This window comes from Hordeum vulgare, chromosome 5H, assembly GCF_904849725.1.
Source record: "Hordeum vulgare subsp. vulgare chromosome 5H, MorexV3_pseudomolecules_assembly, whole genome shotgun sequence".
In the NCBI taxonomy this organism is placed as follows: Eukaryota; Viridiplantae; Streptophyta; class Magnoliopsida; order Poales; family Poaceae; genus Hordeum; species Hordeum vulgare.
The window spans coordinates 568,282,684-568,354,772 of NC_058522.1; the positions used below are offsets into that span (position 1 = coordinate 568,282,684).

A 72,089-nucleotide genomic window follows, 5' to 3' on the forward strand; every position below is an offset into this window, starting at 1 on the left:
AAAAATATATAAACATTTTCATAAAATTTATTATTTTTATAAAATATAAGAATACCTTTTAAAATTATGCAAATATTTTAAAATGCATAAATATTAATATGATTACATAAATAATTATTTTAATTATAATCTACATATTATTTTTAGTTGAGCACTAGCAAAAGGGCCCGTGCGTTGCAACGAGAGAAAAAAAAACACCATCTTCAATGACGATAACCATATTATGTTCATATCTTATCGCATGATTTCGAAAATTTGTTCACAAATGCAAGAAAACATTTCTTCTTTTAATTTTATTCACAATTCACAAGTTGAAACAATGTTCATAATTTTTAAGACATATAATTTTTTGAATTTCGAAAGTTTTATTTTGATTTATTTGAATTAGAAAAACTAAAAAGGAACATATCAATAATAATTAAAAACTAAAAGAACACGCCGCCGCCGATGGGCTGGCCCATATGGGTGTGCTGTTTACTTTCCAGCGAGCAGAGCGTAGTATAGCTGGTCCCTATGCTTGGGCCGGCCCATGCAAGGATTCCCTGCAAAACGTTTTTTTATAACTTATAGGTGGTATTGGTGGGTAATATTAGGCAATTTTAGAGGCAATTTTAATGACGTACCACATAAGCAATAGATGCTTTATTAGTACGGATAGATATTTTATTATTGCTAAAGAAAATGGAAATATAAGTAACATGTGACAATTGGACCGTACTGACTGCAGTCCATAACCCCACGAGCCTGACATACAATACATTAGTGACATTTATCGTTTTGGGAGTTGCTCAAAAAGAAAATCTATCCACTTGGTACTATCTGCATGGTTGGACGAGATGGTTAGCGTAGGAACAGGTTATAGAGAGGTCACTAGTTCAAACCCACTTTTATTTTGTTAATTTGCGTTACCCACATGCCAGGTAGGGTCCGATGGTCATACATACATATATTGGCCTCATGCCATGTTGGATGCCTAGTAAGCCATACACACGTACTCGAACATGAAATTGATCGTATTTGAACAAGAGCACTAAACATATACTAAAGACCATTGATAAGATTATTCAACCCATTCATTATTATTTTTAGGATATCTGTAGTTTAAATTTGAATTATATCCATCGAATGCTTAGAAATATATTTCCAATATTTACATGCAAAGTGGACCCTCCAAAATACCAAATTATTTACTTTGTGACTTTTCCATGATTATCATTTTGTACACATAACCCAATAAATTACTTACTTTGCGGCTTCCCACTCTTACCACTTTGTACATAACACAAGAAATTACTTATTTTCTGACTTTCTCATAATTGCCATGTACTATCACATAACATAAGAAATTACTTACTCCATGACTTTCCCTGCTTTATATACTAAGTGGAACTAGTGGGAATTAATGTCGAGTGGTATACTATGTTACACAATAGTAGTATTAAACAAGCAAAAATATAACAGCGGAGCGAGAACTCGCATGCCCACCACGGGTTATACAATTACCAGTTGCGGGTGCAATCGTGGGCCCGTCACGAGTACAAAATGGTTCTTTCTAATTGGTGAAAATAACCCTCCCATGGATTGATGACATGGCTCGCATCTGCACGTCGACACCCATCCATGCTTTGTCCGATTGGTTTAAAGGAGAGCAGCCACCGACCGCATCCACTTCTCTCCCACGATCTCTCTCTCCCGCCAAAGCTCATATCCCCTTCTTCGCATGGTTAATGGGCTGAATCAGTCTAAACATGTGGGAGATCTTTACGGTAACAAGATCACTACACTACAAAAAATTCTCTATTTTGTGAGGCTTTACTTGTGTCACGTATAACCGTTTTTCACCACGGAATATACATTGGTGACGTTTTTCGGGCATAACCCCCTCTGTCATCAAAGCGCCATCATAAAAAATAAAATTATGTCGATACCACTTTTTTCATCACGCATGGTCGCATTTTAGGCGACGAGCCAAAAAATGTCAACGATGGTCATTTACGGTGACGGCCCGGAATATCACCTATGATGGCTCAGTATGTCGCCTAAAATCTTTTTTGACGACGATAATCCCGTCACTGGTGATCGGTCCATGGGTTTGACCGGTCAAAGATTATGATAGGTGGGTCCAGCAGTTGCAGACGTGGCTGGTTCCATGTGGGTCTCGAGTGAGTTTTATCGCGTGCGGTCTTTTCAATAATAAGTCGGGATCAATTTTGACCAGATAATATTGTTGACATATGGACGAGAAAATGTTGACATGGTTGTTTACATGTGGGCCCATGAATTCTTTTTTCGTTATGATGTGACGTTTGAATGGCCAACGATTCTGGCATGCAAGCCCATTGTAGTGCTGACGTGAATTCTGGCAAGTGATCCATACGTGGGACACGTGGCTGCTTAGTTATGGGTCCATACCCTTGTGATGTTGTTTATGTCCGTCAGACTATTTGTGTGTTCAATTTGTATTGTATTGAAGTGGACGGGCACATTTGATACAAAAATTGATTTTTAAATGAATTTAACGTGAATTCAAATGTTGACTTCTCGCTACTTTTATTAAAACACAAACTTGACAATCGCCAAACCGACTGTCTAAGATATTACAATAGCCAACCATAGGGCACATCTACAGTGTAAAAGTTAGATATATATGGTAATTCATCTTTGAACCCGGGCTCATATGAACCCGGTGAACACTACCGCGTTTTGGACTACAAAAATTGTTCAAAAAAAATTCAAATATTTTCGTGGTGCAAGATGCTCTTATGTGTGAACTTCCTACAAAGTTCTGTGAAGTTTGGATATTCGAGGAGCTCGCGGTGAATAAGACAATATCAGATGTGAATAGTGTAATTTTCAAAAGTTTCTCTCACATCCAAAATTTGTCTTTTTTGCCGGGAGCTCCTCGAATGTTTAAACTACATTAAATTTTGTAGGGAGTTCACACATAGGAACATCTTACACCATAAAAAAATTCAAATTATTTGAATATATTTTGTACCTCAAAATGAGTATTGTTCATGCCGGGCTCATATGAGTCTGGGAGCAGAATTGCCGCGTCCGATATGTATGACTTAGTTTCCTTCCTCACATCTCATAGAATCCTGGCGACGCAGTTCGGGCAATGAACTTTAGCAATCCACCAATAACATCAAGTCTTTTTTTGAGATCAAAGTTTCTTTTTTCTTCATTCACATTCTTGACAAGGTCAGGTTCTTGTCATCTCTCTAAAGGGACAGTGTTCATTGATTCAAGACGGTCTTTTAGATATGACAGGCTGTTGTATACATCAAAAATATTCTCTCTATGTATATTTAGTATTTTCAAATGCTTGATTAACATTTTTCTAAAATGTTTGATGTAAGGTGTTTTTGTACTATAATATTTTAGAATAGTTTGAAGTATAACCGAAAATAAAAAAAAATGGAAAAATAACGTGAGAAACAAAACAAGGCCGACCCAGACGCTCGTGCTACAGCAAGACGCTACAACAAAATAGCCTGTGAGTTTCCTTTTCCGTATATTTGTTATTTTCAAAATGTTTTACCTTTTAAGCCATGCGTCCAAATCTCGAATCGTTTTTACTGTTGGATTCCTCGCGTCGAGATTTTTAAAACTAGATCTCATGTTGATAGGTTTCGACGAAACTTTTTTTCAAGGAAAAAACTTGATGAAGAAACCGACGAAAAAACCGTGCCTCTTACGGAAGAAAAAACAGAAAATGCATTTTTTTCTGTTTCCGCCGTGCCTCTCGCTAAAGCAAATCCATGCCTCTCGCACAAGCAAAACAGTACCTCTCGGCAAAGCATAACCGTGCCTCTTGCAAAATAAAAAAAACAAAAAATGTGTTTTCTTTCGTTTCTGAGAGGCATGACCACGTCTCTCGAGAAAGTGAATTCATGCGTGTTGCGGTATAAAAACAAAACTGTTCCTCTCACGAAAGAAAATAAAAATAGAAAACTCGTTTCTTCTTTGTTTTCAAGAGGACCGTGCCTCTCGCGAAAGCAAATCTACGCCTCTTGGGGAGGCAAAATTGTGTCTCTCGCGAAAGAAAATAAAAAACAAAAAACACGTTTTCTTTTTCATTTTTGAGATGTACGGCTGTGCCTCTTGCCAAATCAAATTCATGTCAGTCATGGAAGCAAAATCGTGCTTTCAAGAAAGCAAAAAAACACGTTAAGAAACCCCATCTAAAAAACTGAAAACGCTTGCAATAAAATAAAATAAAAAAACATAATTCAAAGAAAACACTCAGAGCACAAAACGTGACGGTGGCCAAGTGGCAGCGCCTGAGAGTGATTGGGAGGTTCCGAGTGTCGCTCACCCAATAGTTGCTCCTAAGGATGCCCCACTGAAAGCGAGGTATAGCCGTACCGAAATAAACTTGGTTTTACCTCGAAAAAACAAGTTATTTCGCCAAGCCCAGATATTCTAGCATGTGCACACTAGAGAACATTAAAATCCGTGTGCTTTTATCCTACTATATGTTAGTACATGTACTCTTGGTTGTTGATCAACCCAACAAAAAAAGTATACATGTATGAAGTGGGAGCTCAGATTTAATCAATCTCATTTACCTTGCTTTATACACTCATACTTGTAGTTTAGCTGAAAGGTGTGACACTATTGATCATGTGAAGAAATAAATTTGTTGTTTTTAAAATTCGAGCTAAAATAACAAAAGCGTTTTTATCCAAAAATGAAAGATGGACGTGGGGAACATAGAGCGGAATAATTGAAGCAATGAATGCCGACTCGCAAGCGAAGTCATCTACTAGATTCAGTTTTCCACCCAACCTCATTAATAATCTACACAGAACTTTTGAATTGTACTATCTTCACGTAAATTACGGTAGCATCCCCTCACTATTTTTCACATAGCATGATTTACAATTAGAGGATTGTGATTATCAGACTTCAGTACAATGTATTCAAAGCCTAATTTTAATGGAACCCTTTGTAAAGGCCAAATATCTTACGTGGAACATAATATTACAAAAACGGCACTAGAAAAACTAAAAAATATATCCAAAAGTCTACGAATTTTGTAGTCTTCTTCTTCTTGCATCCATCAGTGACACGCCATGAGCAAATCTTGTTGTCGTCTTTGCGTCTCCATCTTACTGGATCAAACTTGTTGAAATCTAGGAGATTGTAGAAGCAGCGATCGAAAAGTGGTCGATATAGACCAAAAGAGGCCAGTGACTGCGATGTGCATTGCCGAGAAGAGAACATCGGAGAGGGCTTGTATAATGCTCAGGCTTGGTGAGACAGACTTGGGGAACACAACTCTCAATCGCTCCCGGACGAGGCACAACATGTCCAACCTCCTTTGGGCGTATCTCGAACCAGATGAAAAAGACACACATTTGTCTGCTCCACAATGGTGTGCCATAGAGACAAAGCCGCAGGGCAAAAAAAACTTAGAAGAACCACATTTGGGGACACACCACCTTCGAACATATGCTAATGATGCTAAGAAACATCATCTAAATGAGGGCGACGTGAGGAAGGATTATGATGCCAATGTAGATGCCATCACCTCAGCATCAATGACAAGGGACCAAATCCCAACTTGCAAAATCCACCTTACCACTATCGGTCCAGAATAGCAGGGTCCTCGCCCCGACCCATGAACTTGCCAGCAAGATGGTAGATCAACACCTCTATCCTACCTCCTAGGGTTTCATGGAGGAGGATGGGGGACGAAATGGCTTCGACGGATCAAATAATATGGGACAAAACACATGTTTGAAAGTCAGTGTCATATGAGAACTCTAATGCACTCTCTACTTCTCTCTTCATACTCACTCTTCATTCTTTCTAAATTTCCAGTTTTTTGGAGAATTTCTAGTTTATTTATGTGAATGCCCGAAAAGCAGCATTACAAAAAAATCACAAGTTTCGGTAAATGTTAAAAACCAACGCATATAACATCTTATTCATTTGTTTATACGATTTTGTTGTTTTCTGTGAAAATAATCCCACGTAAAGAGATTCTGAGACCCAACAACAGGAAAATATCCATGTCTTTTTCATGTGATGTGCAAATTATATTTCTTTTAGATCGACATGGCATGATTGATTAGGTAAAGTGCAAACCGAGTTCTTATAGTACATATCAATGAAACATTAATCTACCAAATTACGTGTCTCTACCCATATGGGGTTATATTATATTGTTTAATCATAAGTGTCGGTTCTTTTTTTCAAATATTGGGAGAGAATTTCACTTTCCGGCCTTTGCACTAATTAGGGATGCACATACCCTTTTTAGGATGAGTGTCAAGATAAACATGGTCTCCAATGTTTGTATGTTATACCATGAGTGGTCCGACCACACACCAAGTTTGATCATCAAGAAATGAGGGAAAACTCTTGTGTATCATCTGTCAATTTTGGGAGTTGAAAGCGGGAGGTCAAGCTGCACAATCACATGCCTAACTGTTAAGCTAAGGTTCTCTTCGCAGAGGTCGGGTATTGCTCATCAAGTGTTGTATCCGCTTGATGCCACATTTTAAGTTAATAAAAGTGCCCTTTGTAATAAAAAGACTGGATACCGACATGGTGCTTCCATCAAAATATGTCGCTTCAAATGAAAAAGATGATCGAGTAATATCATTGTCATTTAGCAATGGCAGAACAATTACATTGTGGTGGTGAAATTAATATTTTTTACCATTGGAACCATAAAAGCATATGCATTTGCCTCAAAGGGGTGGCTAGTTCGTAATTTTATTTTGCTAAATATTTTCATATTGTTTATTATTGAGGAACAACTAGAAGTGCATAATATGATCGTGATATTTGTTTAATGTGGAATTGTGTTGTTTTGGGAATCCATGCAGGGAGGCTATAAGGTGTGTCCGTCCCAACTCAAGAAAGGCACTAGTTTGTCAATGCAACATGGCATTTGGACCATGCAACATTGGTTCTATTTAGACTGCTATTTCTCAAGGATAAAACATTAGCCTTCAGGGTTCTTGTCCATGAAGTTTGTAATAGTAAGTTGTGTGTTGGCTACATGCATCAGCTTAATATAGACGTCAGAAGTTCAATACGGAATTTCCTTCCAAAAAAGAAAAGCCTCACAGAATTAATTCCTCGTTTATTGAAACCTCTCATAGCCTGTAACACAGATGGACCAAGCTCATATTCAAGGGATGCTTAGATGTTCACCTTCAGAAGGATCCATGACTTCATATCAATCCTACCACTCAACTCTTATAAGGAGAAAGCTAGGTTTTTGTCAGCAAAAGAAGAATAACATGTTTCTCGTTTTACTTCTTTCTCTTTCTTTTGACAGTTATTTTACTTCTTTCTCTTAGAATTATCCAGTCTTATTGACATATTATTTGTTTCATCTCCAAAGAACATGTATATGAATTTTACATACTAACCACATAACACACTACTACTCGAGATTGATAATCCATCACAAAAACTACAATGTGCACATATTAGTTTCAATTATTGGAATTCCCTCCATCTTAGTTTACAGGTTTAGGTACTCACACTGCTTGCTCTCATGATCTTTGCTCCTACTTAGGCTGGCACATATGTGACACTCTTATGGCATTTTGATGAAGTAACTGTGTGATCAATATTTGCTTCTATGGGATGGAATGGTGACTGGCGGAGATCAGTTCATGCCAGTGAGGATGTAGATCGGATGGTGAGAGAAAAATGAGGCAGTTTCTTCGCTTAATGTTTCACAAGAAGAAACACATCCGACGTCATGGTACAAAAGTGTGGAACGAGTAATAAATCAACTAGGTGTGAGTCACTGGTCATGTGAAATATGGGATCCTCCACTCATTTAAACTTTTTCACTCGCGAAATTTTAAACTGTAATAATATTGTGGTTATCAACTTCAAAATAGTGTTCCCAAAGTGTGGTTTTATTGGACAATTAACATGGGCTCAAACCTCGATCAGTTGCTTGTAAGATCCACAACAGGCTCTCTCTCTCTATACAGCTCTACATACTCATTTTGTGTTCTTCCATAATTTCTAGTTTATTTATGTGAACCATAAGAAAACATCACTGCTCCCTCGGATCCATATTACTTGTCGCTGGTTTAGTACAAAGTTAAGTTTTACCGATCTCATTTATCAATGTTGGCAAAATAAACTATAGTTATGGTGATGCATTTTCCCTCAGATCGAGGGCAAGTAAGTAATGTTTGTTTGCTAAGTACTGTTATCATTTTTTTATTGAGAAAAAAGTAGAAAACGTATTTTCTTTTGCTAAGTATTGTTGCGATATTTGTTTCATGTGAAATTGTGTATGTTTGGAGAACTATGCACGGAAGATTGTGTGGTAGGCCGGTCTCAGTCTCACGCGGCTTAAGCGAAGCACTAGTTTGAAAAATGCAACGTGAGAATTGGAGAAGGCAATGCTGGATCTATGAGCATCACTGAAGGATGAAAAACTAGCTGGCCGGCTTTATTTCCATGAACTTTATAAACATAAAAATATGTTGTGTGTTTGGTAGGTGTGTCATCTTGATGCAAAAGTCGGAACTTCAAAAAAGGTGTTCCTTCTCAAAAGGACAACATTTAGAAAATTCAATGTTTATTTAAAGCGCCATAGACCTACCGGAAGTGAAAACTAATATTACGGGATTCTTAGCTATTCAGCTACTCGAGGATACTACGACTCAAGTCCTTTATATATCTTTCCTAAGCAACAGAAAAATAGCATGTTCCTTATCCAATCATCTTTGTGCATTATTTATTGTATTTTATATCCAAATTTGTGGCTCTGAATTTGATGGCGTGGGCATGAGACGCACCGGGAATTATCCACGGATCCTCAAGATTACATCATGCACGCTGTCACACTAATACGCTCCATGATTTCCTCCATAATGAGTTGGATCGGGGGTTCTTCTTCCTTCAAGTGCCACACACTCCTGCTCCATTCAGTCAGAAAGCCCAAGTATCATGCCATCTATAAAAATAAGTGGTGTGATCTTTTCTTGCTTTGTTACGATTGGATGGTGGTTCCCGCAGATTGGTTTGACCACATGAGGATCAAGAGAAGAGGAGGACAAAAAAGGAAGGTACCATGTTCGCTCGATGGTTCACGAGAACCGAAAACGATGAGCATATCCCCGTTGTTCTTTCCAACATTGTATGAGTGCAGGGGGACCTCTGGTTTGAAGTCACCGAAACTGGCTTATGGGGAACAACCTTCTCTGGCCGTGCAAATGTTGTGCTAGGCGATGTATTGATCTTTTTTGTGTGTGTCAAAAACATCACAAGTCGCATGCACCGGCATACCCTGCTTTTTTCAGCTCCATCCCTTCTTACCCTCCAGAGCATCCCACTCCCTCTCACGCCCCGATCTCTTCCACTCCCCCAATATACTAGATGCAAAAAAGTTACAACAACGAAATTTCTCTCCTCATCCTGCTCGTACTATACTTTACATGCACAAATGCCTTGACCACCGTCACGGAGCCAACGATATCACTCGTATATATGAGATACCTATGTGCTATGCTCCACGCGTCCTTGCGTCGCTCGGTTGAGTAACATAATAGCACAATGCATCTGCCGCCATCGATCAATCGATCGGTACGGCCAACAGCTAGGCAGAACGTCAACGGGGGACGTTGGCCCGCAAAGTGTGTGTAGTGGATGGAGCATTGATGTCCTGCCCGCGCTAGCACCGATCACCGTGTTGCACGCACCTCATCGACTAGTTCAGTAAACATATTGTTGATCTTTCTCATTTCGCCTCGCGTGTCCGTTGATGTCCTCATTTCTTCTAGGTAAGTCCACTTGTACATGTCATGTTTAATTGGTGATCCACTCTTATTCATGCATTATTTAAATAATGGATCACCGAAACATAGGTGCCAACTTCGTAAAATATCCTCCGTCATTACCGACAATGACATGTCAACCTTCTTCTCGCTTGATGCTTGGCTCTAGTTAACCCCGCTTGCGGAAACCTACCCCCACATCTTCTCGCACTCCACTTCCCCCTCTGCCTTGTTATTTCATGTCATGCATAATGGTTTACTCGCTACTCTATGGACCCGCCTAACCAATGTGGCTTGTGTCGAGCTTGTGTCTGTTAGTTTTTGTTGCAGGTTGTAACTATAAGTGATGTGCTCGATGAAAGGTTCCTCACCCACGGCCCCTCGTTCATATCGAGGTGCACCTACTCACTGCTTTCATTCAACCATGAGCATGACCTCAGTGTTGAGTACATCTCGGGTTCCAAAGCACCTATCGATGTTGAGATTTTTTGGCTGGTTCCTCTGTCATGACAGGCTTAGCACGATGGCGAACTTACATTCCAAGACCATCACCGTGGGGTTGTCTTGCCCACGCTGCAACACCTCTTTTTAGGATGCCACGCACCTCACCCTCATCTGCCCATGCGCGGCTCAGGTGGTCACGCTCAGGGCCGGTCTTTAGATTTTAGGGGCCCGGAGCGAAACTAAAACTAAGGGCCCTTAATAATACCCACTACACGTATATACAAAATGTTCTTTTGTGAACCCTTGATATCTGTGTCATTGTGATTTTATATATATATATATATATATATATATATATATATATATATATATATATATATATATATATATATATATATATATATATATATATATATATATATATATATGAAGGTATTTATCGCAAGATATCCTTGGAAATACGAAGACATGTTAATTGTCAAGATTACTAGAACTATGGACCATAAATATATGGTTTCAGGTTCTGAAGGTTGAATGAGAATGACTCCGTGGATAGTGCTAAATGTAATTTGATCCAAAAAGCATAGTTGTTATTGGACTGCTTAATGGTAAGATTATTATATCTATCTATCTATCCATCCATCTATCTTCTATCTTCTATCTATCTATCTATCTATCTATCTTCTATTATGTACTAAAAGAACTATACGGATCAAAAATAGCGAATATGCTAAAAATTCCCACGTTAATCAAAAAATGACAGCCCTTGATCTTCTGGATCTTCTAAAATTATTAATCTCTAACCGTTCTATTTACGTCACATAAATATATGTGGGCCTTCGATGATATGTTTATGTCAAAAATAAATAATATTTTTATTTCATGTCAGGTTAACATAGCATGAGTACTACAACACGTACATGTTGCCTAGCAAAAGTAAAAGAAGCGCACGTCCCAAAAAAGAGGAAACCAGCCGATGTACATGTTAGTATTGTAGACGGATAGATTAGATCAATATTTGTATTTAAAAAAGGTGCAAGTCCACGATATGGACATACAACATACGCGTGGGGTATCGTGTAGCTTTTAGTAATCGGACTTGGTTTGAAAAAAAGTAGTGACTAGGGTTCTCCATAAATACATGTTACATGAAGAAAAAGAGTCAATAGGCTCGGTCAAGAAAAAAAAGGAATCAAGGGAAACACACATTAAAATCATGGCATCATGGTTCAAATAAATATGCATAGTGCGTCCAAAAACAATGTTTTTACATCTTTTCTTTACAATGTTTAATTTGAGTTTTTAAGAGGGGGTGGGTCACCATCACTTCTTTTATTTTTTATTGATTATTTTATTAAAAATATTATTTAATTTCAGGAAAATATATGATTTCGACCATGCGGACATAGAATCCACTCATGTTTATAGTATATTACTTAAAATAAGAATAAATTTAAGTAAAAAGATCATTCAACCATTAAGAAATAAGATCAAACTTTAATCTTATGTTTGTTCATTTAACCATTTTTAATCTTCACCGGCCACTAAAATAATAATTCCTACAAAGTTAGTTCTCTTTCTTATGAGTGTTCTTCAAAATATGCTCAAATTTTCCATCTTGAGTAACAAAGATTACTGTAAAACAAGCCTACTTTTATGTTCATGACCAAAATTGGGTAAAACATTAATAACTCAAGACAGTGCCCAGTCACATCTAGACCGATGTATAGTAAATTTAAAAATTATTAAAGAAAACCAAATTCGTCTCTAAAATTTTCCAGATGTCCAAACACCATCATAAACAACACGAACCTTGCGCACATGAGCATCTTGCATGTCTAAAACTTTCATTTTTTGGGGAATTTACTAATTACACCAGGGTGTATATCAGCCTAGGTATAGAATATATAGTCGCTCTTGAAAACATCATATATTATTATCTTATTTCTTGAATACTGCATCTATACTATGTTGTTTAAATTTCTTGTGCTTCCACGAGTCCTTTATTTTATCAAGATCGGACGAACTGTATCATTTTCTCTAATGCAAAAAAACCAAAATCTGGGTATAATGCATGTATTACGTACATGATGTTGTCTATCATTCCATTTTCATTTTTGCCTATATTACTTTTATTATACTGCGTACATATATGCAAAACATGTAGAGTATTGTGTATTTCCATTATCCTGGCGTAATTGAGGGCTCTGTTTGTTTACTACTTGCATGTTGCCTGAAAAAAGGAAGTATGAATTGCAGATGGTTACACGTAGTTGTGAGGAATCAACTGTGCATGTGTGCTTAACTCTATGCTAATGTTGCCTCTCCCGAGTGAGATTTATGAATTGCAGATGGTTACACTTAATGATTAAAATAGTGTTCTTAACATTGTTATTAGCAAAGGTATAAAGATCGGTACATCTATATTTGTTGTTGGGTGCCTGATCGATATAGCTTTCTTCACTTTGTGAGAAGTTCATCAAAATTCACCATGTGATAATATATGTCAATCCTAGCGAAGAGGATATGAGAGTCCTCACTCTGAAAACAATATGAAACCATGCATCTAGCTTTTAGACATTTTCTCTCATGCGTCATTGTTATTACTATCTCTAACTATCTAAAGGATGGTAAGCCGTTCTTGAATAATGTGTGAATTTTGTGAATTCAACGCAGTTGATCAAACATGTAGGTACGTACATGAAGATACCTTTATTATCTTACAAATTATTAGTATAAAATTTATTGTCCACACGATGGGAAGATTTGAACAATTAAGTGTCTACAAAACAAACATTCCTCGATCCCAATCTCCAAAATTTATAAGCATGGAGGAGGTTCCTCCCTATTTGTATTCCATGTTTGAAAACCCAAGAAAATTAAGTCCATATTTTACACACTCCCATTATAGCTATAAAATAAACATTTAAAATGAGTTTTGTTATGAGTGATTGTCGTAGTAGTGATGTTAATGTGGGTACGACTTGGAATTTAAAATAAGTGAAATTGTATTTATTTACATGTTGCATAAGATGTACATATTTTTTTTTTGTGAAATTTTAGTTACACGGAAGAAGCGGATCAGTGGTATAAGCCAGCTATACTCACAACTACTGGGTCAATTTCTAATTGAACACCATAAACTCTAAGTTATCCAAATATCAAACTTACTTTATATATAATTAGTTCACTCATATATGTAAATGTTTATTAGAGTCCTCTCATAATCTTAAACTCGTATCCGAATTCTGCGTGGTCGAGGGATTTTATCTTCATATGTGGACATTATTTTTCATGTACATGAACCTCCTCAACCTTCATGGGAATTTTCAGATCGAATGTGTGTGTCACATATTCTTTAAACTTTGGGTATTACTGACCTAATTTCACATGCAAAAGTACATACAAATTTTCTCCATGCTTTTTTGTTTTAAATAATGAAGGTATTACAATACAGAATTGTAGGTTTTAACTTCTTCAAAGTGGAGAAACATCAAAACATCACCCTGGTAGAGCTCCGCGAATGCTATCAGCATATGGATGGAAAATGTTTTGGGTTAAGAAAGATTGGATATTTGGACCGAACATTTTTGCAACAAAATTTTTCACATCATGGTTAAGTTTGAGTTAAAAATTCAAATGCAACATGATAAAACACACTGTAGACAAAAAGAATTTGATGGAAACTTGACACATATGGAACTACCATTTCATATCAGTGTGACACAACAATAGTAACACTACCGTGGAATAACATAAGTGAAACCTAACTGTTAAAGCGAATAAGCCCCAATTATCCAATATAAAAGGAATTACTCGTATTAAGAAATTAATACAAACTATATCTATTAATAATAAAATAGTAATTACTATAACAGTGCTAGCTAGCCCTCGCATTTGCGAGGGCCATGTTGCTTGTTATCTACCAAAAGGAAAATGCAAGGAACTGTTGGACATATTCATTAGAAAATCTCACATTAATCAAAAAAATACCGGCCGTTCATCTCGTGGACCATTATATGTCAAGACATTCTAACTGTTCAATCTTCATAACCTGGTTTTATTTTTGTATAAACATCCAATCTTTGCAACCTTTTTTTGTTGCTAGGACAGCTCGATTTGATGTTTCACATAAATAAACGGAACGTGACAAACAGCTAGAGAGATAACACGATCGATAACACGATCGATCGATCATGTGCAGGCCAGCACGATTCAACCCACTAGGCCAGCTAAGCATGCCCAACTTTTTTTCCTTAATGATCAGAAAAAGAACCTCACACAGGACCTCGCGGCATCTGTCTCTGTTGCCATCAAACCTCTTGTGGTTATCAGCTTTTCTTACGTCATCAACTTTTTGGTTAGGTCGATCCTCAGCAAGATCAAATTGGATAAACCAATTTCCATCCGCAATCATGTTTGGACGCTGGTTGTCCTTTCTTTTGCAAGAGGATGTCTAGTACCACGGAGCATCATCGGTCCTGCTCTGCTGGATTGTGTACTATCAAACACATTAAGCATCAAACACAATGGTGGCCAACGACCAACTACACCTCGTGGCGCATGCCGGTTAGCCACGGTAAGAAAGCTTTTGTTTTTTAGGTATTTTTTTAAAGCCAACCAGCTAGGTCACATGGCGCATGTTGATTGGTCGCAGTGAGAAAATATTTTTTTTAGTTTTTTAGATGAATGTGATGTTTACATGATACAAGATTTTTTTTTAATTTTGAAATGAAGGTATGCTGCACTTCTTTCAAACGGCCCACAACGACGGTCCCTAACCACTAATTTATTATATATACATGACTACAAGAGTACATGGCTACATGAGTACGAAAGTAGGATGATATATTTTAATCCATTGCCTTCATGAACCTCTACTTCTGTAGTGAATTACTTTCTGCATGTATATCAAGCTAGCTGCCAACTGTTGTATGTACTATCTATAGGTCATATAATGCTAACTTGAAACAATATTTGTCATGCTCTGACATCAAACTATATAATATCCTGGATAGAAAGCTTCACATTAATAAGAAAATCAGAAATAATTTGTCACCCATGGTGGTAGCTACACACACACCAAATTTGTATCTCCAATTATTTTGGTAAATTATTTTGTACTATGAAAAATAATTCTATAATGAAAATACATGACTTTGGACCAGTCGAGCAAGCAAACAAGCAAGTATGCCAAAAAAGCAAGCAAAAAGACCGAGAAAAGTGAGAAGCGTCATTTCTACACAACCAAAAGTCACTTGTGTCAAAAAGGTAAATAAAAAAAAGAAAGTTAAGTTGGAAAATGTCATTTCTATACAACAAACATGCACCTGTTCCAATGCCATGGAAACCCGACACTACATATATTTAAAAAGACACTTATGCTAGAGGGTGTGTAGCTACCATCAAGCATAGGAAATCGCCTCTCATAAGAAAATAATGATCCTTTATAAATTGAGACATTGTAGCCATCCGATCTTCGTAACCTGTTATCTTAGATGGCTGCCGCGTTCGCTTGGCTTCTCCTCATGCATGGTCGCCTCTGACGTGTTCTTATGGATGGTCGAGCGGGTGTCCGCCTGGGCCTAACTTCTGCTCATGCCGCCACACCCACAATTCGCTTGTAATTATCCCAGTCATCAGGCGTCCATCGGGCTCGCAAGGTATCTCGCATTTGAATCTATCCTGATGCATGTATCTATACAACCAAGAGGTTTGACTGCAAGGTATCTCGCTTAGCTTCTGCTCATGCCGCCACGGCCGCAATTCATTCATAATTATCGCTAGTCGATCAAGCATTCATCGGTTCAAACGAAATCTTGGAGTTCAATCGGCTTGATATACATGCATCTATCCAAGGCTTTGGAATGATGGACTTGCCTTGCTGTTCCTGTTTATGCCACTGGAGCCGTCCCCGTAAAGTTGATCATGTCCTATTTTTGTCTCTGCATGCTCCGAGTGACAGGTTTGCAACTTGATCATGTCCTATTTTGTCTCTGCATGATGCATATGTATAATATTAATATGGTACTCCATACACCAAAATCATTCTTACACAAAGCGCACTCATCCTGGTGTATGCACGCATGCATGCATCCTATCTGCATGTATGCATCTTCTCTCTCAGTTTTCATATCTCATCAAAATCTTTTGTTACGTGTACCATATATAAATGATGGAGTATTTGTTATTATATGAAGTTGCTTACGATCCCAGTACAAAAACTAGCACAACTATTCAACTAACGACAACACAAAAACAAAGCACATTCCACTAAGATAAATTAAAATTTTAAAAAGTAGTTTCCATGATATTTACAAGTACAGTTTTATGCGATGCATATATTTTTACTTTCAGCATCGTATTAAGGCAGAGAAAAGGCAATGAAACATATTTTAGAAAAATAAAATATTTAAAAGTCTATGTAGTTATCACTTATTAACAATTTCTGAGCCTATGCATAAATAGATAAAAAAATATGGAAATACTTTTCAATAAATATTTAGCATGAATAATAAAATTGTAAGAACAGAAATAATAATGTTGGCATGCTGATTGTAGTACAGTAGTGGTGATACGTGGAAAAGAATAATAATGAGAAAGCAATAAGTATGTGGGTGGTCATGGAAAATGTTTGCCCAAATTCACTTAGTCTACCTTTACTATGATTGCCAGACATATAAAGTTATAATATATATATTTTATAATTGAGTTACCATGTTTAAAAATAAGATGTTGTAGAAAAACTTGCAGTCATGTTTCTCTAACCTTATTTATTGATGTATGAATATTTACTTGAAAAATTCCAAAAGATAGTACTATAGTTGAATTTATGTAGGTAAGATAAGAATTTCAATGCAATAATTTGAAGATTGACCATGTCTCAACTAACAGTCCCTATTTTACAATGGAGGGAAAAATTACATATTTCAGGACATCGAACCACATGAGAGAAACAAAGATATACGAAAAGTTCCTTTTTACTGTTTACCTCACTTACCAGTTAAACAGAATAATTATTGTTATTCCATGCACGGGAGATTGTCTGGCAGGCAGGTCTCAGTCTCACGCGGCTCAAGGTGAGGCACTAGGTTGAAAATGCAACGTGAGAATTGGACAAGACAAAGTTGGATCTACGAGCATCACGGAAGGACGAAAAACTAGCTGACTGGCTTTATTTCCATGAACTTTATAAACATAAAAATACGTTTTTGTGTGTTTGGTAGGTGTGTCATCTTGATGCAGAAGTTGGAACTTCGAAAAAGGTGTTCCTTCTCAAAAGGACAACATTTAGAAAATTCAATGTTTGGTTAAAGCGCCTCAGACCTACCGGAAGTGAAAACTCATAATTACGGGATTCTTAGCTATTCACCTACTGGAGGATACTACGACTCAAGCCCTTTATATATCTTTCCTAAGCAACAGAGAAATAGCATGTTCCTTATCCGATCGTCTTTGTGCACTATTTTTTGAATTTTTTATCCAAATTTGTGGTTTTGAATTTGATGGCGTGGGCATGAGACGCACCGGGAATTATCCACGGATCCTCAAGATTACATCATGCACGCTGTCGCACTGATTCGCTCCATGATTTCATCCATGATGAGCTGGATCGGAGGTTCTTCTTCCTTCAAGTGCCCCACACTCCTGCTCCATTCAGTCAGAAAGCCCAAGTATCATGCCATCTATTGAAATAAGTGGCGTGATATTTTCTTGCCTTGCATGAATAGGATGGTTGTTCCCACAGGTTGGTTTGACCAGATGAGGATCAAGAGAAGAGGAGGACATAAAAGGCAGGTAGCGTGTTCGCTCGATGGTTCACGAGAAGCGATAGCGATGAGCATATCTCAGTTGTTATTCCAACGTGATGAGAGGGCAGGGGGAACACTGGTTTGAAGTCACTGAAACGGGTTCATGGAGAACAGACTTCTCTGGTCGTTCAAATGTTGTCCTATGCGATGTGCTGATCTTTTTTGTGTGTGTCAAAACATCACAAGTCACATGCACCGGCAGGCCCTGCTTTTTTCGTCTACAGAGCATCCCCACTCCCTCTCACGCCCCGATCTCTCCCGGCAAAATTGACAAAAATGACCCCTGGGGCGAAAGAACTCACGGATTGACCCCGCGGGGGAAATAATTTACCGCCCTGACCCTTTTGTGTGACGCCCGACACCTAGGCGCCACACTGTACTGTGTGACGCCTAGGTGTTCGGCGCCACACCCCCGACCACGTGGCAGGGAGGGGGCCACCCCCCAGGCAGTGTGACGCCTAAGCCTCAGGCGTCACACATTGTAATGTGTGGCGCCTGACCCTTAGGCGCCACACATGGACTTATACAGCCACGGCCCAGCCCCCTCCCCACCCCCTCCCTCATTCAAACAGAAACTGCCACTGCGGCGGCGGCTGGCTCTCATCCCCTCCCTAATCCCTTCCCCCATCTCCTTCAGATCTGAGGATTTCTTCCTTGGATTGATTCCCCAAGGTAATTGTCACGCCCAAGATGCGACCCTATCCTCAATTTGGCACGGGGGCCTCGTCGGGGATAGAAGCGCATCTCGTCGTGTCGCAAGAATGGATATCGTTACAAGTACATGTACTGAAAAGGAGAGATATATAAAAGAGTTGGCTTACACTCGCCACAAGCTACATCAGAGTCACATCAGTACATTACATAATCATCAAAAGTAAGAGCAGGGTCCGACTACGGACGAAAACAAACGACAAAAGAAGAACGACGTCCATCCTTGCTATCCCAGGCTGCCGGCCTGGAACCCATCCTAGATCGATGAAGAAGAAGAAGAAGAAGAAGCTACTCCAAATGAACAATCAACGCGCTCGCGTCGGGTAACCTTTACCTGTACCTGCAACTGGTGTTGTAGTAATCTGTGAGCCACAGGAGACTCAGCAATCTCATTTCCAAAGGTATCAAGACTAGCAAAGCTTAATGGGTGAGGTATGGTTAAGTGGTGAGGTTGCAGCAGCGACTAAGCATATATTTGGTGGCTACCTTACGAATACAAGAAACAAGAGGGGGAAGATCTACGCATAACGGACGTCACTACAGATGATCAAAAGAATGATCCTGAACACCTCCCTACGTCAGACATAACCCCACCGTGTCCTCGATCGGAGAAGGAACTCACGAACGAGACAGTCACGGTTACGCACAGAGTTGGCATGTTTTTATTAAGTTAACTTCAAGTTATCTAGAACCAGTGTTAAACAAAGCTTCCACGTTGCCACATAACCGCGGGCACGGCTTTCCGAAAGATTTAACCCTGCAGGGGTGCTCCAACTAGTCCATCACAAATTACCACAAGCCGCATAGAAATCCTCGATCACGAAGCTCGCGATCTCGTCGGATTCCCTAGTGGAAAACCTCAACTCTGAGATTACCCAAAGCATCACCGGAATCCCGATGCACAAGATATCTCGTCAAAGGTAAAACTAATCCAGCAAGGCCGCCCGACGTGTCGACGATCCCGATAGGAGTCGCGTACCTCGTTCTCAGGACACGACGGATGAGCGATGGTTACCACGCCAAACGCCGAGTTGCCCCGGGTAGCGTTAATAAGCTGCTCTGTTTTGGACCAACACTCATGAGGAGCACTGGCCCGGGGGTTGATTAAATTATCCTCGGGGCCCGGGAAGTCCCTATGCAATTTTATTAGGTGTTTAGGCAAATGTAGTACCAATGTTGGGCCTTGCCAGACCAGCTTTAATCCAAAACGAATTATCAAGGGGGTCCCCATAACAACCCCGATCGTGTTAGGAGCGCTCGTTTATGGAACATAACACCGGTAGCCGAAACTAAGGGGGCAAAGGTGGAACAAAACACCAGGCTAGAAAGGCCGAGCCTTCCACCTTTTACCAAGTATATAGGTGCATTAAAATAAATAGCATTTAATATGGTGATATGACAAGGGACCCATGTTTCACATGGAAGCACCTGCACCTGCAACTAGCAACGCTAACACCAGGGTTAAGCAAGCAGTAACATAGCCAATCAGTGGTTTGCTAGGTCGAACAGGTTGGTGGTAATCATGGCATTGTTGAGAGACTGAATTTAACAGGTGGTAGGCAACGAGACATAAACGATAGAAGCGGTAAACTAGCATGGCAATGATAGTAATGGTATCTGGGGAAATGATCATCTTGCCTGAGATCCCGCTTGGAAGAAGAACAACTCCGTGACGTAGACGAACCGACGTAGTCGAACGGGCCCTCAGATCCGACACGCTTGCGAAACTCTATCGAGACGAAGCAAACCGGAAACACAAATCATCACACGATATTCACCACACGATGCAAGACACATATGATGCATGAACGGTCTAATGCAAGGCATGACAATCACAACAATCAAACACTACACATTAAGTGAAGTTCAATATGCAACGAGTTGCATATTGACGAAACTCCACGTTAGTTATTTAGTTCTATCCCGATTAGTTACTCGGCCATATTAAAGTTGTCAAACATGCAAGAGGTGGAGCGGAAATTAAACTACCTATCTAGACACTTTAAATGAGGTCGGAAACGACATATAGCATCTCCGAGACGACCTCACATGTTGATTTACAATTCTATCCAGATCTGAATTAATGCATTTAATTGGTTGTTAAACAGCAAAACAAATAGGTTCACGTGATTCTACGCGTCATGGCAAGCAATCTACACATAAGGAACATCTCCAACGGAGCTACGGATCAAAAGTTACAAGCACCGCAAGATATGATGGCATGAATGCAAAATGTATGCAACGGCGGCTACGAGCACATCAACACAAACAACCAGCAAGAGGAAATGAATCTACACAAGATTCTAAGCAAGTCTCATGTAGGACACGATCAAAACGGAGCTACGGTTCGAAAACTACGAGCAAAACAAGAAATGACTGCAATCTGCCAAAATCAGCCACATAGCATATTCTACGCCCCACAACTACGGATACACAACTCCGATAAGCTCAAGCAAGGCATGGCAAGGAAGAGGGCAAGACGCACTACTACAAACAACTAACAACAACTAACATGGCGGCACGGAACACTGGATAACGAAGACACAACATGGCATCTCAGACACTACTCCGGACTTAGTGAAAATTACACCTCGTGAAAGTGCAGTTTTCAGCCAGAAGCTATATTGACAGCAGCAAAAACCCAAGCTACAGGACTCCAAACGGCATGAAACTTAACAGCATGCTAGATAAACATAAGGGGAACAACTAACTCCATTGAACCAACCTCAAAAGAGCTACAGATCACAAGATGCAAGCAAGACAAGACAGCAACAAAATAATAACAGATTCCAGACTTAGAAATATTTCAGCTCCTCTGAAATAGTACTATTCAAGCAACTCGAGGGCAGTCAAACAACACCTATACATGCATTTCTATTGCAACCAAAAATACCAGGGACTACACAAAACATCCAAGATCAAATCACTAGTTGACAACTAATTCAAACGAGGCCCGGAATAAAACCTACGGGTTAAACAAAAGGGCTTTACGTCAAAATATCTCGCGAACTAACTTCCTCAAAAGCTAAAACTAATTGCACAGAAAAATCCCTGGGATTTTTCTACCCCGCAAACATATATAATAAGTGAGGTTTGCAACACAAAATATAGTCACACAATAATGCGAGATAATACCTCTAAACGGGAAAATAAACTACCGGCAAAACCCTACACGGAAAAATACGAGTGGCGGCTCTAAAATACGTAGAAGTATGGTCCCTAAAACATGGACATTAAATCTATGGCATACGGGCAATCCGGATACGCACGAAAATTAACTACGGAATGGATCCTAGTGAAACAGCACGTAAAACGAGGCATTAGGCACTCTAAACAGCGTTAAATAAATATGCATGTTGGATAAACGTGTTCTACTCGCGGAGCTACCCCAAAACGATATATAACACGTCCCGAACCGGCTTACGGTTTAAAAGTTACGGGGGTTTAAATATCGTCTAATTTTCCTGAGAATACTAAATCGCCAGGTAATAAAAAAAAACCTCTCGGGCTGAATCTGAAGCTAAATGGGCCTACAGTGCATGGGCGTTACAAAACCAAATCTCGCTCAGGCGCACGTTAGAGGTGTCAGGGGGTTTGCTCACCTTGGGCCGAATCAGACCGGCCTGGAGGAGTGGACCGAGGAAACTGCAGGCCTGGCTCGGGCGCTGGGCCGAGGCGAGGCGGGACCGCGCCGGCTGCCGGGAAGCTGGGCCAGCGGGGCCCATGCGCGGGTCAACGGCGCGGCTCTGGGACGAGCGGGCGCAACGCCCCGTCGTGCTGCTCCCGACCGGGAGCAAACTGGCGGCGGCGGGAGGATGGAGCGGGCTGCGGGGACCCGAGGGGCGGCGGGACCGGCCGGATCTGGCCGGACCTCGCCGGATCCGGCCGCCGGCGGGGCGAGGCAGCAAAGGCGGCGGCGCTGGCGGGACAGGGCCACAAAGTTCGGCCGCAGGGAAGCTCCTGCGGTGATGCGGCGCTCCGGCGGCTAGGGAGCTCCGGCGACGCGGCTGGCCGACTGAGGAAGGGCTGGGCCGACTCCTCCGGCAGGGCAGCGCAGACCTCCGGCAGGGGCGGCGCTCGGGGCAGGGAGAGAGGAGCTCGGGCGCAGGGAGATCCATGGGGCTCGGCTAGGGTTTGCCACGGGCCCGATGGGCTTCGGCGGGCTTGACCCGGGCTCGGGCGGGCCCGGCGGCTGGAGGTGGGAGACAGGGGAGAGAGAGTGGCTAGGGTTTGGTGGGGTGGTGCGGAAAACGAGGAGGGATTAGGGGGAGGCTGTCCCAAAATAATAGGAGGGTCTATTTATAGACAAATGGGGGGCTCGGTTAACCGGAATCGCGCCCCGGATCCAACCGCGGGGTCGGATTCGGACGATTCCGAACGCGGGAACGGGTACGCGGCCGTGTAGAGGGGTTTACCGGAGACGAGGGGGGAAAACGGGCGGCGCGGCACGGTTTTAAAAACATCGACAAACGTCCGACGATATACCGAATACGGTGCCGCTACGGGCGACCGTTCGGGTACCAGACGGTCTCCGATCGCGACGAAATTCGACGGGCGGCCTCGCTATAACTAATCACAACCGCACGCCAAGTTTCACCTCGATCAGAGAGAGTTTATAAACGCACATTAAAACAGGGTTTCGACGATGCCGCGGGCGTGTGCGTGTGCGGTTGGACTCAGAACGGACGACGACGAGAACCGGCAACTCCTAACGAATGCAAGTTTTGAAAACTGGCGGCAACGGAGATGCCGATGCAATGCAGATGATGCGCATGATGCGATGATGATGCGGCAACTGAAAATACCCACACGACAAAAACGGAAAGAAAAGGGGAAGCTTCTGGAACGTCGGTCTCGGGCTGTCACAGTAATGTCCTCCCCCATCCCTTCCCTTTCCCATCCTTCTATCCAATTTTATTATGTTTTGGTTGAGTAGATTGATTTTAGTAGATTGATTTGAGTAGGTTCTTAGGATTTGACTAGTTAGGATTTGGTTGAGTATATGAGTAGTTAGTAGTTAGTAGTAGTAGTAGTTAGTAGTAGTAGTAGTTCGTAGTAGTAGTAGGTATAGGAATTGCATTAGGTTTTGGTTTTGGTTGAGTATATGAATAGTGAGTAGTAGTAGTAGTTAGTAGTAGTACTTAGTATTAGTAGTAGTTAGTAGTAGTGGTAGGTATAGGAATTGTATTAGGTTTTGACTAGTTAGGATATGAGTTAGGATTTGACTAGTTAGTATATGAGTTAGGATTTGGTGAGTATATGACTAGTTAGTAGTTAGTAGTAGTAGGTATAGGAATTGCATTAGGTTTTGGTTTGTAGTTAGTATTAGTAGTAGTTCATATGAGTATATGAGTCTTATTTGAATATGAGTATATGAGTAATTTTTTGTGATTTGTAGGATGGTGTGGCTTCTGAATGATGTTTATGACGTTGAACACCGGGCCTATTTCATGTCGGAGAAGAAGATGGTAAGTAGAAAATGATTAGTAGATTAGTAATTTTTTGAAAATGCAATAAGCACTTGATATCTTCTTCTCCTATATGTTTGCAGGAGCTTACGCCCTTGAAGATCCGATCTCATGGGGCATCCTCTGTAATGCATTACGATGAGCGGTACACCCCGTACATCGAGATGACGGGACTCCTTCCATTCGTGCAGCTTGTGAGTCGATCAACTCCCAATCTGAACGCTGCGGCAGTCACAGCACTCATTGATCGTTGGAGGCCGGAGACACATAGTTTTCACCTCCGGACCGGAGAGATGACGGTTACTCTTCAAGATGTTTCCATGATCACCGCTCTTCCGATCGAGGGGAAGCCACTATGTATGAGCACTGATTCTGAGGGATGGCGGCAACAAATGGAGGCTCTTATTGGTATGTCGCCGCAGGAGCCGGAGGTAGAAGATGGAGGGAAGAAAGATAGAGTCCCTGCCGGCGCCACTTTCACTTGGATTGCCGCCAACTTTGCTCATTGTCCTGAGGACGCAGATGACGAGGTGATCCAGAGGTATGCTCGCGTCTACATGTGGTACGTCATCTCTAGGACTATCTTTGTGGACGGCACAGGCAAGAATGCTCCATGGATGTGGCTGAAGGCGTTGACTGTTTTCGACAACAAGTTCAGCTGGGGCTCGGCCGCACTGGCTTACTTGTATCGGCAGGTAATAAATTGTTAGTATTAAGTACTCTCTGTTATCTTTTTCTGCTAAACTGATGCATGTTTGTTGTTACTTGTAGTTGGACGATGCTTGTCGCAGGACGACAAAGGACGGTGGAGTTGGTGGTTGTATGCTCCTACTTTCTGTATGGAGCTGGGAACGCCTACCTGTTGGACGCCCTAAAAGCTCACAGTGGAATACATGGAATGACCACGACAACCCTGTACGGCAACCTACATGGGCTTACAAGTGGGACTTGGTATTGGAGGTGGCAAGCGAAGTGAACCTATTGTATAAGCAATACACCAACGAGATGGATTCGCTTACCCCCGAGCAGGTAAGATGGTTTCAGAGTTGACTTCCAGCTTCTATGTTGTGAGTGAAATGAATTGTGGTATTCATCTTGTGTTGTAGGTTGAATGGGAGCCATATGGTGTCGGAACAAACTTTGGTGATGCACACACGTTCGAGCTGAATCCACTATGCGTGCAGGAAAGACATCTTTGGCTAATGCGTTGTCCCCTAATATGCAATTGGGCGGTTGAGTTTCATCTCCCGCATCGTGTGCTGCGTCAATTTGGTTACTTTCAGCCACACCCGTCGGAGTGAGTGGACACGGACACACAGCTTCACAGGTAACAAAAAATAATTAGTGATTAGTTTTGTTCTTAGTGTTGAGCGAGCTACTGATGTGTTTTGTTCAAAGCAGGTTGGATAGGAGGAGGCAGCGAAAAATCAAGGATTGGCAGAAGCATCATAAGAGCTATGTCCTTACGTTCAAGCAAAGTGTGCAGGCAACTTCGAGCATACAACGAACCCAGTACCGTCAGCATTGTGCTCTTGCGTTCAGCAACTACCTAAGATGGTTACAGGAGAGTACTCGTGTCGAGATTTGTCCGCCGGCTTACGAGGAGGACATATTGGAAGAACCCACTGAGTACGATGAACTTGCCCAAGGCGGTTACAGCAAGTTGATTCGCGAAGGGTACCAAACTTCCTTCGCCCCTGTCCTGAACTTTGTGGTAAGTGTGCTCCCCTATGTAAATTATGAATTCTAGTGGACCTATTCACTTGCACTTATTTGTTGTCATTGTCTTGTGATCATAGCGCAAAGAGGTCAAGAAACAAGCTGACGAGTCCGAAGATATTCTAGATAACACACCTGGAGGAAAAAAGGGAGAATCTGCACTTCGTCTATTCATAAAGGTGTTGTGTCATTATTATTATTTTGCCCACGAATGCAACATTATAGGTTACCTAATGTATGTCATTTATATTTGAATCTAACAGGAACAGGGCAAGAAGTTACGGCGCCTATCCAACATTTTAGGTTGCCGTGACCCTGAATATGTTTCACCTTCGAGATCCGGTTCATCCGAAAGAAATACTCTTGACGATTCAGCTTCTTCGGGCGCTCGTATGGATGATGGTGACATTACCTCGGCGGCTAATACCCAAAGAAATAATCAGGAGGATGATGTTGACACTCCTCAGGTATGACATAGCCATACAATTTGCACTTTCAACCTTCAGCCTTGAACCTTCAGATTTCAACTTTCAACCTTCATATGTATTAGGCTGCGGACGACATGACGTTGAAGGCTTTCCAACGCTCCGCTTACATGTTGAAGCCCAGGAAGGAATTTAAGCGCTACTCACCGGATGATTATGCGAAAGGAAAGAATCCGGTGGCCGGGGGCTCTCGTTTGTCAAGGATGAGAAGCATGGACGATGAGGTTGAGGATGACGATGACGATGAGTCGGATGACCCGGAGCAATTTGTGGTTGCGAGAAGGAAGAAGCTAGTATCCAAGAGGGGACGAGGCCCCAAGTGATTTGGAGTTGGTGTTGCACTTGTCGAGCTGAACTATTTACTTTAGTTGTGAACTATTTCGAGTTGTGAACCATTTAGTTGTTGTTGCACTTGTTGTGAACCATTTAGTTGTTGCCTATGATTGTTGCACTTGATGATTCCTTGTCTTTCACATATATGATTGCTGTCAAAATTGCTTTATTGCTGTTCAAATTGCTTTATTGCTGTCAAAAGATCTTTATTGCTGTCAAAAGATCTTTATTGCTGTCAAAAATGCTGTTTTGATGTCTAAATTAAGATTCCAGCAGGTTTTCACATGTGTGGCGCCTAAGCCTTAGGCGCCACACATGTGAGGTGTGGTGCCTTAGGCTTAGGCGCCACACATGTGAAATAGACTGGGGGAGGGGGTGGGGAGGGGGCTGGGCCGTGGCTGTACAAGTCCATGTGTGGCGCCTAAGAGTCAGGCGTCACACATCGAAAAACCTACTGGCATCGAAAGTGCACACTTTCTGTTACTCTATTTCCTCTATGTGTGGCGCCTAAGACTAAGGCGCCATACCACACATGTGTGGCGCCTAAGGCTTAGGCGCCACACACTCTGTCATGCCAAGAACTGCATAGCAATGGAGGAGGAGTTCAAATATACAACACATAGTAGTGCTGGAGGAGTTCAAATACATACGTTAAAACATACAACACAAAGCGCATAGTAGTGGTGGTGGAGTTCAAACATACATAGGTTCTTGAAGTAACATACGTCCAAAAGTGCATACATAGTGGAGTTTCATAGTAATAAAGCGCGGAACCAAACAAGGTTCAACAACACATAGATTACAAGCATCCGGCTCTATTGGGTCGAGCAAGGCCCCTTACCCTTCTTCTTCTTCCTCTCTTCTTCCTCTTCCTCTTCCCTTTTGCGCAGTTTTGAAGCCTCTTCCTTAACCCTCTCCGTGAAGCGTTGATGCTCCCGCTGTCTCTTTGCTGCGGCCTCTGCCAACATCTTCTTAAAGTTAGCTTCATATTCTTTTTTACGTTTCTCTAGCGTCTTCCTGTCATTCTCCTTTATCCTAGCCTCATATCGCTTATGCTCAAGGAACATTTGCCACTCCTCATCCATCTTTGCCTTATGCTCCTCATCCTTCTTCTTTCGCGCTTCCGCTGCATCCTCCTCTCTCAACTTCTTTGCAGCCCTCTCCATCAGCAGCTGCTCCTCACTGGCTGCATCCTTCTCCTCCCCCCACTCCGCTTTTGCCTTGTTCGGTTGAGAAGCGGCCATACCTACAAAACAGGCATCAAAGCTCATAGTTAGTAAAATAACACACAAAGGAGCATCAAAAACAACATGATAAAGATAAGTGAAATATGTGACATACGGAAATGGTCCTCGTAGGTATCCACGCATAACAATCCTAGTAAGACCACCACCTATCCCACCACTGCCTCTAGCAGCACCACCACCTATCCCACCCTTGCCTCTAGCACCACCACGACCTATCCCACCCCTGCCTCTAGCAGCACCCCTGGCTCTACCACCACCACTTCCTCTAGTACCACGTCCTCTAGTAAGCCCAAGTCGGCTAGGAACATGTTGAGTAGGAACTTGTTGGGTCGTGCTTGCTTGACCCGTCCCTTGTTGGCTCGTGCTTCCTTGACCCGTCCCTTGTTGGCTCGTGCTTCCTTAACCCGTCCCTTGTTGGCTTGAACTTGGTTGGCTAGGACTTGGTTGGCTTGACCTGGAATCATTGTATTTGGACTTCTTCTTTCGCGTCGTACACCTTCTTCTGTTGTGCCCTGTTACACCGCAATCTCCACATTGTGATCTCTCAGTAGGCTCTTGGAATTGGTTGTTCCCCATTTCTCTGCCACCACCATGGCCACATCCATCCATGTCTCCTCTAAAACGCTTTGTCTTTCGTCTTCCCAGTTTCACAACCTTCCACTCTGGGTCGGGCCATAGTTGTACTCCATGATACTCCGGCCATTGTGATTGGTCAAAGTATGGTTCAAATCTAGGAGCCCATGTATGCTTCGTGGTCATGATCGAGAACTCGGGCTCCCTCACGGTTAGTGGATGGTTGACGTCGACATTCCTACTGCGAGCTGCGGTGTACAAATGCGAGCATGCGAGATGAAGCAACCTTGGCCTCCCACAAGAGCAATCACACAAGGATAAAGAAACCTTGAACGCCCTGTTTCCGTGTTGCTGGCCATTGTTTGTCGTTCCTCCGGGCTCATTCACTTCGTATGTCCAATCCTCGTTGTTGTACAGGGTAGCCGTTTGGGAGTCAGCCTTCCGTGATTGAAATACCATCAATTTGTCAACCTTTGGTGGAAACTGGCACTTATACTTTTTCTTGTTCTCTCCCGCAATCTGATCATCTGTTTCTTGTGAGTACTTTAGAAAGTATGCTCTCAACTTGTCGAATGTGTATTGAACTATTGCCGTCACCGGCAACGCACGGACACCCTTCAACACCCGGTTGAAGCATTCTGCCATGTTACTGGTCATTTGACCATATCTTCGGCCATCTTCGTCATAAGCTCGTGCCCACTTGGCCCGAAGTTCAATGTGCATGTTAAGAAACTCAAGCCCACCTGCATCAAGTTTTTTGTTTACAAGCAAAGCATTGTACAATCTTGCAAATCGTTTGTCAGAAAATGCTTGACAACAATCTTGAAGATCATCCGCCAACTCCTTGCTACCACATGCCCGGTAGAAGTTTGCACAGAAATGCCTCATGCACCATCGATGATGCAAAGGAGCATGGCCGGGAATGACAATGTCAACCGCGTTAAGTATGCCTTGATGACGATCCGATATGACACATATTTTCCTCTCAAACGGTAATACTTTGGTTCTCAAAATATGCAAGAACCATTCCCAGTTAACATTGTTCTCTGCCTCAACCAAAGCAAAAGCCAAAGGCATCAACCGGTTATTGGCATCACTTGCTATTGCAACCAACAAAGTGCCCTTGAATTGTCCGGTCAAAAACGTGCCATCGATGGAGATGACAGGACGACAGTGCTGGAAAGCCCTCACACATTGCTCAAATGCCCAAAATGCACGGCCAAATATGCGAACCCTATTTCCATTCTTAATCCTTGTTTTCTCCCCATACGGCTCGACCACATGAACCATGCCCGGGTTAGTGTGGGCAATAGCTCCCAACAACCTAGGTATGCGGTTGTATGCTTCCTCCCAATCACCATACAACATCTTGAATGCGACTTGCTTTGCTTTCCATGCCTTACCATATTTCACCTCGTAGTGAAACAGGGCTTTCACAAGGTCTTGTACGCTTTTTATGCTCATTGTAGGAAGAGAGGAGATGGAGTTGGAAAGCCTATAAGCGATGAACTCAGAGGTTAGTTGTCTATGGCTTTGCGACGATAGGGCACCATCAACCCTCTTGCCTTGACACATGTGAGGCATACAACTGACAATGTTCCATCTTGGCCCTCCTTTCCATGGTCTTGCACGGACAATCCAAGGACAACCTCTATCCTCACATGCAACCGTGTAACGCAGCTTCATGTTTGAATGAACAACTTTGTGTGGCCTATAATGCGTAACAGAATATTCATCCAACCACATCTTCAGTTCAAAGAATGTTTCGAACTTTGACCCCGGCAAAATAATATTCTTCCCATGTGTGTCCCGATGAGAAGGTGGCCTAACTCCAAACAATATGCCTTCGCCTCCGTCAACCACGGCTTCATCCGCAAGGCTAAGATCCTCGAACAATGGTGTCCGGTGGTCATGCTTTAATACCTTCGTGAAAGCTTCAACCTCCTTTGCCGTGAACCCTTCCTCATCAACTTCTTCATCGGGACCCTCATCGTCAGACTCAGAGGCATAGCCACGTGAGTACGGAATGGAATGGTCCATTGTCTCTTGCAAATTATATTTGTCCAAAGCACCAAGATTGTTGTCATGAAGAACATTACCAACCTCATAGTGCTCATAATTAGCCTCTACCAATGGTTCATGTTCAATGTTGACCTCTTCGTTAGCTTCATAGACACAAGAAAGAGGTTCAATGTTGGCCTCTTCGTTGATGGTTGCAGGAATAGCTTCAACAATCGAAGAGGCAACCCGGTTCAAATCCAACAAGTTAGGAACATTTGTTTTCATGGCAAATAACTCTAGAGCCTTGTCTAGTGATTCGGCCACCGTATCCTTGTATGCAAGCCAACGTTGCTCGGAGTTGACACGCATGGTCTTCCAACGAATGTGCATTCCGAATCCCACATTATGCCTACCATCAAACTCAACTACATCACTAGGGTCCATCCAATTCAAATCCTTTCGGACTTGTTCCAACAATTCACCATAGCTAGGACACAAATCGAATACCATGTCAAGCTCATCCGGGTCCGGATCAATATTGCCTTTTAAAAAGGCATCCTTGTCCACGTGATGAACATAAACACATGTTCTTCCCATACCTAAACAACAAAACATAGAACCTTTTTTATGAGCAATCATACAATTACAATAACCATAGCCTAACTTCCAAATAACCCTAACCCCATCATAACCCTAACACAACCAAACATCCCTAACCCTAACCTAACCCTAAAACAATCATAATGCACACATCCAAACAACCCTAATCCTAACCCCATCATACCCCTTATCCTAACATACAAACAAAACCAACAATATCATATACATCCCACATTTCATGAAAAACTAGGGTTTCCTCAAATTTGCAAAAAAAAAGAACACAAAAGATTTTCCTTTGGATGAGAATGAGGGGAGAGGTGGGGATTACCTTAGGGGAGTGATTGGACAACAAATGTCCGGTCCAAACCTTCAGATTTGGTGATTTAGAGAAGGATTTGAGGGAGGGGGCAGTGGCTGGGAGAGGGGCTGGGAGAGGGGCTGGGGGAGGGGAATGAGGGAGGGGGTGGGGAGGGTGTGTGGCCCGTGGCTGGTATAAGTCAATGTGTGACGCCTAAGCGTTAGGCACCACATATTACAATGTGTGACGCCTAAGACTTAGGCGTCACACTGCCTGGGGGTGGGCCCCTACATGCCACGTGGTCGCGGGTGTGGCGCCGAACACCTAGGCGTCACACAGTACAGTGTGGCGCCTAGGTGTCGGGCGCCACACAAAAGGGTCAGGCCGGTGAATTATTTCCCCCAAGGGGTCAATCCGTGAGTTCTTTCGCCCCAGGGGTCATTTTTGTCAATTTTTCCATCTCTCCCACTCCACCGCAGTACTAGACGACAAGAAGTTACAACAACGAAATTTCTCTCCACATTCTGCTCCTACTCTACTTCACACGCACAAACGCCTTGACTAGCGTCACGGAGCCAATGAGATCACTCGTATATATGAGATATGTGCGTGCTCTGCCCCGTGCGTCCTTGCGGCGCTCGGTTGAGAACACCATAGCACAGTGCATCTGCCGCCATCGATCATTTTATCCGTGAGGCCTGCAAGGCAGGATGTCAACAGAGGACGTTGGCCCGCAAAGTGTGCGCGACGGCGGTGGCGGCGGCCACGGCGTCCTTCCCACACTGCCGCCCGTCACCGCATCGATCACTTCAGTTCGCATGCGTGTCTGTTGATGTCCTCATTTCGCCTAGGTACGTCCACTAGTGCAATACACATATCACATCATCTTAAATGCTGCGTTTAATTGATGATACAATCTCATCCATGCAGTATTTGTGAAACAATGGATCAGTGGAACTACATCATATTTAGTTCGCCACTTCAACGTTTGACTCCTCTTACTCTCCTGACCGTTGCTTCTACACTGGCTGTGTTGTACGCCACACTTTATGCCATTTCGAGGAAGCGATAGTGTGATCATTTTTGTCTAGGGTGGAATTGTGATTGGAGGATGGCGGTAGGATGATGAGAGATAAAAGGACGGTTGCATGTTCCTCTAAACCATGGTTCTGTAGGTAAAATCAACGTGGGTCAATATTGCTAGTTTATTTACGTGAACCATGCACCAGAAAACATCATCACTACGGAAAATCATAATTTTTGGAAATATAAATATTCACACCGTGTAACTTGATGTTCATTTGGTTTTACTATTCTTCCATTTTCTCTCTTTTTTCCAGCCAAATAGACTCTCAAACAACATAATACTTGAGCGTCTGCCATGTGTGAAGCACAAATTAGATTTCTTTAAGACTAGCAACATGACTTTATCCATTCGGAAAATGTGCACAAAGAAGTTGCTTGGAGTACATCTTAGCCAAACGTTAATCTACCAAAAGACGTGTCTCTACGAGTGTTAAGTTATTGTATCTGGACACCATGGTGCACAATTTTTAGGGAAAAAAATATAAAAAAAACACATTTACATGTTTCAAATAAAAATAAAAAAAACTTAGGATACATGTGTATTTGTGTTTACAAAAAAATTCATTTTTTCCTCCATAGAAACATATTTTTTGGAAACGGTCACCATTTGCAAATTTGGGTGTCTCTACCCTGGATGGGGCTATATCACACTCTCCGAGCAAACGTGTAAGCTTTTTGGACATCATTGACGATGCATGTTGTTTTCAACTAAAAATGATGTATTTAGTAATATCCTTTTCATATATCAATGTTGTCAAAAGTAAATTTGTAGTGACGGTGAGATTTAATAATTTTTGACCTTTTAATTTGTGAAATTGCATGGGTCTATACTCGGAGGGAGTAGTTGTTCATGAAGTTCTTTTGCTAACTATTTTTGTTACAGTTATCATAATGTAACAACGAGAATGGCATTTCTTTCGCTAAATATTATCGCAAAAATTATTTCATGGGGAGCTGTGAAAGTGAGAATCACCACATTCCATTTGAAACCCCACGCAGAGGAGGTTGCCTGGCGTGCCCCACCCTGCTCAAGGATGCAGTAGTACCTACAATGCAGCATGCCACATTACTTTTACTTAACTTGCCTTTTCTCAGGGATAATAATCAGCCCTCACGCTATTTTTTCTTTTATAACAATAAGTTACGTGATGGCTAGGTCCATCATCTTAGTGCAATGGTTCGATATATAATAAAGTGTTTCGTGCAAAACGAAAAGGATAAAGGAATTTGCTGTTTGTTTAAAGCTCTCACAACCTCTAGGCTCTAGCCCGAGAGAGGGCCAAGCTCATAATCAATGAATTATTATTTGTTGACCTACCTCATCACCCATGAGGTGATTCCTTTATAAGGAGCAAGCAAGGCTTTATAAGAAAAACAAGAATAGTATGTTTCTCATTTTACTTTTGTGTCATAGTGTTATCCAGTACTATTTGCGCATTACTTATTCTACCCATAAAACACGGATTCGGGTTTGATAGCATGGGCATACCGAAGGCGTTGGGAACTACCCATGCATCCTCAAAATTATAACGTTTACTCATCCGTGTTGGAAACCTCCATAGTTAGTCCTTAAACCCAGAATATTAGGAAAATGCAACTGCTAGTCCTTGATGCGCTAAAGATGCTATTTCGGAGGTGGTAGCAATAGAATATTGTCAACGTGGTATTGGATGACAGGGAAATCATGGTCAGCTTTAGAGAGACTGGAGATGCAATGAACTAGTTGTTCATGGCTTTATTTAAGGTGGACTGAAAGAAATGATAACTATTTTTTACGGGCCGATTAAAATTTAGATTAGAGATAAAGAGTCACTCTGTCTAACCCGTCCCCCTCCTCTTAAAATGGAAGTTTGTTACTCCATGCAATTTGTGTAACTTGATATAAATCTGACCCAGTTTGTAAAAAATTCACAATATGACATTTTTCCATCCGATATGGTCTTAGGTGGTAGGGTATAACAGCAAACCGCCAAACACCCTGGCGGTAGGGGTGCATGTCCTTTCGTAAAAATTTCTTAAGTGTCGAACACAGTGCACCTTCGCATCTACCACCAGGGACTTTGGTGGTAGGATTGTATAGGCTATTGCTAGTGTGTTTGGATGTCGGGTCCATGCTGTTGATGTGGATATGTTTTTGTACCACGAGAGACTTAGGCGGTAGGCTACCCAAAAGCTAACGCCCACACGTGTGGGCGTTTGTAATTTCCACACACGCCTTCACTATCACTCATTTTGTCACGTCAAAACAGATGACATTAGCAGAAATCTTTTTTGGTTTTGGCTTAAAAATGCTTTATCTTCTAATTCATGTGCAATAATTATGACAACTTTTAACCTAAAAGAAAAGTCATCGAAACATATTGATATGTTATAGGCGTATGGGCGGATGTTCTTTCCACCACACGTGTGAGTGTTATCGCGACCTGTGGGCTATTATACCCTACCATCAAGGTCCATGACGGTAAGAAAAAAGTCAGATCCTAATTTTTTTATAAAGTAGAGCCAGATCCGAATTAAATTACACAAAAAGATCAAAACACGAAATTTAGCCGAGCCTGGTGGCTTGGTTGTGTGCGTGTGGGTTTTCGGTGCAGATGCGATGCGAGTCGTTTCTTTTTTCCTTTTGGGTTTTCAAAATCAAACCTGGGGCGAGTGGTAGCTTGATGCTTTGTTTCTTGTAGCAACAATAGTACTGTTTGCTACTGTTTACTGCTGTAGCAACGAGCTTGGCCTAGGGCATGTGCCTAAAGGCATTGTATAATGATAGCATATGGATGCAGATGTCTGAAGATAAAAATTAGTTTCAGATATTTATGTTGTTTTTTCTTCCTAATGCAAACTATTACTAATGGACATAATCAAAGAATAGAAAGTATACTTTCACTACAAATGCATTCCTACTCCCTACTTCAATCTTTTCAGCTTCATGCATCGGACCATATATTTTCTCCTCAAACACCCGCTTTCTGTCGAGGATCCTATTATACCATCCAAACCTACTTTTTTGACATCTGTTTCTATATGGCCTACGAGACATCATCTAAGGCTATGCATTGGCCATGCCTTACCGTGGCTCCACTGCTCATGGTGTGTGGTCGAGATCACCTTACCGCATCGTGTCCAGCAATAGATAAATGGCGGACGCGGCCGGCAAGACGCAAGCGCAGGGACGAAACCAGAAAATAGAGATAGGGGGGCAAGAACTAGAAACATCAAAATCTTTGGATACATAGTCACATACCTTAGTAAATATTTGAAGATATAAATAGTCAATGTATGTCTGTTGCTCCACAATAAGAATAAAAATCACATATCTATTAATTTGAAGCTGGATTTACGAGCACCGGTATCAAATATCTCAATAATTTCGTCGGAGCTAAACTTGGCTGCTATTTCCTTCTCAATGTAGACTATAGTGCAATGACGAAGAAAATCATCTCCCAATTTACTTCGAAGACGTGTCTTGATAAGTTTCATTGGGAAAAGGCTCGCTCTGCTGTTGCAGTTGACACCGGAAGAGTTATTACTAATCGTAAGAACCTCTCAACCATAGGATAATCAGAAGACTTGTCAGTTTTAATTATTACTTTTGTCATATCAGCAAGTGATTTGCAATTTTTGATCTCTGGATGGTTAAATGTATCAAGCTGGAAATGTGGTAATTCACACTCCAACCGATCTCTTTCTTGACTAGGAAAATCAGCAGGATAGATTTTCTCCACTAGAGTGCATATCTTTGACTTGTCGAAGGCATCATGTCTAGGGTCCAATGATGAACAAAGATCTAGAAGCTCCGTAACTTGAGAACTGAATCGATCATTCAACTCTATCACTTGTTTATCTATTGCAACATTAAATATGTCTACTTTGTAATGATGGATAACAGTGGTGTTGTCATGCTTATTTCTTGATTTTGTTACATCAACATACCTATAATTGCAATATATATGAAAAACATGAATTAGTTGCATGATTTAGACAATAATGAGTAAGTTTGTAAGTGAATAAATCTCTACATTGGAATTTAATGAACATAGAGATAGGGAAAGAGACATACGTTTGATCCATGTTCGGGATATCAATCTCATGTTGCACACAAAATGATTTGACATCTTCAAAAAGGCTTTCCCATCCATCTTCTCTCAGGTCAGCAAGCAACGACTTTGTGTTAGAAACACAATCCAGTGCATTAGCAATATCCAAACTTTTAATTTGAAGTTTAACACACAAGATATCCGTGATTTTCATAATTCTTTCCATTAGGTACAGAATGAAGACAAAATCAAATGTGTTTGATATCTTCAGGGAACCCGCGGCGTCTCCTCTTGAATTCCTTGTAGCTGAGCGATCAATTGCTACACTTCTTAGAACTGAAACAGTTGCAGCAAACTTCTTGAGCAAACTTTTGATTGACCTATAGTGTGAACTCCATCTCGTGTCCCCGACCCTTTGTAAAGATCCTATTTGATTAGCCCCTCTTCCAGTGTCAAGCTCTCCCAATTCAATCTCTCTAGCAATTTCGGCTGCCTGGTTTTCTAGTAACTCGTCATTACGTTTGGGAGATGCACTAACTGTATTCACAACAAAATTTGCATGTTGGAAAAAATTGTGAAACTCATTTACCTCCCTTGAAGTGGCAACCAAAGCCAATTGGAGTTGATGAGCTAGACAATGGATATAATAAGCATAATGACACTCTTGGAGAATTAGAGCATTTAGCCCATTCCACTCTCCTCTCATATTGCTTGCTCCATCGTACCCTTGGCCTCTAATATCTTGCACTTTCAACCCATTATCAACTAGGACGGCAATGATTTTATTCTTGAGAGTGAAAGCACAAGTGTCACTAACATGAACAATATCAAGGAAACGCTCCCTTATCAACCCTTCTATGTTCACAAACCGAAGAACTACTGTCATCTGCTCTTTTTTAGACTCATCCCGACATTCATCAACCAGTATTGCAAACTTGCTATTACCCATTTCTTCTTTAATTGAGATTTGCACTTTTCGTGAAATTATGCTAGCAATTTCCTTCTGAATAGTTGAGGAGGTGTACTTTGCATTTTTAGGAGCATTCTGTACAACTTCTTGTACATCCTTATTATAAGAGGCCAAAAGCTTAATCATTTTCTTGAAATTACCTTGATTCTTGGAATCCTCAGATTCATCATTTCCTCTAAATGGACATGCTTGGAACATTAACCACCTGATGCAATCAATAGAGAATAATTATTAGATATAATGCGTCAAGCAAATTCTCTCAAATTAAATATTTGTTGCTTACCTCATGGCATCAATAGAAGTCTTAAGCCTCAGTCTTGCATCAAGAAGCATTTGCTTAGTTTGCTTTTTCATCACCTTGTCAATATGAGTTCGATTATTTTTTAGATTTTCGTAACACCGAACTGCAAAGTTATGAGCCGAGCTGGGAGTAGTGCCCATATGTTTGAGAAAAGCACATTCTTTTCCATTGTTAACCTTCTTACACTTATCAAATCCTTTGACAGTGAATGTGTCCGAACCACACTTCCCAACTGGCTTCTTCGAAAAGAGAAAACAAGGCAAGCAATAGGCACATTTCGTATCAGTCGAATATTCCAACCACCAAAAAATTGTGTACCAATCTTTTTGGAATCGCCGACGAACAACACTTCTTTCATTATATTCATAATTTTCCAATTCGGGCTGATAGGCCCCCTCACATTTATAAAAACGTCTAGCATCATCTTGCTTTTCTAGAGGGAGTTACCAAATTTGAGGGCGCCTCCCTGGGTCTCGGTCATATTTTGTGGTTATAACTGTAGCTTCTTCTGTAACTTCTGGCATTGGAACATCTTGAGCATCACCTTCAGCATGACTAGGGTTGTTCTCTTCGCTAGGTTGCACATCATTTGTATTAGCACCATCACCATGTTCACATGGCTGAGAGCTTGAACCAATTGGCCTGAAAAAAGTATGGATTGATTGAGCTCTCTTCCTCTTCATGTCTACAGAACACAATTAGACAATCAAAAAAAATTCTAATTAGTTTTTAATGTCTATATGCTTACAATTACGTTTCAAGACAGAAATTAATCAAATGCTGGTGCTGCAAAAAAACTGACCTTTCTTTCTTGTTTGGTCGCTCATCACTCATCAGTGTGGCCTGCCGGACGGAATACGTCGGGCCGCAGGGGAGTGTACAGAACACAATTTCTATTCAGAAGCAATTTCCTTCTAAATACGTCGGGCCGTCAGGGTCTCGCTGTCTCAGGGACGGCTGATGGATGATGGATCCCTTCTCAATGGAACGGATGGATCCCTGTCAATGGAACGAATGGAACGGATGGATCCCTGTCTCAGGAGATTAGAATGGCCCGGCCCAAATATGGCAGGAGATTAGATAGAGGATAGGGGCGGCCGGCGGCAGCGAGCACCTGAGTCCTGCCTGAGTTTTTCGAATCGCATCTCAAGAATGAGCAGATTGAAAACGAAGCAAACAGGAGACCTGGTACACGGCGCTGCATCTGCGTAGGGCGTGGCCAGGGAGACGTCGTGCGTATTGCTGCGGCGCTGCCTATTTGGGCCTTTGGACTGTTTGTGACTTTGTGTACGTACAGGACTCTGAGCCTCTGCCTATGGGAGCATGGGGGGGGGGGGGGCGAGACAACTAAAATTGTGCGCGTACAAAGAAAAGTTTTGTTCCTAACTAATCGGTATCAAGGGATAACGATATCGTTGGGGCATGGGGGGTCTAGCCCCTGCCCCCCCCCCCTTAAAATCGTCCATGCGCAAGCGCCACGCAAGGTGTGCAATGTGTGCGGTATCAACGACCTTGGCGTCATGCCCGCACCGCCGCCGCCTGCACTTTATCCGCGAAGCCTTCGCGAAGATCCAATTTATTTTGTCAATTGGTACCTTGTACCTTGTGCATGACACCCGTTCGTCAGTCCATATGTGGGCATGATTGCAGATTAGCGGGAATAAACATAAAATGCAGAACTATATGAGATCAAATCCTCCTTTAAAAAAAATCAAATCAATGCACTTGCGACAGAGCCAGAATTTGAGAAATTCCCAACTTTAAATAAATAATAAAGTTTCAGCAAGCAACCGGTAACAAACTTTCAAGGTTAGGGCATCTCTAACGGAGACCTACGAATGTCCTCCCGCATCCATTCATGATGGAGTTGCATCTTCTGCATCGACGATGGTGATCTCGGCGGCGTGGCGCAGTGGAGTCTCAATGTCAGATGCTTGTAGATGGACTCGTGGAAGAGGAGGACATTGTCTGGCGTCAACAGCCGAGGGGCCTGGCAAGGTCGATGCACTTATCCCTCGTGAAGACGGGGCTGCGGAAGGTGGCGACAACAGAGGCTACAGCATGCACATGCGATGCGTGCTGAGCTTTTGTTACAACTGATTGGTTCTCTAGAATAGCCGGCGGGCACTTTGGAGAGGCCACCACATGAGATGGTGCTTTGTTAGACTTTCTTGAATAAGTTAATAAAAATGGTTGTGTGCATCCTTACATGCGGAAGCCGGGGTTCAACCTTCTCCCTTTTGTAAAAGATTCGTACGTAGACAGAGCTTGTCCGCGGACACAGGATGCGTGAGGCCGCCATCCAACGCTCTTTGTATGTGCGTCAGGAAGGCTAATTTCAAATTCAAATTTATTTCGACCTACACAGCACGTCGGATAATACCAGCGCCAGATCGCATGCCTGATCACAACCAAAAATAGGCAAGTATGCTTAGATTTTACATGCTCGAATCTCAAAAAGTTCAACCCAACAGTCTGTGCAATTTTTTGCCCTGTTGGTTGGCAATCCCAGCCGTCTGCTGCCCAATCAAGGTGTCGCCGCCGCATCCGCATATATAGCCTCGGCATCCATCTCCTCGATGTCCTCACTCACCTTCGCCGTCAACTGATCTTTCTGCAGCTGCAACATCTGGTAACGAACGGATTGTCTTTTTCTCCTCCCGGAGGTTCGAGCGCTTTCACGCATGCCAGCTCCTTCTTTGTCGAGATGTCCTCAAACCTCTCTGTCAGCTTGGCCGCCACACCTTCTCGCTTCGCCCTTTCGTCCTATTACTTCTTCCCTCATAACTTCCTTCTGTTGGCACTGGACCGACCTTGAGTTATGTGGCCGAGTACTTTCCGATGATACACGACGTAAGGGACTAGCTCAAGTACTTTCCAAGCTTGCCGAGCTAACAGGATGGAGATGTGCACGTATGCACCAAGCAGGCACACAACCTGGTTGATGGATTTCTTACGTACTAGCACATGCACATAAGAATTACTAGTCGCCGGATGCTTGAATCAATTTAGCTAGCTACACACGCGGAATGACCAACCCGTAGCGTCTACAATCGAAACTCGCCGAGACAAGTAGACAGGAGTTGATGGATAAAGGCTCGTGTCAAGCCTTTGTTTCTTTCTATTGATCTGGTTCAATTACAAGGGGTACATAGGATTATATAATAGCTAACCTAGCCAACTCCAAGTCCTACTCGGTGATGGTTACGAGTCCAAGCCGGACACGTCATCGTGGTTAATTCCAACACCTTCTAACCTTCTTCGATGGTTCTTAGGCTGGGTTGGTAGTGTCATTAGTTTATTCAATGTTGGATTAGGCAGAGGTCTTGTCTACGAAAAGGTTCTACTTCGGTTGTCCATTTAACTTCAACCAACAATGCATGACGGTGAAGTTTTTCTTCTCCAACTTCTTGTACACCAAACAAGCATGAGAATACTACAAAATAATGCATATCTAGCTAGTGACCAGCAAAACAAAGCATGTCCGCAAGTGAGCAACAAAACTAAGCATATCCGTCTAGTGATCAAGAAAACAAATGCATGTCTAGCTAGTTATCAACAAAGCTAAATCATATATGGCTAGTGATCAACAAAAGAATGCATGTCTCGATAGAGAGCAACAAAATAATGCATGTCCGCTTTTGATCAACTTACTTGCTTGGTGATTTGTGTATAGCTAGGCCACCGTGCAATGAGATACTTCAAGTGTCCGCAATACTTGGACACGGAATCTTGGATGGTGTACCATCGATGGTTGAGGGAGTTCCATTAATGGTTGTGGATGATCGTGTTGGAGTACGGCGTGAAATGGTTGTGTTTATGGAACCATATGTGAATGTTCTTCCAAAAGGTTGTGCCCTTTTGCCATTCCATGGAGAGGATCGAGGCTACTGGCCGACCATGGATCGCACAACAGCTTGTCCTCCCGCATATTGGAACTTTCTCTTCTGTTCTTCTTCTTAGGACCGACGATTGTATCAGCTGAATCATCGCCCTCACCGTATTGCCCTCCTCCTCCCCTTTTCAGTTGTTGTTGTCGTGTGTCCATGCCGGTCTAGATGTAGGACTACTGCCTGGCCATCTGGGTGTAGGAATGCAGCAGCTGGTAGTTGCCGAACCGGGTGGGATCCGAGTATTCTACCTGGCCGTCCTTACAGACTCCTCCTCCGCCGCCGCCTTCATCGTGGATAATGTCAAGCATCTCCCTATTCGGATCATAGTACAATCTTTGCAGGACCCCTTTTGGTAGTTGGAAGAAAGAAAACATATAGAGAACCATATTTGTGATGATGGAGTTAATCAAAACTAGCCGTCCTCCAACTAAGAGCAGCTTGTCTTTCCAACGGCCTAATCGTTTCTCTAGACGCTTCTCGACATGTTTCCACTCCATAATGGTGAGAAGCCGATAGGGGTTCGGTAATTCCAAATATTTAATCGGGAATTGGCCATGTGCGCAACCAAAGAAGTCAGCATAATCGGCAGCCGGCTCAACAGCTTCTCCAGAGCAGAAAAGTTCTACAACTTTTAAACCTCCTTCGGCTTCTTTGATCACATCCATTGTTGGCTTTTGAACGTGCGTATGCAGCTGTACATGCGTGGCTACGCGATTCTTGCTTCGGACGGCTATTTCACGGAATTTGCGTAACTAGCGACACGAATAAAACTGATCGATGGATTTCATGGCTAAAGGCCCGTGTCGAGCCTTTGCTTTGTATTGCTTTTCGTTTTTCTGGTTTCTTACAACGTGGGTTACATAGGTATATATAAGAGCTAACTAGTCATATAGCTAACCTAGTCGGTTACCTGTACTAGTCCGTCTCGGACTAGCACTTGAAAATTCCAAGCCGTGTTTAACTCTAATATTCACCCCCTTAAACATGGCGTTCTCTTTGTTTCCTACCTGGATCCTAAATGCGACTACTTGTAGGCTTCATCCTGGGCGTTGTCTCCATCGTTCCTTGTAGACTCCCAGTCACTGCGTTTGCTACTTCTTAGTCACGTCTTCAATCTTCACCTCTTCTTCGGCGCTTTGTAAACTGTCCTTCGAACCATCGAGGGCACATCTTTTGAACTCGAGCGTGACCATACTTTGGTCTAATTTTGAATTCCAAGCTCTTGGCGCTTGCTTCAACCCGTAAAGTGCCTTCTTGAGCTTGTAAACTTTTGCTAGTTCGTCTTTCTTCTCGTAGCCGAGGGGTTGTTCCACGTACACTTCCTTTGTGAGATCACCGTTGAGGAAAGCGGATTTAACATCCATATGATGAACCTTCCAATCCTCTTGTGATGCCAAAGCTAGGAGCACTCTCACTGTCTCGAGTCGAGCAACTGGTGCAAACACCTCATCATAGTCAACTCCTTGACGTTGTACGTAGCCCTTTGCAACGAGTCTTGCTTTGTACTTCACAATGGCACCCTCCGTGTCCTTCTTTAACTTGTAAACCCACTTCAAACCTATCGCCTTTTGGTTTGGAGGTCGGGTTACCAAAGTCCACGTGCCATTGCTCTCAATCTCCTTCATCTCCTCATCCATGGCGTGCGTCCAACTAGGACTTTTGCTCGCCTCTACGAAGTTCGCCGGCTCCTCAACTCCGAACAGACATAGTCCGGAGTACTCGAGCGTAACTGGCTTGGTGTACTTGTAGACTTTCTTGAGCATCTTGTAGCGACGAGGCCCTGAGGAGTCCGTTGTAGCTTGCGAAGGAGGTGACACAAATTGTGTCGATGTTGATGCACTTGAGGAAGACGGCTGAGACCCTGGTGTGTCATCGACATCCGCATCGTCGGCGTAGTCGTCATGACCGTGACCATTATCTTGATTGTCGTCGTCACTATGCGCCTCGTTGTCGATGTTGTCGTCGAGATCTCCGCCTGTGTCGTCCGCGACATTGTCTCTATCTCCTCGCGACCTATGCGCGTCGTCGTCGGTGTCGGCACCATGATGATTACTACCATTGTGGTCACCTTGGTTGGGCGTCTTGCCAACCACCTGGACATCCTCCCCTGCATCATCGTCAGTTGGAAATTCAACTGCAAATATGTTACTGTTTGGAGCATCGTCGGCTGCGGCGCTCCAATTCCACGCTTGGTTTTCTTCAAACACGACGTCACGTGAAATCCGTAGACGCTTGGTTTGTGGATCGTAGAAACGGTATGCCTTGGTGCGAGAAATGCTCTCGTATCCGATGAACACCATCTTGGTGCTACGATCGGCAAGCTTTGAGAGGTGCGGCTCCGCCGTCTTCACATGTGCCACGCACCCGAACGTCCGTAGATGAGACACATTCGGCTTACGTCCGTAAATTGCTTCATACGGAGTCTTGCCGATCACCGCCTTCATTGGAGTCCGGTTGAGAAGATAGACCGCCGTTGAGACAGCTTCTCCCCAAAAAGTCCCCGGCAGGTTCTTGCTCTTGAGTAAACTCCTTGCCATGTCAACGACCGTTCGATTGCGCCTTTCAACGACCCCATTCTGTTGCGGCGTGTAAGGTGCCGTGAGGAACCTCTTTATGCCAATCTTCTCGCAGTAGTCGTTGAACTCATTCGACGTAAACTCTCCGCCGCGATCTGTCCGTAGAGCGCGAACCTTCAGCTTGTGTTCCATCTCTGTTGCAGCCTTCAGCTTCTTGAATGCTTCAAACGCCTGATCTTTAGATCGTAGGAGAATGACCCACATATATCTCGAGTAGTCATCAACACAAGGAAGAAATACTTCTTTCCAGCGTGAGTTGCCGGGGTGATAGGGCCACATAGATCACCATGGAGCAGCTCGAGTGCATCACTTGCACGATAGGTAGACTGAGCAGGGAATGGCCTACGGTGCTGTTTTCCAACCAAGCACCCGTCACATACTCGATCAACATGGTCGATAAATGGCATCCCGGATACCATCTCCATCTTTGACATCTTCTTCAAGGCGTAGAAGTTAATGTGTCCAAATCTAGCATGCCATAACCACGAATCATCATCACTCTTGGCAAGCCAACACTCCGGTTGAGATTGATCAAGGTTGAGGATATAGAGCCTATTTCGTGTGTGACTAACACGAGCTAGCACGTTTCGGAGGTTGTCGAAGATCGTCATCACTCTGCTCTCGATATTCACCTTGCATCCATTCGCGTCAAGCTTCCCAATAGAGATGACTTTGTTGCGCAGCCGTGGGATGTAGTACACTCGGGTGAGTATGCGATGTTCGCCTGTGAGACCCTCAAAGAGAACAGATCCTTGCCCGCAAATCTCCACAACTGAACCATCACCAAACTTGACCGAGCCTTCAACATCGTATTCCAGCTCGAGGAATTTCTCCTTGCACCCCGTCATGTGGTTACTGGCACCCGTGTCGAGATACCACGACACGTTCTGATCACCGGATAACTTTGGTGTCACTTTTTCCTCATGAAGTAGCACCTTCCGGCTTGGTTTCACAACCACCGTTTCAGCGAGATCACGAACTTCGGCCATCAGAAGACCAGGACCTTCGTCTTCCTGCTTTGCCAAATTTGCCTTGATCTCCCGCTTGTTAGGCTTTGGACAATCCTTCGCAAAGTGACCCATCTTATTGCAGTTATAGCACTTGACCTCGGACAAGTCCAAGTTCCGTGGTTTCTGCTCTTTAGATTGGCCCGCCTTACCACGACCTTGTGGTTTGCCTTTTCCTTTGCCTTTTCCGGTTTGTCCATCGCCCTTCGTGTTGCTTGAGCCTTCGCCACCGTCACGCCTTCCTTTGCTACTTGGGGCCTCCCAATCTGTGCGCGAGTACATGAGTTGGTCACTACCTCCTCCTTTGCCTTTTCGACAACCACGAGCATTCTCTTCCCACGTCCGCAGGCGTCCGATCGCCTCCGTTATGGTCATGTCGTCGATGTCGTAAAGCTGCTCGAGCGTGCCGATGATGTACGTGAATTTGTCAGTCACTGAATTGAAAAATTTCTCCACAATCTCGGTCTCCTCGAGCTTTGCACCAACCGCGCGGATCTCTCCCACCAAAGTAGTAAGACGCATGGCATAGTCGTTCACCGATTCAGTTTCCTCCATCTGCAACTTGTGAAATTGGCGCTTCAGCACTTGTGCCCGAGCCTTGGTGATGCGATCTTCTCCGATCCTCATCTCCTTGAGTGCGTTCCACGCCTCTCTTGCCGTCTCGAACTCCGCCAATGTCATCAGCACGGAATCCGGCACAGACTGGGCTATGGCGGCCATGGCACCTTCGTCGCGCTCCTCGTCGACGTCGTCGTCCGTGATGGCCTCCCACACTCGAAGGGATCGAAGAATAATCTTCATCTTCACCGCTCACATGCCGTAGTTGACGTCGGTGAGCATCGGGTACTGGATGGGGATGTTGCGATGCGCGTGGACGTTGGCGCCGCTTGTTCCTCCACCACTGGTTGCTGACTTGACGCCCTTCTTCACCTTGTCGCCGTTCTTGTTCGCCTTGGCACCGCCGCTGCCGGACTTGACCGACTCAGCGTCGCTGTCCGTCATCGTAGATCGTAGATCGTCGAGGCTCTGATACCAATTGTTGGCTTTTGAACTTGCGTATGCAGCTGTACAGGCGTGGCTACGCGATTCTTGCTTCGGACGGCTACTTGACGGAATTTGCGTAACTAGCGACACGAATAAAACTGATCGATGGATTTGATGGTTAAAGGCCCGTGTCGAGCCTTTGCTTTGTATTGCTTTTCGTTTTTCTGGTTTCTTACAACGTGGGTTACATAGGTATATATAAGAGCTAACTAGTCCTATAGCTAACCTAGTCGGTTTCCTGTACTAGTCCGTCTCGGACTAGCACTTGAAAATTCCAAGCCGTGTTTAACTCTAATATCCATAACTAGGACTGTTGGTATAAACATCTTCCAACATGAGTAACACAACTGTCAGGACAAGCAGCAACTCAACACATCCACAAGCCAAGCACATTTTCTCGTTCTCTTCACAAAATGAATCGGGTATTGTGATGTTCAAAGTACCAGCAAATGTAGCTGAGGGAATTAATGAAAAGATTCAATTTTAAACCTTAAATCTCATCTATAACATAAAAATATTGGTATCATTCTTTTCTCCCTCTCCGTTCCTAAATATAAGACCTTTTAAAGATTCCAATATAGACTACATATGAAGTAAAACGAGTGAATGTGCATCCTAAAATACGTCTATATACATCCATATGTATTTCATACTAGAATCTCTAAAAGGTCTTATATTTAGGAACGGATGGAGTATATAGTATCGCAATTCATTCCTCAACAGTCATGACGAGGCATAAATGTGAAATTTCTCAATATAATGCTAAACCTGAAATGGGGTCAATCAATATTTTTTGCATTGCCTCTAGCCATCCAATGCATTCTACGCTGATGTGCTAGTCCTGTGAAGATAACAGTGATTATTCCAAAGCAGACACATGACCATATATCATGTAATTGTGCACGGCAAAATTGTTACCTTTAATCTCAGTCAACACAGAGTGTAATAATCTCTTTTAGAAGATTGTCAGTTGAAAGTTTTCTTTGCAAGGAACAAATTAATATCAAAGCTATGGACTTGAGGCTGACGATTGTTGGAACATATAGGGTGTCAGCGAAGAGAATTGACTCAATCCCTCAATGGTAGCTGGTCACTTTAAATTAAATAGAAATAGGGATCTAGTTTACACTAATTTCCTATATCAGTGTGGGAAGAAAAATTCTACAGCAATGGAGAATAATAATAATTTTTGACCTTTCAAGTCCTAAAATTGCATGCATTTCCCTTCGGAGGGAGTAGCAGTTCATAATGTTCTTCTTCTGCTAAGTATTGTCGTTATGTTTTTGTTCCAGAAGGCATCAATATGTGCAACTCAACATGACATTTGGACAGGACAATGTCGTCTCTACTTAGCCTACTGAAGGATGAAACACTGGTGGTTGGGCTTTATTTTCCATGATCTTTGTAGCCACAAGTTATATGCTGGCTAGGTGCATCATCATAATGCAGAGGTTTGAAGTTCAATGAGGTTCGTCCTAAGCCTTTTCAATAAAGTTCAATGAGGTTCGTCCTATTAGAGGACCAAGCAGGTAATCAAGGGATGCTCAACTATTGACCTACCAAAGGACCCATAATAATTTCATGTCGATACTACCACCCAATTCCTTTATAAGGAGGGAGCTAGGCTTCACTAAAAAAGAGATGAACAGCACGTTCCTCATTTTACTTCCATGTCTTAGAATTTTCCAATCCAAATCTTGCGTCATTTGTTGTGTCTCGGCACAATAAAGAATTGAGTTTTGATAGCATGGGCATAGAAGGCATCAGGAATTTTCCATCAACGCTTACAACTAAAGCTTGCACTTCCCTTGCCCGTGCGTCTCTATCCCATCCAACAGGGTCGGCTTAGTCGAATGGTCACCTTCCGCTAGCAGATGTGTCCTCCGGAAATTGACGTTTTGTACACCACGTTATCACCCCATATGTCTTAATGGGGAAGCAGTAGCGACATCTACTGCTTTGACTACGTATATGGTGTACACTGGAATGGAAGAGGACGCTACATCACCTTCACTTCACGACCTCAGTCGGCACATTGTTTTGAAGTGACTCCAAGCGATCACGGTGAATTGGTCGTCTCCAGAATTCCGGTGCAGATGCGAATGCGGTAGCTGGTGGCACGATTACATTTGCATGCATCCGGACTACTCATTCTTACATCTTTGTGTACAGAAGTGTTCATTCAATCAGCCTCTTCTTTGAATGCGATAGTTTAAAATACTCCCTCCATCTCAGTTTAGAAATCTGACACGTGTCGTCAATTTGATCAACTTAATAAGAGATATATATAACAAAAAATATACCATTAGAAACTTTAGGTGTTTTATTTTTTAATCATATAATTTTTATGTTAAATAATATATTTTATATAAATTAAATTAACATATGCATGTCTTTTAAACTGTGACGAAGGGAGTAGCACGATATGCTTTAGCGGTGGGCCTCTTTTAAATGTTGCAGCGTGCTATAGGGATGATATTTACAACCAGCACACCAAATGCAATTTTGGTGAAGAAGCCCAGACGAAGAATTGTGTATGTACCTGGCCGGCGCCCAAGAGATCCCGAAAGAGGACTTGAATGTGGAGAGAGTTCTGTCTTGAAACTGCAAACTGTAGACTAAGCTTATTGAGTAGATTCCTGATTTGCCAAAATTCCAGTGGTAGAATCCACGATGTTAGCTGAATACGTACTTCTCTCCCGAAAAAGCATCCAGACCCTGAGAGAATCTCTGGTGATGACGGTATTGAGGCGGCCAAGAAGTTGCAACAAGAAAATTCCTACTCCCAGACTCACATCTCTCACAAACACAATTCTTCACTAGCTTCTTGGAGCCAACGGGATCCCTTATATACATACTCGTACATGCGAGCTGTACTCTTCCTCCGCGACGCACGTTCGAGACCACTGTAGCACCGTGTCAATTGATCATTCAATGGCGAAGGCGACCGGGAAGGTTGGCGCCCGAGGTGTGCGCGTTGTTGGCGTCCTTGGCCTCTTGCCCTCACCACAGCCGCCTGCACTTCGTCAACTAATACCTCGGTCTCGTCACACTGGTTTGATACGTAGCCTTTTCCTCCTCGTATCGTCTAGATTGCTTCTCAGTTGATAAATTCGACGACGACTGCGTGTCAGGTCGGCGAGAATGAGCACAAGAGTCAGAACTATAAAACATCTGATCCATGGATGCACTTGCACTTGCAGTAGAACCAAATATGTGTTATTGGTCAGGTTTTTTTTAGAACGGAGGCGTGAGACGTGTTTATTAGGACAGTAATGCATCCTTACTTGTGAGCTGTTGAATTCTTTGTTTGGAATGTAGGTGGTCGTCCGATCTGAGTTTATTGCTGGGCCGACTGTCTAATGGGCAGCTACTCCCGTAGCATTTTTGGAGGCATGTGGTTAAGCCTGGTCCGTGCCTCCCCTGGTGTACCGACCCGTTAAACAATTTAGAGCCCTGCACCCACACATCCCCTTGATGTTCGAGAGACCAAGTATCTTCCCAAAATAGAAAAATAGATCAAGCGCATGTCTGTTTTTTCCCCGCCACCGCAACCGTCGGCTCCCGTTGCTCACTCATCCCGAACCCACTACCCCGGCGGATTTCCGTCCCCCACATGTTCAACCTCATGTGGGCGCTAGTCTCAACTGCTGGAGTTAAACACGAATACGTATACGTCCGTGTCCTAATCATGCACGTGTACCCGAGTCCGTGTTGGCTTGATAATCATTGCCGAGTAGAATTGCTGGTTGTCTGTAAGATAGCTAGTATATATACTGGTGTACCCTTGTAACCTGTAATTGTGAGTTGAGAATCAATAAAGAAAGACAAGGCCCGACACAAGCCTTTTGGTTATCAACCGATCCAATGTCCAGGGCGTACGTGAGTTCCGGCCAAAGCAAAAGGTTTTGTTTACATGTTTGGGGAATCCATCGAGGGCATTAGCTAGCTATAAGGTGTTGTACGTGCGCGTCTCGCCATATAGTGCTGGCTTCGTAATACGAAGGCCGCTTGGGGCAGGAACCAAGTTCCAGCCAGCTTCGTTTCATCATCGTCGTTCGTCGTCGATCTTTACGTGTCGTCGGAAAGTACTGATCAACGACTCGGTCTAGTCCAACATCGACAGCCTGTAAGAGTTCTCCTCTGGCCAATGCCCTCTCCTTTTTGCCCCGACTGTGTGTGCCACCACGAATTGCTATATAGAAATATGGCTACATCCATTATAAAACAAAACAAGCATGCCATAGTAGATGCACGAGCCCTCTCGGAGTCGGTTGCGGGGTCATAGCCAACAGCTTCCGTGGCACGCACGATAGCACTAGTGCGGCCTCGGAGACGCGGAGGCAGCACAGGGTGTTTTTCTATCCTACACATCCAATCTGCGATTGGGGGCATTGGGATACTCTTTCGCCTTCCCAGTCGGCTTTGGCGGCTTCCTTCTTCCGAACCGGCAGAGGCAGTGGCAATTCTTGCATATTATGTTTCTCAAGTTCTTCTCATTCGTCTTCGTTTTGCCCTTCTCCTTCTCCTTGTCAATTGTTTTTTCCATTCTTATTCCTCTTCCCCTTCACCATTATCTATAAAAAAGGACATAATTAATTAATACATAATAGCAAAGATTAGATCATCGAATGTACATGTTTGGTGACCGTCCTCAAGGGTCTCCAATTGTACGACTTCAGTAACAGTTCATAAGGGTCCTTTAATGAAGTCATGACTTGTGCGAGGGCATGACAAGAATACAGTGAGCCTTTGTGCCTCCGCACTGCTCCAACGAAGATTAGAATCTGCAAGAGTGTGAACTTTCGAATACATCGTCGTCTCGTATGCCGCGTTTATCTTTTAGCCGAATTTTTTACCTATATACACTTACTTTGTCATAGCCATCCTGCTTCAAGTTATATATTTTGTTATCACATAGTTGTTTATCTTCTTTAGTATAAGTTTTTCATGCATATAGTTGAGCATAGCTTATTTAGATTTTATGGTTGATAAATTAAACGCTAAATTTATTCCTCTTTTGTTCAAACATAAACCTTAACTGATTTTAAACCACCTATTTGACATGAAAGATGTAATTGTACCTGCTGGGTGTCGAAAAAGTTTCAAGACAAGCCGACAAAGGAAATCGTCACTTCGCATTCAAACCTGGGCCACTCGCTCTTGAAACTAGGATTCGTCCTTATAGATGTTTCGCTTTCTAAGCAGTGTGTGTCATAATATTTGAAAAACGTTCTTCTTTAGAGACGCCGTAATCTACTGAAATATGTGTCTCTAGCTACGTTTATGGGGTATATCATACTACGTGACCAGATGTACAAGTCTTTTGAATATTGATGTCATTACTAAATCGAAACATACCACTTCAAGTAAAAATAATTTACCAGTAATATCAGTTTCATATATCAATGTGATAAAAATTTAATTTATTGTGACGGTGAAATTTAATCCTTTTTGACCTTTCAAATCGTCAAATCACATCTATTTGTCCTTGGAAATAGGAGTTCGTGATGTTCTTTTGTTAAGTATTTTGTAGTAATTGTCATTAAGTAAAAAAAACAAGAAGTTTATTTCTTTTGCTAAATATTATCACAATATTTGTTACATGTGGAACTTTCACATTCCAATAGAAAACGCATGCACGAAAGGACGTCAGGCGGGTGTCATGATCACTTATCAAAGAGACACTAGTAATTATCATGCGGCATGACACTTGGGCGCCCCTAGTTTTTGTAACTTGTAAGATTGCTTTATCTCAGGGATGTTTGCATGATCTTAATAATAAGTTGTGTTTTGTTAGGTGCATCACCTTAATGTAGAGGTTGATGTTTTCAACAAAGCATTTCCTTCTCAGGAGAAAATAAAGGCTTATGGATTTTGTCGTCAGTTTAAAGCTCTCATAGCACAATCAAGGCATGTTGAGTTATTAACCTACTAAAGGACTGCATAACTTCATGGCAATCCTACCACGTGAGTCCCTATAAGGAGAAAGCTAGGCTTCCCTAAACAAAAGATGAATATATGTTCCTCGTTTTACTTATTTGTCATAGAATTATTCAACCTCATTCATGCGCTATTTGTTGTGCCTGCACACAATATGGATTGGAGAGTTCAATAGGATGGGCATAGGAGACATCGGTAATTATCCATCCACCTTTAGAACCAAAGAATGCAGTGTGCACTCAGATCGCCTCCATTGCATGATTGCATCCCACTGTGTTTGCTCGTGCGGATGCAATCCTTATGCTAACCGTAGTATACTCCTGTATCCGACATTCCGAGCCACGCTATGGGGATTTCTCCCGATCCATGCTCTTAATCCCACGGTATGAGTCATATGGCCAGCAGTTGGTTATACTATTAACCATGTTCTTAATCTGGATTCGACGATAAAGGGTTTCCCCGCTTTATATTATAGTGCAACCATCCGATACATCCAGCTTGCTGAGGCCACAACCCAAACAAGCCCGAAATGAAAACTAGAAGAAAGAAAAGAGAAACAAATGTCGACACCTGCAGATTGACAAGGAGATGAAGACCGTCAATCGCTGCACCCGCTGGAGAAGTACCACCGCGTCCGAGCATTCTAAAGCGTCGCATACCGAACAACAGTTTCAAGAAGGAATGCGACGATCCGCCACTGTTGCCCGAACAAGTCCTAGGGTTTCCCCCGCTACACGGAGGGGAGTGGAGGAGGGATATCCCGGACGCCCTTCACGAAGGTCCGGCAGCGCTCGCACGCGTCACCGCGTCAGTGCCGGGCAAGCCGCCAGGGATTTCTCCCGATCCACAACCACCACCACCACCCAAAACACTTCATATTGCACCACTCACTCATCCGCCCATCAGCCTGTGCCACCACGATTACCAGACCATCCTCGTCATCTTTCTGGAGCTGCGAACATGAGGCGTGGAGGGGGAAGGAGACAACGGCCACGGGAATGGCCACAACTCGATCGGAGGGAAGGGACAACATCCACCGCCTATGCGGAGCCTACCAGACACGACGGCGATGACTTGCCAGGCACTGACGAGCCGGTCGGGCCCACTTGGTCCCGGACAGTCCTTGTCCCGCGCTACAACTCGCCGACCAATGAGGTGGTCACCGACCATAGACCACCGCCGCCTCGCCCCACCATCGGTGAGAAACACCGCTGAACGTAGAGCTACTAGCTCGCCCAAATCGAGATGAGGCCCAAACGGGCCCAGTTCTGGGCCTGAAGGGCGCCGCCCCACGACCAACGACTGTATCATCGCGTCGAGAGTGACCGTGGCACGTGACTCCACCGCCATCGGGCCACACCGTCGATGGTCGAAGGGCATCGCCGCCATCCACCACCGCCCGAGCAAGGGAGCCGCACGCGGGGAAGCGCAGACCCGCCGCCGCCAGCACCACGCTGGCAATGCCCGGCGATGCTCGCTGGCGGCAGCAGGAGGAGGGAAGGGGGAGGGGGGGTCCCTAGAAGGGGAAGGGTGAGGAGCCCCTGACCGCGTTTCTCGGGGATGTGACACAGTGGAGCGGGGGAGTGGCTGTCGACTATCCTCGAAGAGTGGAATTTTCTTAATCTGGATTTCTTGTGCACATGCGATGCGGGGCTCTTTCTTATTGTTTGAAAAAGAAACCTGGTTGGCCACACGACTCGCATGTACCCGGCTCCACTCCTAATTCCTCCTCGGAACCACCCCCACTCCCCCACGCCTCGATCTCTTCATTCCCAACTCCACTAGGCGGCAAGTCATAAAGATAAAGAAAACAAGTTGTGATGAAGACACCAAGTGCCTTCCCAAAAAATTAATAAAAAAAAGGCAAGCGCATGTCTGCCTCATCGACGCCACGGTCACCCCGACCCCTTTATGCCGGTGGGTTCCCATCCCCAACCTCTTCGACCTCGTGTGGGCGTTGGTCCTGGTAGCTGTTGGAAATATGCCCTAGAGGCAATAATAAAATGGTTATTATCATATTTCCTTATTCATGATAATCGTCTATTGTTCATGCTATAATTGTATTAACACGAAACAATAATACATGTGTGAATAAATAGATCACAATGTGTCCCTAGCAAGCCTCTAGTTGGCTAGCTCGTTAGTCAATAGATGATCATGGTTTCCTGGTCATGGGCATTAGATGGCATTGATAACGGGATCACATCATTGGGAGAATGATATGATGGACAAGACCCAATCCTAAGCATAGCACTAGATCGTATTATTCGTATGCTAAAGCTTTTCTAATGTCAAGTGTCTTTTCCTTCGACCGTGAGATTGTGCAACTCCCGGATACCGTAGGAGTGCTTTGGGTGTATCAAACGTCACAATGTAACTGTGTGACTATAAAGGTGCACTACGAGTATCTCTGAAAGTGTGTGTTGGGTTGGTACGAATCGAGATCGGGATTTGTCACTCCGTGTGACGGAGAGGTATCTCTGGGCCCACTCGGTAGAACATCATCATGAGCTCAATGTGAATAAGGAGTTAGTCACACGATGACGTACTACGGAACGAGTAAAGAGACTTACCGGTAACGAGATTGAACAAGGTATAGGTATACCGACGATCGAATCTTGGGCAAGTTCTATACCGACAGACAAAGGGAATTGTATACGGGATTGATTGAATTCTTAACATCGTGGTATATCCGATGAGATCATCGTTGAGAAAGTGGGAGCCACCATGGGTATCCAGACCCCACTGATGGTTATTGGCTAGAGAGGTATCTTGGTCATGTCTGCCTGTCTCCCGGACCCGTAGGGTCTACACACTTAAGGTTCGATGACGCTAGGGTTATAGGGAATTGTTATACGAGGTTACCGAAAGTTATTCAGAGTCCAAGATGAGATCCCGGACATCACAAGGAGCTCCGGAATGGTCCGGAGGTAATGATTGATATATAGGACGAATGGATTCGGACACCGAAAGTGTTTCAGGCATCACCGATAACGTACCGGGACCACCTGGACCACCGGAGGTGGCCCCGGGGATCCACCGAAGGGGGTCAACGACCCCAGGAGGTAAGATGGGCCAAGTGGGGGAGGGAACCAGCCCCTAGGTGGGCTGGTGCGCCTCCCCACTCAGCCCAATGCGCAGGGGAGAGGGAAGGGGGGGGGCAAACCCTAAGCCAGGTGGGCCTAAGGCCCACCAGGGGTGCGCACCACCCCTCCTCCCTTCCTGGCCGCCACCTCCTGGCGCAGATGGGGCTGCCGCACCCCATGGGGGGTGGGAACCCTAAGGGCTGCGCCCCCTCCCTCTTCCCCTATATATAGTTGAGGTTTCGGGGCTGTTTCGCACACGGTTTTCTCTCTCTCTCGGCGCAGCCCTGCCCTTCTTCCTCCTCCTCTCTGTCGGTGCTTGGCGAAGCCCTGCCGGGAGACCTCGTCTCTCCATCGACACCACGCCGTCGTGCTGCTGGAGTTCTTCCCCAACCTCTCCCTCCTCCTTGCTGGATCAAGGTGCGGGAGACGTCACCGGGCTGCACGTGTGTTGAACGCGGAGGTGCCGTAGTTCGGCACTAGATCGGAATCACACCGCGATCTGAATCGCCGCGAGTACGACTCCATCAACCGCTTTCTAGTAACGCTTCCGCTTAGCGATCTTCAAAGGTATGAAGATGCACTCACCCCTCTCTCGTTGTTGGTCTCTCCATAGGAAGATCTGAATATGCGTAGGAAAAATTTTGAATTTCTGCTACGTAACCCTACAGTAGCCTCCATGAATTGTCCTCTGGCTAATGCCCTTCTCTTTTTGCCCCGATTGTGTGTGCCACCACGAATGGCTATATGGAAATATGGCTACATCTATCATCAAGCAAAACAAACATACCGTGGTAGATGCATGAGCCACCTCAGAGTCGGTTCTGGAGTCGGAGGCAGCTGCTTCCGCGACATGTACAACAGTCCAATGTGGTTGGGAAGACGCGGAGGTGGCGGACGGTAGTTTTTTGCCCTAATTAAACATCAAATCTACGATTGAGGCATTGGGAGACTTTTTCGCTGTCCCAGTTGGGTTTGGAGGCTTGCCCTTCTTCTCAACTAGAAGAGGCAACGACGATTCTTGCATATTATTTTTGGAAAGCTCTTCTCATTCATCTTCGTCTTTCCATTCTCATTCCTCTTCCCTTCCCTTATTATATAAAAAGGACATAATTAATGAGTGCATAATAGCAATGATAAGATCATCAAATTTACAGGTTTGGTGACCGTCCTCAAGAGTCTCCAATTATATGAGTTTCGTGAATGTCCTTAAGGGTCCCTTGGTAGAGCCATGACTTGAAAGTGGGTGTGCGGAGAATACGGTGAACCATTGTGGAGCTTGTGGAGCATTGTGCCTCCACATCACAATATCGTAGATTAGCATCCGCAAGGGTATGAACTTTGCGATACATCATCTTCGTGGGCGACTCCGTTATCTTTACCCGGGGCATTTACTTATGCACTTACTCTATGATAGCCATCGTGCTTCAAGTCATATATCTTACTATTACATAGTTGTTTACCTTGCTTAGTATAAGTTGTTGGTGCTCATTGTTGAGCCTAAGTTATCTAGGTTTTCTGTTTGGTAAATTAAATGCTAATTTCATTCCTCATTTATTAAAATGTAAACTTAAATGTTTTTAAACCATTTATGCACCTCCTCCCTCTAGGCGACATTTACATACTACTAGTAGTAGTATAGGTCACACTAGTGGAAAACGGGCCTTTGGCCGGGACCCTTTAGTCCCGGCCTGCCTGTGGGCCGGGACTAAAGGCCCGGCCACGTCGCCCCAATTCTCAATGCCTCCCTCGAGGCTTTAGTCCCGGCCCGTAAGGAGCCTTTAGTCCCGGTTCGTGTCCCAAACCGGGACTAAAGGTCTACGCGGTGGGCAGTGGTGGTGGCAACCGTTCGTATCCCCCTTTAGTCCCGGTTGGTGGCTCAACCCGGGACTAAAGGCCTAACACGTGGCCTGCCGTAGTGGTGGCAACCGTTGGTATACCTCTTTAGTCCCAGTTGGTGGCTCAACCCGGGACTAAAGGCCCTAAACGGTTTGCATCCCGCGTCGTTTCGGGCGATGAAAAGCACGAACCGAAGCAGAGTCGCCATTTCTCTGTTTCTTCTTCTCTCTCGCTCTCGCTCTCTGTTCTTCTCCTCTCTTCTTCCCTTCTCTTCTTCCACCATGCCAACTCGCTCTGAATAGGTGCTCGCACATGGCACGACCATGCTCGATGTCGTGTACACGAACGAGAGCAGGGAGATGTCGTTTTTTCTTGAACAGTTGAAGGAAGGATGGCTTGACGCTGCAATGGATCATGAGAAGTTCTTGGGGCTTGATCTGGAGTACACGGCCGATCAACGCGGTGTTGCCGTCATCCAACTATGCTTCGCACACCATGTCTTGATCTTCCAATGGGCGAGGTAAGTTTTGAGGCTTTCTTTGATCCAAGATAATGACATTGTAAGTTTAGTTGTTTCAATCATAGTTGGTTCCCTTCAAATAGTTGTAGTGAAACAATTTTGATTAGTTGAAGGGGAACACAATCTAATTGGAATAGTGTGCCATAATCTGAAAAATCGTATTAGAATCAACTAGTTTTTAATATGTTCCATTGGAATTATAGTTGGTTCCCTTCAAATAGTTGTAGTGAAACAATTTTGATTAGTTGAAGGGGAACACAATCTGATTGGAATAGTGTTCCATAATCTGAAAAATCGTATTAGAATCAACTAGTGTTTGATATGTTCCATTGGAATCATAGTTGGTTCGCTTCAAATAGTTGTAGTGAAACAATTTTGATTAGTTGAAGGGAACACAATCTGATTGGAATAGTGTTCCACAATCTGAAAAATCTGATTGGTTCAATATGTTCCATTGAAATCATAGTTGTAGTGATACAATTTTATGCGGTGTTCTTTGATCCAAGGTTATGAAAATTGCATATAGCTAGTGATCTCTCTAGGTTCCATTGGATAGCAATATGATATGTCATAGTCATGAAAATTTCATATAGCTAGTGATCTCTCTAGGTTCCATTGGATAGCTATAGTGATCTCTCTAGGTTCCATTGCATATGTTCTATTTGAATCCTAAAGATAATTTTCTCTTTAGTTGTAGTGAAACATGTTTCCTTATTGCAGCAGTATGTAACATTTGTTCCATTTTAATTTGTTTCTGTTGCAGTAGTGACAAGCATTGTCCAGAACTCATGGACTTCCTTCGCAGCGGCATCACTTTTGCTAGCGTTGACATAAGGAATGACAAGCTGAAGATGAGGCACAGCTTCGGTATTGAGATACCAACTGGTTGCCTCATTGATCTCCAAACGGTATTCAGGCTTCGACATGTCAGGACTTCGATGGCTCATATGGCAGTTGCCTTGATCGACGAGGAATATGGTGATATGAAGACCAGTTTCCCAAAGTCTCAGCACAAACTTTGGGAGAAGGCCCCACTTGATCGTATCAACATTGAGTATGCAGCAAAAGATGCATACGTTTCATACGAGTTGTACCGCAAGATTCGAGTCGTCAACTATGGCCAGCGTCACCTCGAGGAAGGTGGACATTCTGATTCACACGATTCAGACGAGTAGTGTTCTCAACGTCGAACACTTGTATATATATCTATGGTGGCTATTATTATGTACTGTTTGGACTAGTATCATGTACTGCTTGGACCAATTTATATATGTCTAGTTTCTGTTTGTGCCATTATAGTTTCCAAATTTGAATGGTTTAGCCCTTTCTAACTTCATTTGCTACTTTTGAATGGTTTAGCCCTTTCTAACTTCATGGTATCATGCATTTCGATCACATATATATACAAAAAGTCTTCAGTTCAAATAAGTTCAAAAAATGAAATCCCTTTTGTAACAGATCTGTTTTTGATTAAAACAGTCATTTAAAAATGAAAGACCATTAGTCCCACGTGGCGTGCAGCGGAACCACGTGGCGTGCTGCGGAACCACTTTTGTTGTGGGGTCGCTTTTCCTTCTTCTCCTTGTGCTAGATATTTGTTATGCATTAGGGAAAGAAGGAATAGCGACCATCATCGACGGTCAAAAAATCAGGTGAGGGAGTGTCCACCATACATGAGAGAAGAAGAATGCGACTGTTGTTGTGGGGGTTGCTTCTCCTTCTTCTCTTTGTGCTAGATATTTGTTATGCACTAGGGGAAGAAGGAGTAGCGACCATCATCGACGGTCGAAAAATCAGGTGAGGGAGTGTCCACCATACATGAGAGAATAAGAATGTCGACTCTTGCTGTGGGGGGTCGTTTCTCCTTTGAGGGTCAACTAGCTCAAAAAAAATAAGTAAATGCACGAAGAATACCAAATGAAGTCAGAAATTGTTAAAATTTTGTGATGTGCCTTAGAATGGTGCATTTTGAACACACAAAAAGTATGCAGTTCAAATAAGTTCAAAAAAATGAAATCACTCTGTAAGAGATGAGTTCTCGTTCGAAACCCTGATACTTCGAGAGAGATTGTCCGTTTTGTACACGAAGTGCATCCAGTTTTTGTCGTAGCCCTCTCAACTTTTTAACACATGCTATGTGGGTGAAATAATGATAGCATGCCAACTTTCAACATTTTCAGAGTTCATTTGTAGTGCTTTTCAATTTCAGGGTCAACTAGCTCAAAAAAAATAAGTAAATGAACGAAGAATACCAAATGAAGTTAGAAATTGTTGAAATACTGTGATGTGCCTTTGAATGGTGCATTTTGAACACACAAAAAGTATGGAGTTCAAATAAGTTCAAAAAAATGAAATCCCTTTGTAAGAGATGAGTTCTCGTTCGAAACCCTGATACTTCGAGAGAGATTGTTCGTTTTGTACACGAAGTGCATCCAGTTTTTGTCGTAGCCCTCTCAACTTTTTAACACATGCTATGTGGGTGAAATGATGATAGCATGCCAACTTTCAACATTTTCAGAGTTCATTTGTAGTGCTTTTCAATTTCAGGGTCAACTAGCTCAAAAAAAAGTTAATGCACGAAGAATACCAAATGAAGTCAGAAATTGTTGAAATTTTGTGATGTGCCTTAGAATGGTGCATTTTGAACACACAAAAAGTATGGAGTTCAAATAAGTTCAAAAAAATGAAATCCCTTTGTAAGAGATGAGTTCTCGTTCGAAACCCTGATACTTCGAGAGAGATTGTCCGTTTTGTACACGAAGTGCATCCAGTTTTTGTCGTAGCCCTCTCAAATTTTTAACACATGCTATGTGGGTGAAATGATGATAGCATGCCAACTTTCAACATTTTCAGAGTTCATTTGTAGTGCTTTTCAATTTCAGGGTCAACTAGCTCAAAAAATAAGTTAATAGTTTGGATAGTCAAAATAATTACTTTTGAAAATTGAAAATAGTTTTGCATTATTTATTCAATTTCAAACACTTTTCATTATCATAGTTTTGTCAAATTCTCAAATATGCAAAAAGAATTTTAATAAACATAGTTTTTAATTGAAAATAGCAAAATAGTTAATAGTTTGGATAGTCAAAATAATTACTTTTGAAAATAGAAAATAGTTTTCAATTATTTATTCAATTTCAAACACTTTTTCATTATCATAGTTTTGTCAAATTCTCAAATATGCAAAAATAATTTTAATAAACATAGTTTTTAATTGAAAATAACAAAATAGTTAATAGTTTGGATAGTCAAAATAATTATTTTTGAAAATAGAAAATAGTTTTGAATTATTTATTCAATTTCAAACACTTGTCATTATCATAGTTTTGTCAAATTCTCAAATATGCATAACTTTTTTCTTAATAAACATAGTTTTTAATTGAAAATAACAAAATAGATAATAGTTTGGATAGTCAAAATAATTAATTTTGAAAATAGAAAAAAATTGAAACTATATGAGAATTTATAGAGAAAATTCAACCTAAATTCAAAGTGAACTCACTTTGAATTCAGGTTGAATTTTCTCCATAATTTCGAATATAGTCTCAATTTTCAGTGAGTTTAGGCCCGAAAGCCTGCTTTAGAGAGGAGCTCGATGGAGAAGCTGCGATGGGGCTTATAAACAAGTGTTAGTCCCCCTCGCTGGGCAAGGTGGGACTAAACTTATCGTGCAGCCGAGGAGGGGCTTTAGTCCCGGGTGGAGCCACGCCCCGGGACTAAAGACCCCCTTTAGTCCCGGTTGGAGCCACGCCCCGGGACTAAAGTCCCCTGCTTCCCGCCTTCTGGTCTGCCCGAAAAAGGGCCTTTAGTCCCGGGTCGTGGCTCCACCCGGGACTAAAGAAGGTCTTTAGTCCCGGTTGGAGCCACGCACCGGGACTAAAGATCCACCTATATAAGCGGGAGTTAGAAAATTTCCAACCCAAATTGTCCATTTCTCTTCTTCTTCCTCTCGTTCTCCTGCCCGGCGTGGCACAGCGACGAACTCGACGACGCCGTCAGTCTGCCCGCCGTCCTGCTCGCCGCTGCCTGCCGTCGTCGTCGTCCTCCTCGCCGCCGCCGTCCTCCTCGCCGCGCGACGCCGTCCTCCTCGCCGTGCGCCACGCGGTCCTCCTCGCCGCGCACCGTCGACACCTCCGGCTGGTAAGCCCCCCGCCCCCTCCTCCCCAACACTCCGGCCAGTAGAAGAAAAGAAGAAAAAGGAGAAGACAAGAAGAAAAAGGAGAAGAAAAGAAGAAAAAGGAGAAGAAAGGAAGAAAAAGGGAAGAAAAGAAGAAAAAAGATTTTTTTTGTCATTTAATTCCTATTGTTATTAGGTTTGTGCTAGATTATTAGGGTTAGTAATATTTAGAATTAGGAAAAAGGAAAATAAGAAGAGGAGGAGAAGAAAAGAAGAAAAAGGAGAATAAGAAGAGGAGGAGAGGAGAAGAAGAGGAAAAATAGAAGAAGAGGAGAAGTACAAGAAGAGAAAAAATTAGAAGAGGAGGAGAGGAGAAGTAGAAGAAGAGAAGAGGAGGAGAGGAGAAGTAGAAGTAGAGGAGAAATAGAAGAAGAGGAAAAATTAGTTTAGGGTTACAAGAAGAAGAAATATTGTATAGTGTATATGCTTAAGTGTTAATAGTGTTTCTTAGATTATTGCTTAATTTTGCTATTGTATATGCTTAAGTGTTAATAGTTTAATTTTGCTATTGTATATGCTTAAGTGTTAATAGTTTATTTTTAGCAAGAAAATTAATAGAACTAGTTTAATTTTGCTATTGTATATGTTTAAGTGTCCGGGACTGGGCTCCGCCCGGCTGGTATTTTAGAGTTTAGGTTCTAGCCAAGACCCGGGACTAAAGGTCCTCCTATATAAAACAACACTTCGAAGTTTCCAACCCCTCTTATATAGTTTGTTAGTTTATTAGTTAATCAAATGTCCGTTTTTTGCAGAACTATGGATCCACATATCAGGAACCTCGAAGAGGAAGAACTTCTCGAAGATATAATCAAAGACGGCCCCGACGTTGAACCAGCTGAATCTCCGTCGTCATATCTAAACCCCTCCGGATATGGAATGGAGGTCGACCGACACGAAGATGAAGCCGATGGGGCAGGAGATAGGTCCAATGACGGAGAAGGTGATAGCTCCACTGATGGAGAAGCCGGTGGAGAAGCCGGTGAAGAAATAATAAAGTCCGGCGAGGTATACATATGAAGTTCGACAATCACTTGTAATATGTGAAAAATATTGGAGATAGCTCTATATTGTATACATATACATTCATTTGACGAATGTTTCTCCCTCTTAGGCCTCCACATCGAGCAAAGCTACGAAACGAGGCCCGACTAGAAAGTTGGATGCATGGACGCATTACACCTTTGAGGTGATATTGCCTACGGGCGAACCCAAGCTTCCTAAGAATGCTGCTGACACATTCAAGAAGCAATGCGGAGTTCTCGTTAGGGATCACGTCCCGATCAGCGTTCGGGAGTGGAACAAGCGCAAAGGGGCAGCCGATAGTGACTATGTCGCCGAAAGGTACAAAGATAATCTTTGGAATGATCTCATGTCACATTTCAATCTGCCAGAATGTGAGAATGAAGACGCCGCAGACAAACTGAGGGCCAAAGTCAAGCAGTGGACTCTAAAGAAGATGGTCGAACTATTCCGTAGCTGGAAGAAGAAGCTATGGAAAAACTATCTGAAGACAAAGAAAGTGCCAGTATTCGAGGGGTATCTAGCCAAGCAGGCGAATCACTGGAAGGAATTTCAAGAGTACAAGGAGTCAGAAGATGCCGAGGCATTATCAGAAAAGAACAAGATAAATGCCGACAAGAAGAAATATCACCACAAGCTGGGGCCAGGGGGCTATGAGACTGTCATCCCAAAGTGGGAAAAGAAAGAGCAAGATCTGATAGATAAAGGCATCGTACCTGAACCACTCCGTGATGAGTGGGAATTGAGAGCAAGAAATTGGTTCCTTGCGCATGGTGGGTCGTACGATGAAACAACAGGGGACCTCATCTGTAATGACGATCTTAGGATACCCAGGGAGAATTGGAAAAGGATAGTGAAAGAAATTAAGGAGGGACAAAGAAAGTTCACTGCATATAGAGATAAAGATTTGCTCACATTGGTCCTCGGCAATGACGAACATGGAGGACGAACGCGAGGCTTCGGTCCATCTTACCCGTGGTGGCTTGGGTTTGCCAGAGACCAAGACACTTACAGAAGCCGAGAGAGAGCAAAGAAGCGGCAGCAGGATGAGGAGAATGACAAGTTCAACCAGTTGCTTGCCAGGATTAACGAGCAACAGAAGCAGATTGATGAGCTTAGAGGAGTACCACGCCAGGAAGATCCTGCACTTGATATTACCGGCGCCCCATCTAAGCGGAAAAGCAGCGTGGCTGAATCTGAGGCCCCGCCCGACGATGAACGAAGAATGATAGAGGGCGGTCCCGGCTACCCCGTGGATGGAATCAAGGAGTCAACATCATGTGAACTCCATCAGAAATTCAAGAACATATCCATGAAGGTGGCCGTCGGACAAGCTTTACCTTCTGGTCCTGATGCACGCTGGCATGGCCGTGAGATTCCAGCTAGCTTTGCTAAAGTCGGGGTGGATGAAATCATGACGGGGTTTAATGATATGGAGCTCGACATAGCTGGACCCGAAGATGAGAGGACACTCGGAGAAGTACTGGGTGGAGTCATCCTATGGGACAAGAACTACATCAAGCTTCCAGGCTCGGCCCCAAGGACAAACCTGCCTCCGAGTCGTCGCAGGTCACCTACACCTCCATTACCTCCAAGCCCTCCACATGACGTCGGCCAGCACAACACGAGTCCATCTCGATCACCGCCGCCGGACTTGGTTCGTCCGTCTCCGCCGCCGCCCGCTCCGGATACAAAGCGTGAGCCTGCCACGGATACAAAGCGGGAGCGTGCCACCAAGAACGCTCCGCCGACGATTCCTAAGCCACAGAGCACCCCACAGCGCAAACGGTCGCCCCTCCCAAAGGTACGTCATGCTAATCTTTCTATCAGACCTTATGACTTACACCATAAGCCTGATGACTATACACGCACATTGCAGAAGGAAGTGAAAAAGAGCAGATCACGTGCAAGTGCAAGTGGGAGAAAATCAAGTTCAACTACAAGCAAGAAAAAATCATACGTTCCTCAGCTTGGACAAAAGGCCAAACAGTCGATCCCACCCCTCAAGGTGTTAACCGAGAATGTTCCCCCTCCGGTGCAGGGGCTAGCTTTAGAAAGAGCAAAGGAGTTGGCGGCTGCATGTGGTGTCTCGGTTGAAGAATTGATGTCTTCCCAAGACAACAAGATACCCAAGGCTGTGGTAGCCCCTAACCCACAGTTTGTCTTGGGTGAGCCTTTGGTCAGCAAAGATGATCTCCCAACAAATATGCGTTACTTGCATCAATGGTACTTAAGTGAATCGAAGAATGGGAGAACGATGATCGTGCTGAGTGTCCCACAGGAGTACTACGGCCGCCCCGAACAAATCCATATCGACTTTGATGAACTCTTCCAGATGTACAATGGCGACGCCCTCGACAAATCGCTTATGAGTTGCTATTGTCTGTAAGTTTTTCAATTCGTTGTCTACGTATAACTTGTTTAGTTATTTCAATTCATTGTCTATATATAACTTGTACTCTATTATGCAGAATGAAGATTCTGGATTGTAAAAGTAAGAGCATCCTAAATATTGGGTTTATTGACCCAGATAAAATACATATAGCCACGCTAACTAATTATCCCAAGGAGACGGAGGAAAACCTTCTAAGGTTTCTAACAGATCAAAATTTCTGTGACCACATACTGTTTCCATACAACTTCAGGTGAGGGTCTTTACTCTGTTGTGTCCATTCACTTATAAGTGTAACTGATAAGTTACTGACACACACACACACACACACACACACACACACACACACACACACATATATATATATATATATATATATATATACATGTGTAGCTTCCATTGGATATTGTTGGACATTCAAATTGATAAGGGAAGAGTTGATGCCTTCGACCCATTATCGAGACCCTTGGAACAGTTCCAAAGCCTGCAGGACATGCTCTAAGGGTAATTTCAATCATTCTTGCGCTCTATCGGTCTCTTTCGATGATTTTTCTGATATATCAATTAATGAAAAACTTAGCAAATCATTATCCTTGTCGGGCAGGGTTTGGAAGCAGTTCAAGTGCATGACTCCCGGTATCGAGCATGAGAAGCTGACCTTTAGAGCGGCTCAGGTAAGTAGTAGTATGATATACTTCTATTTTCAATACATTTATGATGCTAGATTATTATTTTGATTATATATATTCTATTCTCGTAAACTGCGACCAGCAGCCACGGGGAACGCATCTATGCGGATACTATGTTTGCGAGACCATTCGCACGTTTACCTCTGAGCACAAGGATCACAGATTCGAAGTAAGCAATGAACATGCACACCTCTATTTTTACCCGTCATTCTTTGTTATCATGATTGATATTCATATTCATCTCCTCTTCTTATATAGCACACGGCCATGACGACGAAGGTCCTACCAGAGCAACGCGCGATTGCTGTTGCAGAGGAGCTTGCGACCTTTCTGAGGACGGAAGCTATAGATGACAAAGGACGATTTAGTGTAGCTAGGGGTCATTACTGATGTTCGTCCATGTAATCAAATAGACGGGCTCTAGTCCCGATAATTCACATCTCCATATAATTGTATATATATGCTCGCTTGTAAGATAAGTTAACCTTATATATATGTGCATAATTATTTCTATTTAAATTATATGAAAACTAATTTCCGAACACCAAACGAGGCATCACGTTAATCTCCCGAACACCTAAACCCTAAAACCCTAAAACCCAAAAATAATTTCATTAAAAAAAACCCCGAAAATAAGAAAAATCTGAAACTCTTTATTCCCGGCCCGTGTAACGAATCGGGACTAAAGGTCCTGCCCGTGGGGCACTACGAGGCGCCCACGTGGAGCACCTTTAGACCCGGCTTGTAACAGGGCCGGGACTAAAGGTTAGGCCTTTAGTCCCGTCCCTTTAGTCCCGGTTGGTGAACCGGGACTAAAGCCCCTTACGGGCCGGGGCTAAAGGCCCCGTCCCCACTAGTGTTTCATTGGATTCTGTTGGACATTCAAATTGATAAGGGAAGAGTTGATGCCTTCGACCCATTATCGAGACCCTTGGAACAGTTCCAAAGCCTGCAGGACATGCTCTAAGGGTAATTTCAATCATTCTTGCGCTCTATCGGTCCCTTTCGATGATTTTCTGATATATCAATTAATGAAAAACTTAGCAAATCATTATCCTTGTCGGGCAGGGTTTGGAAGCGGTTCAAGTGCGTGACTCCCGGTAACTTTCCTGAGAAGCTGACCTTTAGAGCTGCTCAGGTAAGTAGAAGTATGATATACTTCTATTTTCAATACATTTATGATGCTAGATTATTATTTTGATTATATATATTCTATTCTCGTAAAGTGCGACCAGCAGCCACGGGGAACGCATCTATGCGGATACTATGTTTGCGAGACCATTCGCACGTTTACCTCTGAGCACAAGGATCACAGATTCGACGTAAGCAATGAACATTCACACCTCTATTTTTACCCGTCATTCTTTGTTATCATGATTGATATTCATATTCATCTCCTCTTCTTATATAGCACACGGCCATGAGGACGAAGGTCCTACCAGAGCAACACGCGATTGCTGTTGCAGAGGAGCTTGCGGGATTTCTAAGGACGAAAGCTATAGATGACAAAGGACAATTTAGTGTAGCTAGGGGCCATTACTGATGTTCGTCCATGTAATCGAATAGACGGGCTCTAGTCCCGATAATTCAGATCTCCATATAATTGTATATATATGCTCGCTTGTAAGATAAGTTAATCTTATATATATATGCATAATTATTTCTATTTAAATTATATGAAAACTAATTCCCGAACACCAAACGAGGCATCACGTTAATCTCACGAACACCTAAACCCTAAAATCCTAAAACCCTAAAACCCAAAAATAATTTCATTCAAAAAAAACCAAAAATAAGAAAAATCTGAAACTCTTTAGTCCCGGTCCGTGTAACGAACCGGGACTAAAGGTCCTGCCCCTGGGGCGCTACGAGGCGCCCACGTGGAGCACCTTTAATCCCGGATTGTAACAGGGCCGGGACTAAAGGTTAAGCCTTTAGTCCCGCCCCTTTAGTCCCGGTTGGTGAACCGGGACTAAATCTCCTTACGGGCCGGGGCTAAAGGCCCCGTCCCCACTAGTGTCATTAAGGGCGTGCCATTCAGCTAGCACACGTCACTAGTAAAATTGTTTGTTGATCTAAAGAAAATAAAGTATTTGTACATACTAGCGGTGTGCCATCCAACCTGCTCGCCACAAATAACTCATTGTGAATTGAAAAAAATTGAAGTGCACTTAGTGACTTAAAAAAAGCAAATGAGCCCAGAAATTTGACATGAAGGATGTAATGTTGCATGCTGAGAGTGGAAAAAGTTTCAAGACAAACTGACGAAGGAAATCATCACTTCGCCTTCAAACATGACTCACTCGCTCTTGAAACTACAAGTCTTCCTTATAGATGTTTCGCCTTCTAAACCGTGTGTGTCACAAAATTTGAAAAACGTTCTTCCTCAGGGGTGTCCTAATCTACTAAAATACGTGTCTCTAGCTACCTATATGGGGTTATATCATACTCTATGAGAAAATGTGGAAATCTTTTGAATATTGATGTGATTACTAAATTGAAAATGTCGTTTCAAGTAAAAATAATTTATCTAGTAATATCAATTTCATATATCAACGTGATACAAAGTTAATTTATTGTGATGGTGAAATTTAATCCTTTTTGCCCTTTGAAATCATCAAATCATATGCATTTGTCCTTGGAAGTTTGTGATGTTCTTTTGCTAAGTATTTTGTAATAATTTGTATTAAGTAAAAAACAAGAAGGGCGTTTCTTTTGATAAATTTATCACAATACTTGTTTCGTGTGGAACTGTTACATTCCAGTACAAAACAGGGCTGTTGAAAGGCATGTGCCCCCCCCCCCCCCCCCCCCAACACACACACACACACACACACAAAAAATCGAAGGGCCAGGGGTTTGGGTCCATATACAATTATACATGTATGTGTATTAGCCGAAGAACTCTCAGTTTTGGACCAACGGTTTTGCCTCTGTCGCCTGATGCACTTTTTTTGGGCTTCTAAGGCCTGGTCCGTTGAAGCCACTTGCTGCCCATCTCATCTGGTCGGCAGACGAAATGGCAACCACGATAGTAAATTGTCAAAGACTACCACATTTCATGCAACCGTGTCCAGTGGCTACCATTTTAAGATTATCAGGGAAAAACTATCAAAAATTTCTTAATCTGTTGCTAAAAACTACCAAAAGTTTTAACTGTCTGTTTTAGCTCGTTTAACCGTTTTCCTGGCAAGGCGCGTCGCGACGTGGACGGGGCGATGCGCGCGGCGCAGAAAGTGGCAAGGAGCTGGTGGAGAAGGACCGTCACCCACCAGCCGAGGCCCGAAGAGGCAGGCGTCCGGCGAGAAATCATCGCGGGCGCCGGAGCGGATGCCGTGGCGGCCACGGACGACGACGGCGCGGCCGCGGAGGGCACGCGGTCTCGGCGAGCGCGATGGTGGCCGCGCGGATGTCGTCGGGGGTGCGGAGCGTGGCAGGGACGACGGAGAGCAGGGACGCCGAGTCGGCGAAGTTGAGGCAGGCCGCGCGGCCACGGAGGGCCAGCGCGGCGACGTCGTGGGCGCGGGCCGCGGCCTCCGGGCTGGCGAAGGTGCCGAGAGGGAGTACAACCCATTGGAGTAGTTGTATGTTAAGGTGTTGGCTGATGACATGGCATATTTTACCAACAAGGTAACCAACAAACTGTTGAAGATGCCCTTAACTGTAGTGTCATATCAGAAGAAAAAAATTGCCTACATGACATTCTTACCACTGGTACAAGGTCAAGCATTGGAAAGGGCCTTAAGTCTTTATAAAAGTGCACCGAAGCTAGGCCAGCCCCCCTAAGCAAAAGATGAGCCGAATGCTCCTCGTTTACTTCTTTGTGTTACAATTAGAATTATCCAATCTTTTATGTTGTACCCGCACAAGACGGATTTGAATCAGTGCAGACATGAAAGGCACCAGAAATTATCCTCAACGGCTTGAATAGTACATATATATGCAGCATGTTTGCTCGATGGTTCAGAAGAAGCAACGCCGACTCGGAAATGGCCGGCTGTCACCTGACCTGGTTTCTGCTGCCACATGCAGCGAGTGGCCATCGGATGCTTCAGTCCCATCCTTGACTGACTCCGAACCGATGTGCAGCGGCCTCCGATCAATTCCAGCGTGGAGTGCAGCTCAACACATCCGCAGGGCCGTCCGATCAAAGTCCCTGAAAATTTGGTCCCAGGGAAGCAGGGCCTGGTCGTGTAGATCTCGATTTCCGCTTCAGCAGACGCGACGCGATGCGATGGCTTTTTGTTTCTGGTTTCGATTCGAAAACAAAGCTGGCAGGCGACACGACCTGCATGCGCCCGCAATCTCCGCTCTTTCCGGCTCCACTCCTTCGTCCTCCTCCTCGGAACCGCCCCCTCTCGCCTCCATCTCCTCCCCACCCCACTCCACGAGCCGGACAAGCCACGCACACAAAAACCTCTCTTCGTTCACCGGAGATCGATCACTCATACACACGCGCGTGTTCGTCGGTCGCTGTACCTCGACCGATCGATCGACCGGGAGGGCCACACGTCAATGGCGGACGCCGCCGGGAAGGCGCAGGCGGTCCGCGAGGTGTGCGCGGCGTCGGCGGCCTTCGCGTCCTGCCCGCACCGCCGCCGGTCACCGCGCCGCGCGCACTTCGTCGACTGGTACCTCGTTCTCGCCGTACGTCATAGTTCTTCCTCTTCGTTGCGCCTCTGTTTTCGGCGTCGTGTTTAATTAACTGCTGCATCTGCATGTATGGCAGATCGGCGAGGCCGCGTCGGAGGACGCTATCAAGCGGCGCTTCCGGCACCTCGGTACAATACGTCACGCCACACCGTGGATCGCTGCGTTTAATTACTGCTCGTACTCCTACATTCCTACGTAGATTTGACGGTAAAATTGATGGATGCATTCGTGCGCAGCGCTGCAGCTGCACCCGGACAAGAACAGGCACCCCAAGGCCGAGGTCGCCTTCAAGCTCGTGTCCGAGGTACACACACGCCTCTCCGTATTCGCGAGCATTGGGCTCGGGAGTGATCTTGCATTGCGTTTCACTTGGAATCTTTGCCTTTTTCCTAGTTTATTATCCCACACCCAAACGATGATCACTCGCACTCGAGTAGTAGGTTGTTGTTTTGCATGTTGCCATCGCTCCGAAACTCACGGGCTGTTTGTTTGTTACCTTCATCGAACCGATATCGTTGCCACTTCGAATACGCAACATTAGGCTCAATTCAGTTCAATTGAATTATTTGCAGTCAACGGGCTGAAAAGGTACAGTATTGCTTCCTTTGTTCCAAAATAAGTGACGCACATTTTATATTAAAACAACGACACATATTTTAAAACGGAGGGAGTACTATACTTACAAGCAATTACGGACTGATTTTGTTTACACGCGGACCACCCCGATGGAAAATCAGGATGGAGGGGGGGCGACACTTATTTTAAGATGAAGGAAGTACTATACGTACAGGCAATTACGGACTGATTTTGTTTACACGCGGACCACCCTGATGGAAAATCAGGGTGGAGGGGGGGCGACATTATTTAGGAAGGGTCCGGTAATGACCCTGTAAAGGGTCCGTATTGGAAAAAGTATATGTACTGTACATTTGTGGGCTGACGTGGCGTGTATTTCGTTGCGCAGGCGCACGCGTGCCTGACGGACAAGGCGCGCCGGAGGGCCTTCGACGACGAGCGCGCCACGGCCTTCTGCACGGCATGCCACGACCGGGCCACGGCCGCCACCACGCCCTGCGCTGCACCCACCAGGCGTCGCGCCAGCGACAGGATGAGGACGCCGGCGTCCGCGCAGCAGCAGCAGGGCCGCGGCTCAGTCACGAAGCCGCGTGGGAGCGGCGGGGGCGGTGGCGGGAGGAGGCCGCCCGCACCGACGCAGGCGCTGCGGGAGTTGCAGAACCGGCTGCGGGAAGAGTGCCGGGTCATCGACGGCTGCCTGCGCGCCAACACAGCCGGCGCGCGCAGGCGCCAGTCCTTCCCGCTCTTCGACCCGTCCGACCGGCAGCGCTTCCCCGACTACCCGCACGCCCGGCCACCACCGTCGTTCGCCGGGTGCCGGCAG

General features: G+C 43.7%; 2 protein-coding genes across 2 annotated transcripts in view; one reads left to right on the forward strand and one right to left on the reverse strand.

Moving 5' to 3' along the window:
* Nucleotides 1-27,477: 27,477 nt before the first annotated feature.
* LOC123399329 (vicilin-like seed storage protein At2g18540) lies at nt 27,478-27,988 on the reverse strand. The gene has a single exon (XM_045093744.1). It carries the CDS (start codon nt 27,986-27,988, stop codon nt 27,560-27,562), a length of 429 nt encoding a protein of 142 aa, XP_044949679.1. The 3' UTR covers nt 27,478-27,559.
* Nucleotides 27,989-70,350: 42,362 nt separating this feature from the next.
* LOC123399330 overlaps nt 70,351-72,089 on the forward strand; it is a 2,017-nt gene continuing 278 nt past the window's right edge. The window contains exons 1-5 of the mRNA XM_045093745.1: nt 70,351-70,684; nt 70,767-70,818; nt 70,927-70,994; nt 71,655-71,824; nt 71,888-72,089. The exon at nt 71,888-72,089 is cut by the window's right edge and continues 278 nt beyond it. Of these exons, the coding sequence (XP_044949680.1) occupies nt 70,553-70,684; nt 70,767-70,818; nt 70,927-70,994; nt 71,655-71,824; nt 71,888-72,089 (624 nt within the window). The 5' untranslated portion in view covers nt 70,351-70,552. The remainder of the gene's footprint in view (nt 70,685-70,766; nt 70,819-70,926; nt 70,995-71,654; nt 71,825-71,887) is intronic.

Bases quoted from the DNA above. Each gene is read 5' to 3' on its own strand.
- LOC123399329 (XM_045093744.1), bottom strand. From the start codon at position 27,988: ATGGCCGCTTCTCAACCGAACAAGGCAAAAGCGGAGTGGGGGGAGGAG.